The sequence below is a fragment of the Astatotilapia calliptera genome, chromosome 12 (assembly GCF_964374335.1).
Source record: "Astatotilapia calliptera chromosome 12, fAstCal68.1, whole genome shotgun sequence".
Lineage (NCBI taxonomy): Eukaryota > Metazoa > Chordata > Actinopteri > Cichliformes > Cichlidae > Astatotilapia > Astatotilapia calliptera.
Genome location: NC_137433.1, coordinates 2,251,300 through 2,323,388, shown reverse-complemented (window position 1 = coordinate 2,323,388; position 72,089 = coordinate 2,251,300). Strand labels below are relative to the sequence as shown.

Below are 72,089 nucleotides of genomic sequence, written 5' to 3'. Positions count from 1 at the left end.
TAACAATTAAGTTTAACATCCATGCGTCCATGAAAACAGAAGTTATTACATTTAACGGAGTTAGAAGTTAACAGGAAGTTAGCTCGCTAGTTTACACCTAAACATGACATACCATGTTCTGACTGAGAGATTTTTGAAACTAATTCAAACGTACAGCTCTGCTACCACTTCCAACATAAATGAAAACAGGAAACTAAACAGCAGTGGCGTTTGTAGGGTTACTGAAGTTGGACTACCTGGTATATAATGTTGTGCTACGTGATTGCTAGCGACACAGCTATTTAAGCATAACATTAGCACAGTGAAGCTGGAGGATGAACGCCAACTTTTTTTTATCACTCATTAAAACTTAACGTGAGGGATTCTGGTGGTCAGGGACAAATGCAATCGCATAGCAGGATGCTATACACGGGCCAAACTTCAGTCAGGAGAACAACTAAGATTATTCATCCACAATACGAGGTTAGTTATTAATATACTGCAACAACATGAGAATAGAACAGCTGCGAGAGAATTCAACATTAATGAATCAATGTTACGGAAGTGGAGGAAGCGCAGTTTTTGGCTTTCCCCATATTTCAAAAGTGCTTCATCTCTTTGCTATGACTGTCGCCCAGCATAATTTGCAGATGATAATGGTTGTAGCCGCTGCGATGCTTTCAACCAAAACAGGCGCAGTTTGATGACATCATCAACATGCGCCATCGCGATAGAGTGATACAGTCAAAATCTCTATCGTTGGCCAAAATTATATCGTTTATATCACCCACCCCTAACATAAACCAGTTTAAAATAAAATATAAAAAACAAATCTTAAACAAATATAAGAATGAAGAAAACGGGGTAAACCCAGGACCGTAATTGAAGTGATGTTTTGGTTTGTTTGTTTCATTATTTGTGAATCTAATTTACATATTCTGTCTTTATTTATATGAAAGAAATGATATTGTCATTTTTTTGTTTGTTTTGCTGTTGTTTCATTTGTTTGTTTGTTTAATTTAAGACTAAAAGAAAATTAAATGAATGAGATGTAAAATTTGAGGGGGTAGGGGCAAATAAGTGTATACTTCTGCCTACTCCTTTTCAAACAAAAGAATTGAATGATATTATGTAATGATGGTGAATGTACATGTTTGAAATAAAAATGAACTGAAGTGAAATAAATATGACCAGTCTTTGAATAAATAGTACTGCGACCACGTTTTGTACTTCTCTCGTGCATCGATGAGGTGCATTCTCACAATTCAGTAAGCGCTGGATTATTGTTACTGCTGTTCACAAAAGAGGAGATGTGAGTTAATTTTGTGTGATAAGTGCCTATGGAAACCATTTTAAGGTTCTTTAATTCTGTTATTATCGATTGCATTAAGTTGTCATTTACGAAAATGAGAGGTGTATGGTCACTAGTGTTGATTAAGTTGTTTTATAATATTAATGCAAAATGTGTTCACTGCCCTGTGCAGGTTGGTCTTTTTGTTGGAGTGTGAAATTGTGCGAGTGAGACCAGTAAATTCACCTGCAGCGAGCCAGGATTCAGGATCCCAGCTGCGATGGAGGAAGGTTTGCAGCCTACTTAGAAGTGACAGACGCGTTACTTCCTGACAGATAAGCTTATGAGATCTCAAAACAATACACTGCCTGGGTAGTACTACTAACATTAACACTATCCACACACACTTCACACACCTGAACAGAAAAGACTGAAAAGAACTCTGAACTGAGTACACAGGCTGACAAACATGGACTATTGGAATTTTCTCATTGTGAATTGTTGAATGACTATTTATGGTTTTGTTTAAATAAATGTTAACTGTTCTTTTAGCTGTGTGTCACGTGCTCCTTAGTCGATTTCTAGAGAACATAAACCCAAGATCCTAACTTCCTCTACGTTCTGTAGTGGTAAAGTATCATGTGTTACAACTAGGTTTTTAGCGTCACGTTGAGACAGGATATTCCTCATTTCAGAGATATTGCACAAATGGAAGAAAGCAGTCCTACATATTTGTTTAATATGTGCATTGAAGGACATATCCTGGTCAAAAATTACTCCAAAATTACTTTCCTGCAACCAGGAAAGAAATTACTAGCCAGGGAGACGTGGCTAGTCGTTGCTCCATTATTTATTCCAATTCAAGCTCATGCAGTCTTTTGTTACTTTATAGTATTACAACTGTGTATTTACTTTTTCCAAAAATAGCTCACATTATGATGATGATGATGAAGCTTTATTCGTCACTTGCAGTTGCCTGCAGCAAAATTGGACCCCTTCTGACCATACATACATTACACAAACATCACATTGGGGAGACAGGTCAGAACAGGGAGCTTACAGAAAAACAGTGAAATGTACAACACAATAGGGGAGTGGAGGAGGAAAAAAGAGAACTCTACTCAGACTGAGCTCCTGGTAGGGGATCAGTATGAGAACAGAAAACAAAAATTCCTCAGCACAAAAAGCACATGAATCTTCACACTGTAACACCATGAAAACACATGACAAGCAACAGGGATGGGTAAATGGGGTGAGAGGTCGCCAGTGTAGACAGCAGCATGATTCCACGCTGGCCCGGTCAATCGCCGTCTGCATCGGGTGGGTGCAACCATTGGAGGCGTTTGGAGGGGGGAGAGGGGTGAGTGTACATCTGCGTCAGTGTACGTGTGTGTGTCCTGTTCAACTTGAGAGAGAGTGTCCTTTTACCTGGTTAAGCAAAGTCAACAGTCCTGATCCGACGCAGGTGTCCTTGAAGGATACGATCAGAGAGAATTTCTTGTTCAGGAGCCAAATGAGTGAAGGAGATGATTGTTTGGGTTAATGTGAACAACTGCATGCAATTTCACAGTTGGTCTAATGTCCATCACTGGTCACTTGATCTGTCAATTTCCCATTGCAGAGCCGTGAGCTTCTCTAAGATCTTATCCATATTGCGTTCAATAAACGCAGTGTGAGTACTCAGAGACTGCCCATCGTCAATCACGTCGGCCAGCCTTGTGGGACCGCTTTCTTTGTTTTCGATAAGCCAGGTTCAAGCCAGCTCCGATCAGCCAGAACTCTGTTATCATGGTTCCAAATGGGTAGATCTCGTTCAACGTCCTCTATTGAGAGTGTCGCCAGACACACGACGCAACCGACCATCAAGTATCCGGCAGCAAGGGGCTCTGCAGGACAATCAGGCTCTCCCGAGCCCAGGCTTCTCATCAAAAATAGGGTGTCAATTTCGTTAAGGGACCAGTTGATCAAATTCATAATTCTTTAGGTCTTAGAGAACAAGACTGAGAGACTCTCTGAGGGTTAGAAAGTTACACGAGAATACACAAGGACATGAGAAGCCAAGCAGGAAAGATAAGGGAAGGGAGAGGGAAAAGATGCAACTGCTTCCGTCAAGAGCGAGATAGGATTTCACATATTCTCAATACGTGTTCCGTTATCAGATAGACAAAGAGAATGAACATATTCCACTGTCATAGACAAAGCCGATTTTCTTATGAAACTCGCTTCAAAATGAATGCTAAAAAGATAATCCATGCATTTCGAAAGATTCCGAAAGAATGGTGTAATCACTACCATCTTGATATGTACACTGAATTTAAGTAAATACTTTATGGCAGAAAACAAACAACTAAAACAACACACTATAAAGGTGGAGCCGATCAGTAACATTACAGAACGTTGAATTTACTAGACTAAACAATGTTTCTGTGCTTTCAGTTTCTGACCTTAATAACTAATCTATGCAATATATCGGGTGTGACTGCTTTTATTTTCTATTTCTGGTACAATACTAGCCTGCAAGCAGGAAAGAAATGATAAGGCAGGGAGTACATGTAACATTATGAGAAAACAGTGCTGAGCATGCTTCTGACTACTAACAACAGGCCAAACCATGGTCTCACACTGCCACCTACTGGTACAAAAATGGAGCATCAGCTACAAATATCCCAGACTAGTTACCAGGTCTATAGTTAAAACTAGTTAATTTAGAGGATTTTCAAAAGAAAATATCACTTACATTTAAAGTAAAATAGCTGAAATATAAGTTAATTCACATAAGTGTGATTAGACGTTAGTGGCTATCACACACACACACATTCATACTGTTGCTCTTTGATTAGATAACTCTATGGCTGCTGTCAATATACAGGCGAAGCTTACGGGTTATGCAGCCAACTTTGTAAGTTGGAACATTAAGTCTATGAATCACCCTGTTAAGCACAAAAAGGTGCTTACACAACTGAAAAAATCTGATATGTCTTTTCCACAGGGGACTCACCTTTGTATAGCAGACCGATATAGATTGAAGACTGGTTGGGTTGGCCAAATAGTCCATTCCAACTTTAACTCTAAGACAGAGGGGTGGCCATCCTTATGGGTAAAAACGTCCCATTTCCTGTATCAACCATTTTATCTGATCCTATGGGTCCTTATTATGGGTCCGTATTACTGTGGTTGGCCAACATTATGGACTTTATGGACAACTTTATGAACTGATTTAAGCCAACATTTACGCCCCCAAATGGGATGATGAAACCTTAATTGTCTATTAATTCTCGTGAATTCTGGATATGACAACACACAATCTCATTTTAGCTGGAGGTACAAGCTGTGTGCTCTCTAACCTAGAAAGAAGCTCTAATAAGGATACTCATCCAGGGCATGCTCCGACTATATTCCTGTCCACAAAATGTTCTATTGGATAAATTCATTTGTCACTGATAAATGTCCTCTTCCACTTATTGAAACTTGCAATTATCAATCTATTGTTATTTCAGATCATACCCCCCTATTGATGAGATGGGGGTTGGATGCCTCACTGCCCTCCGCCTCTGGCAGTGGCCCTTTCTACTAAGGAGGCAAGAGTTCTGCATGTCCTGGTGACCCTCCACCTGTTTCACAGGTGGGTGCAGCCTGATCTATCTAGTGAAAGTCTAGACAGACCAGACCAGCTCAACCACACAGACACTTCCTACCTGATTTGAGGACAAAAGCAGAGTATGCAATATGTGGGACAAACAAACACACACACACACACAAATGGCAAATGTGAGATCATGGGAATCTAAGCAGCTTGAACCGAAAGTGACTAAAAATTGTCAAGGCTGAGCAGGACTCAAGCGCAGACTACGAATCACAATAAACATTTTTTTTATTTACATGACACAGAGTGCACTATATACAAGTGGGGAGAAGGGGTCCAGCGAATCCAGAGGTCCATGGAGGGTGGGGGGCTCCAAAGGCTCACTGCAACTGCCACACTCACGAACAGGGTCTCAAGGCGGGGCACGGAAAATCTATATACAAGGAGAAAATGTTAAATGCCAAGCAAAGCACAAAGAGAAATCAAAATATTTCCAAAGCTAGAATTGCACTAACGAATGTTACACAGTAGTCCAGCGACAAAGGGCTCCAAGCAACTGCCTTCAGAAGTGGCTGGTAAACAGGATGATGAACCTCAGGTGAGAAATTGCTTGCAGGTGTGAGGACAGCAACCGGGAGCCCATGATTAGGTCCACCCAGGCATCGCGTTGTGAGCAGGGAAGCAAGAAAGAAAGTGAGAGAAACAAAAACAAATACATATACATGTAGCGTAACTGGACCATGACAGTAATATTTCAGTTTGATCAACCATCTCAACAAGTTCAATTACTTTCTTTTCAAGCTGCTTACACTACATTGACTTTTGTTTTTACACAATCTCAGAAGAGGAGAGCCACTGAGGGAACGCCTTCCGCCCTCGGACGCCTCCACCGTGACCTCCACTTCTGAGAGGAATTGCCCACAGATCAAGCATGGAGTGTGCCTGAATGGACATACAGAACTCCAAGGTTCGGCCCAGTGTTGAGGGTTTTCCCAAAGGAGAGGGCCCGGCGGGCGGTGCCTCACAGCCCTCTGCCTCTGGGAGTGGCCCCTTTCTACTAAGGAGGCAAGAGGTGGCCAGGAGTCTGTCAGCGAGTTCTGCATGTCCTGGTGACCCTCCACCTGTTTCACAGGTGGGTGCAGCCTGATCTATCTAGTGAAAGTCTAGACAGACCAGACCAGCTCAACCACACAGACACTTCCTACCTGATTTGAGGACAAAAGCAGAGTATGCAATATGTGGGACACACACACACACACACACACACACACACACACACACACACACACACACACACACACACACACACACACACACAGATCAGTTGAAAGGGACAGAAGAAATGGCAAAAGTGAGAATATCTCACACACACACAACAGAGGGGGAAGAGATAGAGAAATTGGCAAATGTGAGATCATGCTAAGCAGCTTGAACTGAAAGTGACTGGAAATGTTTACGTTAGATCAGCCACCCATCCATTCTCTGCTGTGTTTCTTTTCCAGTGTCACAGGGCAGCTCGAGCCTATCCCAGCTATCTTAGGGCGAGAAGCAGGGTGCACCCTCGACAGGTCACCAGTCTGTTACAGGGCTAACACATAGACGCAGAAAACCATTCGCACCTATCGCCAATTTACACTCTTCGATTACCTGTTGCCACTAACTGCAGGTCGTTGGACTGTGGCAGGAAGCCGGAGTACAAGGAAAGAACCCACGCAAACACAGGAAGAACATGCAAACTCCACACAGAGCGACGGTAGAGCTGAACTCAAGACCTTCTTCCTGTGCGGTAACGGTGCTAACCACTGTGCCGCCCGCGTGTGAGCAACCGTCTCCCAGAAATTTAAAAAAGTTCAGTTACTTTCTTTCAAGCTGCTTACACTACATTAACTTTTGTTTTTACACAATCTCAGAAGAGGAGAGCCACTGAGGGAACGCCTTCCGCCCTCGGACGCCTCCACCGTGACCTCCACTTCTGAGAGGAATTGCCCACAGATCAAGCATGGAGTGTGCCTGAATGGACATACAGAACTCCAAGGTTCGGCCCAGTGTTGAGGGTTTTCCCAAAGGAGAGGGCCCGGCGGGCGGTGCCTCACAGCCCTCTGCCTCTGGGAGTGGCCCCTTTCTACTAAGGAGGCAAGAGGTGGCCAGGAGTCTGTCAGCGAGTTCTGCATGTCCTGGTGACCCTCCACCTGTTTCACAGGTGGGTGCAGCCTGATCTATCTAGTGAAAGTCTAGACAGACCAGACCAGCTCAACCACACAGACACTTCCTACCTGATTTGAGGACAAAAGCAGAGTATGCAATATGTGGGACACACACACACACACACACACACACACACACACACACAGATCAGTTGAAAGGGACAGAAGAAATGGCAAAAGTGAGAATATCTCACACACACACAACAGAGGGGGAAGAGATAGAGAAATTGGCAAATGTGAGATCATGCTAAGCAGCTTGAACTGAAAGTGACTGGAAATGTTTACGTTAGATCAGCCACCCATCCATTCTCTGCTGTGTTTCTTTTCCAGTGTCACAGGGCAGCTCGAACCTATCCCAGCTATCTTAGGGCGAGAAGCAGGGTGCACCCTCGACAGGTCACCAGTCTGTTACAGGGCTAACACATAGACGCAGAAAACCATTCGCACCTATCGCCAATTTACACTCTTCGATTACCTATTGCCACTAACTGCAGGTCGTTGGACTGTGGCAGGAAGCCGAAGTACTAGGAAAGAACCCACGCAAAAACAGGAAGAACATGCAAACTCCACACAGAGCGACGGTAGAGCTGAACTCAAGACCTTCTTCCTGTGCGGTAACGGTGCTAACCACTGTACCGCCCGCGTGTGAGCAACCGTCTCCCAGAAATTTAAAAAAGTTCAGTTACTTTCTTTCAAGCTGCTTACACTACATTGACTTTTGTTTTTACAGAATCTCAGAAGAGGAGAGCCACTGAGGGAACGCCTTCCGCCCTCGGACGCCTCCACCGTGACCTCCACTTCTGAGAGGAATTGCCCACAGATCAAGCATGGAGTGTGCCTGAATGGACATACAGAACTCCAAGGTTCGGCCCAGTGTTGAGGGTTTTCCCAAAGGAGAGGGCCCGGCGGGCGGTGCCTCACAGCCCTCTGCCTCTGGGAGTGGCCCCTTTCTACTAAGGAGGCAAGAGGTGGCCAGGAGTCTGTCAGCGAGTTCTGCATGTCCTGGTGACCCTCCACCTGTTTCACAGGTGGGTGCAGCCTGATCTATCTAGTGAAAGTCTAGACAGACCAGACCAGCTCAACCACACAGACACTTCCTACCTGATTTGAGGACAAAAGCAGAGTATGCAATATGTGGGACACACACACACACACACACACACACACACACACACACACACACACACACACACACACAGATCAGTTGAAAGGGACAGAAGAAATGGCAAAAGTGAGAATATCTCACACACACACAACAGAGGGGGAAGAGATAGAGAAATTGGCAAATGTGAGATCATGCTAAGCAGCTCGAACTGAAAGTGACTGGAAATGTTTACGTTAGATCAGCCACCCATCCATTCTCTGCTGTGTTTCTTTTCCAGTGTCACAGGGCAGCTCGAGCCTATCCCAGCTATCTTAGGGCGAGAAGCAGGGTGCACCCTCGACAGGTCACCAGTCTGTTACAGGGCTAACACATAGACGCAGAAAACCATTCGCACCTATCGCCAATTTACACTCTTCGATTACCTATTGCCACTATCTGCAGGTCGTTGGACTGTGGCAGGAAGCCGAAGTACTAGGAAAGAACCCACGCAAACACAGGAAGAACATGCAAACTCCACACAGAGCGACGGTAGAGCTGAACTCAAGACCTTCTTCCTGTGCGGTAACGGTGCTAACCACTGTACCGCCCGCGTGTGAGCAACCGTCTCCCAGAAATTTAAAAAAGTTCAGTTACTTTCTTTCAAGCTGCTTACACTACATTAACTTTTGTTTTTACACAATCTCAGAAGAGGAGAGCCACTGAGGGAACGCCTTCCGCCCTCGGACGCCTCCACCGTGACCTCCACTTCTGAGAGGAATTGCCCACAGATCAAGCATGGAGTGTGCCTGAATGGACATACAGAACTCCAAGGTTCGGCCCAGTGTTGAGGGTTTTCCCAAAGGAGAGGGCCCGGCGGGCGGTGCCTCACAGCCCTCTGCCTCTGGGAGTGGCCCCTTTCTACTAAGGAGGCAAGAGGTGGCCAGGAGTCTGTCAGCAAGTTCTGCATGTCCTGGTGACCCTCCACCTGTTTCACAGGTGGGTGCAGCCTGATCTATCTAGTGAAAGTCTAGACAGACCAGACCAGCTCAACCACACAGACACTTCCTACATGATTTGAGGACAAAAGCAGAGTATGCAATATGTGGGACACACACACACACACACACACACTCACAGATCAGTTGAAAGGGACAGAAGAAATGGCAAAAGTGAGAATATCTCACACACACACACACACACACACACACACACACACACACACACACACACACACACACTCACTCACAGATCAGTTGAAAGGGACAGAAGAAATGGCAAAAGTGAGAATATCTCACACACACACACACACACACACACACACACACACACTCACACACACACACACACACACACACACACTCACTCACAGATCAGTTGAAAGGGACAGAAGAAATGGCAAAAGTGAGAATATCTCACACACACACAACAGAGGGGGAAGAGATAGAGAAATTGGCAAATGTGAGATCATGCTAAGCAGCTTGAACTGAAAGTGACTGGAAATGTTTACGTTTGATCAGCCACCCATCCATTCTCTGCTGTGTTTCTTTTCCAGTGTCACAGGGCAGCTCGAGCCTATCCCAGCTATCTTAGGGCGAGAAGCAGGGTGCACCCTCGACAGGTCACCAGTCTGTTACAGGGCTAACACATAGACGCAGAAAACCATTCGCACCTATCGCCAATTTACACTCTTTGAGTACCTATTGCCACTAACTGCAGGTCGTTGGACTGTGGCAGGAAGCCGAAGTACTAGGAAAGAACCCACGCAAAAGCAGGAAGAACATGCAAACTCCACACAGAGCGACGGTAGAGCTGAACTCAAGACCTTCTTCCTGTGCGGTAACGGTGCTAACCACTGTACCGCCCGCATGTGAGCAACCGTCTCCCAGAAATTTAAAAAAGTTCAGTTACTTTCTTTCAAGCTGCTTACACTACATTGACTTTTGTTTTTACACAATCTCAGAAGAGGAGAGCCACTGAGGGAACGCCTTCCGCCCTCGGACGCCTCCACCGTGACCTCCACTTCTGAGAGGAATTGCCCACAGATCAAGCATGGAGTGTGCCTGAATGGACATACAGAACTCCAAGGTTCGGCCCAGTGTTGAGGGTTTTCCCAAAGGAGAGGGCCCGGCGGGCGGTGCCTCACAGCCCTCTGCCTCTGGGAGTGGCCCCTTTCTACTAAGGAGGCAAGAGGTGGCCAGGAGTCTGTCAGCGAGTTCTGCATGTCCTGGTGACCCTCCACCTGTTTCACAGGTGGGTGCAGCCTGATCTATCTAGTGAAAGTCTAGACAGACCAGACCAGCTCAACCACACAGACACTTCCTACCTGATTTGAGGACAAAAGCAGAGTATGCAATATGTGGGACACACACACACACACACACACACACACACACACACACACACACACACACACACACACACTCACAGATCAGTTGAAAGGGACAGAAGAAATGGCAAAAGTGAGAATATCTCACACACACACAGCAGAGGGGCAAGAGATAGAGAAATTGGCAAATGTGAGATCATGCTAAGCAGCTCGAACTGAAAGTGACTGGAAATGTTTACGTTAGATCAGCCACCCATCCATTCTCTGCTGTGTTTCTTTTCCAGTGTCACAGGGCAGCTCGAGCCTATCCCAGCTATCTTAGGGCGAGAAGCAGGGTGCACCCTCGACAGGTCACCAGTCTGTTACAGGGCTAACACATAGACGCAGAAAACCATTCGCACCTATCGCCAATTTACACTCTTCGATTACCTATTGCCACTATCTGCAGGTCGTTGGACTGTGGCAGGAAGCCGAAGTACTAGGAAAGAACCCACGCAAACACAGGAAGAACATGCAAACTCCACACAGAGCGACGGTAGAGCTGAACTCAAGACCTTCTTCCTGTGCGGTAACGGTGCTAACCACTGTACCGCCCGCGTGTGAGCAACCGTCTCCCAGAAATTTAAAAAAGTTCAGTTACTTTCTTTCAAGCTGCTTACACTACATTAACTTTTGTTTTTACAGAATCTCAGAAGAGGAGAGCCACTGAGGGAACGCCTTCCGCCCTCCAACGCCTCCACCGTGACCTCCACTTCTGAGAGGAATTGCCCACAGATCAAGCATGGAGTGTGCCTGAATGGACATACAGAACTCCAAGGTTCGGCCCAGTGTTGAGGGTTTTCCCAAAGGAGAGGGCCCGGCGGGCGGTGCCTCACAGCCCTCTGCCTCTGGGAGTGGCCCCTTTCTACTAAGGAGGCAAGAGGTGGCCAGGAGTCTGTCAGCGAGTTCTGCATGTCCTGGTGACCCTCCACCTGTTTCACAGGTGGGTGCAGCCTGATCTATCTAGTGAAAGTCTAGACAGACCAGACCAGCTCAACCACACAGACACTTCCTACATGATTTGAGGACAAAAGCAGAGTATGCAATATGTGGGACACACACACACACACACACACACTCACAGATCAGTTGAAAGGGACAGAAGAAATGGCAAAAGTGAGAATATCTCACACACACACACACACACACACACACACACACTCACAGATCAGTTGAAAGGGACAGAAGAAATGGCAAAAGTGAGAATATCTCACACACACACAACAGAGGGGGAAGAGATAGAGAAATTGGCAAATGTGAGATCATGCTAAGCAGCTTGAACTGAAAGTGACTGGAAATGTTTACGTTAGATCAGCCACCCATCCATTCTCTGCTGTGTTTCTTTTCCAGTGTCACAGGGCAGCTCGAGCCTATCCCAGCTATCTTAGGGCGAGAAGCAGGGTGCACCCTCGACAGGTCACCAGTCTGTTACAGGGCTAACACATAGACGCAGAAAACCATTCGCACCTATCACCAATTTACACTCTTCGATTACCTGTTGCCACTAACTGCAGGTCGTTGGACTGTGGCAGGAAGCCGAAGTACAAGGAAAGAACCCACGCAAACACAGGAAGAACATGCAAACTCCACACAGAGCGACGGTAGAGCTGAACTCAAGACCTTCTTCCTGTGCGGTAACGGTGCTAACCACTGTGCCGCCCCCGTGTGAGCAACCGTCTCCCAGAAATTTGAAAAAGTTCAGTTACTTTCTTTCAAGCTGCTTACACTACATTGACTTTTGTTTTTACACAATCTCAGAAGAGGAGAGCCACTGAGGGAACGCCTTCCGCCCTCGGACGCCTCCACCGTGACCTCCACTTCTGAGAGGAATTGCCCACAGATCAAGCATGGAGTGTGCCTGAATGGACATACAGAACTCCAAGGTTCGGCCCAGTGTTGAGGGTTTTCCCAAAGGAGAGGGCCCGGCGGGCGGTGCCTCACAGCCCTCTGCCTCTGGGAGTGGCCCCTTTCTACTAAGGAGGCAAGAGGTGGCCAGGAGTCTGTCAGCGAGTTCTGCATGTCCTGGTGACCCTCCACCTGTTTCACAGGTGGGTGCAGCCTGATCTATCTAGTGAAAGTCTAGACAGACCAGACCAGCTCAACCACACAGACACTTCCTACCTGATTTGAGGACAAAAGCAGAGTATGCAATATGTGGGACACACACACACACACACACACACACACACACACACACACACACACACACACACACACACACACACACACACACACACACTCACTCACAGATCAGTTGAAAGGGACAGAAGAAATGGCAAAAGTGAGAATATCTCACACACACACAACAGAGGGGGAAGAGATAGAGAAATTGGCAAATGTGAGATCATGCTAAGCAGCTTGAACTGAAAGTGACTGGAAATGTTTACGTTAGATCAGCCACCCATCCATTCTCTGCTGTGTTGCTTTTCCAGTGTCACAGGGCAGCTCGAGCCTATCCCAGCTATCTTAGGGCGAGAAGCAGGGTGCACCCTCGACAGGTCACCAGTCTGTTACAGGGCTAACACATAGACGCAGAAAACCATTCGCACCTATCGCCAATTTACACTCTTCGATTACCTATTGCCACTAACTGCAGGTCGTTGGACTGTGGCAGGAAGCCGAAGTACTAGGAAAGAACCCACGCAAAAACAGGAAGAACATGCAAACTCCACACAGAGCGACGGTAGAGCTGAACTCAAGACCTTCTTCCTGTGCGGTAACGGTGCTAACCACTGTGCCGCCCGCATGTGAGCAACCGTCTCCCAGAAATTTAAAAAAGTTCAGTTACTTTCTTTCAAGCTGCTTACACTACATTGACTTTTGTTTTTACACAATCTCAGAAGAGGAGAGCCACTGAGGGAACGCCTTCCGCCCTCCGACGCCTCCACCGTGACCTCCACTTCTGAGAGGAATTGCCCACAGATCAAGCATGGAGTGTGCCTGAATGGACATACAGAACTCCAAGGTTCGGCCCAGTGTTGAGGGTTTTCCCAAAGGAGAGGGCCCGGCGGGCGGTGCCTCACAGCCCTCTGCCTCTGGGAGTGGCCCCTTTCTACTAAGGAGGCAAGAGGTGGCCAGGAGTCTGTCAGCAAGTTCTGCATGTCCTGGTGACCCTCCACCTGTTTCACAGGTGGGTGCAGCCTGATCTATCTAGTGAAAGTCTAGACAGACCAGACCAGCTCAACCACACAGACACTTCCTACCTGATTTGAGGACAAAAGCAGAGTATGCAATATGTGGGACACACACACACACACACACACACACACACACACACACACACACACACACACACACAGATCAGTTGAAAGGGACAGAAGAAATGGCAAAAGTGAGAATATCTCACACACACACACAACAGAGGGGGAAGAGATAGAGAAATTGGCAAATGTGAGATCATGCTAAGCAGCTCGAACTGAAAGTGACTGGAAATGTTTACGTTAGATCAGCCACCCATCCATTCTCTGCTGTGTTTCTTTTCCAGTGTCACAGGGCAGCTCGAGCCTATCCCAGCTATCTTAGGGCGAGAAGCAGGGTGCACCCTCGACAGGTCACCAGTCTGTTACAGGGCTAACACATAGACGCAGAAAACCATTCGCACCTATCGCCAATTTACACTCTTCGATTACCTATTGCCACTAACTGCAGGTCGTTGGACTGTGGCAGGAAGCCGAAGTACTAGGAAAGAACCCACGCAAAAACAGGAAGAACATGCAAACTCCACACAGAGCGACGGTAGAGCTGAACTCAAGACCTTCTTCCTGTGCGGTAACGGTGCTAACCACTGTGCCGCCCGCATGTGAGCAACCGTCTCCCAGAAATTTAAAAAAGTTCAGTTACTTTCTTTCAAGCTGCTTACACTACATTGACTTTTGTTTTTACACAATCTCAGAAGAGGAGAGCCACTGAGGGAACGCCTTCCGCCCTCCGACGCCTCCACCGTGACCTCCACTTCTGAGAGGAATTGCCCACAGATCAAGCATGGAGTGTGCCTGAATGGACATACAGAACTCCAAGGTTCGGCCCAGTGTTGAGGGTTTTCCCAAAGGAGAGGGCCCGGCGGGCGGTGCCTCACAGCCCTCTGCCTCTGGGAGTGGCCCCTTTCTACTAAGGAGGCAAGAGGTGGCCAGGAGTCTGTCAGCAAGTTCTGCATGTCCTGGTGACCCTCCACCTGTTTCACAGGTGGGTGCAGCCTGATCTATCTAGTGAAAGTCTAGACAGACCAGACCAGCTCAACCACACAGACACTTCCTACCTGATTTGAGGACAAAAGCAGAGTATGCAATATGTGGGACACACACACACACACACACACACACACACACACACACACACACACACACACACACACAGATCAGTTGAAAGGGACAGAAGAAATGGCAAAAGTGAGAATATCTCACACACACACACAACAGAGGGGGAAGAGATAGAGAAATTGGCAAATGTGAGATCATGCTAAGCAGCTCGAACTGAAAGTGACTGGAAATGTTTACGTTAGATCAGCCACCCATCCATTCTCTGCTGTGTTTCTTTTCCAGTGTCACAGGGCAGCTCGAGCCTATCCCAGCTATCTTAGGGCGAGAAGCAGGGTGCACCCTCGACAGGTCACCAGTCTGTTACAGGGCTAACACATAGACGCAGAAAACCATTCGCACCTATCGCCAATTTACACTCTTCGATTACCTATTGCCACTATCTGCAGGTCGTTGGACTGTGGCAGGAAGCCGAAGTACTAGGAAAGAACCCACGCAAACACAGGAAGAACATGCAAACTCCACACAGAGCGACGGTAGAGCTGAACTCAAGACCTTCTTCCTGTGCGGTAACGGTGCTAACCACTGTACCGCCCGCGTGTGAGCAACCGTCTCCCAGAAATTTAAAAAAGTTCAGTTACTTTCTTTCAAGCTGCTTACACTACATTGACTTTTGTTTTTACACAATCTCAGAAGAGGAGAGCCACTGAGGGAACGCCTTCCGCCCTCGGACGCCTCCACCGTGACCTCCACTTCTGAGAGGAATTGCCCACAGATCAAGCATGGAGTGTGCCTGAATGGACATACAGAACTCCAAGGTTCGGCCCAGTGTTGAGGGTTTTCCCAAAGGAGAGGGCCCGGCGGGCGGTGCCTCACAGCCCTCTGCCTCTGGGAGTGGCCCCTTTCTACTAAGGAGGCAAGAGGTGGCCAGGAGTCTGTCAGCAAGTTCTGCATGTCCTGGTGACCCTCCACCTGTTTCACAGGTGGGTGCAGCCTGATCTATCTAGTGAAAGTCTAGACAGACCAGACCAGCTCAACCACACAGACACTTCCTACCTGATTTGAGGACAAAAGCAGAGTATGCAATATGTGGGACACACACACACACACACACACACACTCACAGATCAGTTGAAAGGGACAGAAGAAATGGCAAAAGTGAGAATATCTCACACACACACACACACACACACACACACACACACACACACACACACACTCACAGATCAGTTGAAAGGGACAGAAGAAATGGCAAAAGTGAGAATATCTCACACACACACACACACACACACACACACACACACACACACTCACAGATCAGTTGAAAGGGACAGAAGAAATGGCAAAAGTGAGAATATCTCACACACACACACACACACACACACACACACACACACACACACTCACAGATCAGTTGAAAGGGACAGAAGAAATGGCAAAAGTGAGAATATCTCACACACACACACACACACACACACACACACACACACACACTCACAGATCAGTTGAAAGGGACAGAAGAAATGGCAAAAGTGAGAATATCTCACACACACACACAACAGAGGGGCAAGAGATAGAGAAATTGGCAAATGTGAGATCATGCTAAGCAGCTTGAACTGAAAGTGACTGGAAATGTTTACGTTAGATCAGCCACCCATCCATTCTCTGCTGTGTTGCTTTTCCAGTGTCACAGGGCAGCTCGAGCCTATCCCAGCTATCTTAGGGCGAGAAGCAGGGTGCACCCTCGACAGGTCACCAGTCTGTTACAGGGCTAACACATAGACGCAGAAAACCATTCGCACCTATCGCCAATTTACACTCTTCGATTACCTATTGCCACTAACTGCAGGTCGTTGGACTGTGGCAGGAAGCCGAAGTACTAGGAAAGAACCCACGCAAAAACAGGAAGAACATGCAAACTCCACACAGAGCGACGGTAGAGCTGAACTCAAGACCTTCTTCCTGTGCGGTAACGGTGCTAACCACTGTGCCGCCCGCATGTGAGCAACCGTCTCCCAGAAATTTAAAAAAGTTCAGTTACTTTCTTTCAAGCTGCTTACACTACATTGACTTTTGTTTTTACACAATCTCAGAAGAGGAGAGCCACTGAGGGAACGCCTTCCGCCCTCGGACGCCTCCACCGTGACCTCCACTTCTGAGAGGAATTGCCCACAGATCAAGCATGGAGTGTGCCTGAATGGACATACAGAACTCCAAGGTTCGGCCCAGTGTTGAGGGTTTTCCCAAAGGAGAGGGCCCGGCGGGCGGTGCCTCACAGCCCTCTGCCTCTGGGAGTGGCCCCTTTCTACTAAGGAGGCAAGAGGTGGCCAGGAGTCTGTCAGCAAGTTCTGCATGTCCTGGTGACCCTCCACCTGTTTCACAGGTGGGTGCAGCCTGATCTATCTAGTGAAAGTCTAGACAGACCAGACCAGCTCAACCACACAGACACTTCCTACCTGATTTGAGGACAAAAGCAGAGTATGCAATATGTGGGACACACACACACACACACACACACACACACACACACACACACACACACACACACACACACACACACACACACACACACTCACAGATCAGTTGAAAGGGACAGAAGAAATGGCAAAAGTGAGAATATCTCACACACACACAACAGAGGGGGAAGAGATAGAGAAATTGGCAAATGTGAGATCATGCTAAGCAGCTTGAACTGAAAGTGACTGGAAATGTTTACGTTAGATCAGCCACCCATCCATTCTCTGCTGTGTTTCTTTTCCAGTGTCACAGGGCAGCTCGAGCCTATCCCAGCTATCTTAGGGCGAGAAGCAGGGTGCACCCTCGACAGGTCACCAGTCTGTTACAGGGCTAACACATAGACGCAGAAAACCATTCGCACCTATCGCCAATTTACACTCTTTGAGTACCTATTGCCACTAACTGCAGGTCGTTGGACTGTGGCAGGAAGCCGAAGTACTAGGAAAGAACCCACGCAAAAGCAGGAAGAACATGCAAACTCCACACAGAGCGACGGTAGAGCTGAACTCAAGACCTTCTTCCTGTGCGGTAACGGTGCTAACCACTGTACCGCCCGCGTGTGAGCAACCGTCTCCCAGAAATTTGAAAAAGTTCAGTTACTTTCTTTCAAGCTGCTTACACTACATTGACTTTTGTTTTTACACAATCTCAGAAGAGGAGAGCCACTGAGGGAACGCCTTCCGCCCTCGGACGCCTCCACCGTGACCTCCACTTCTGAGAGGAATTGCCCACAGATCAAGCATGGAGTGTGCCTGAATGGACATACAGAACTCCAAGGTTCGGCCCAGTGTTGAGGGTTTTCCCAAAGGAGAGGGCCCGGCGGGCGGTGCCTCACAGCCCTCTGCCTCTGGGAGTGGCCCCTTTCTACTAAGGAGGCAAGAGGTGGCCAGGAGTCTGTCAGCGAGTTCTGCATGTCCTGGTGACCCTCCACCTGTTTCACAGGTGGGTGCAGCCTGATCTATCTAGTGAAAGTCTAGACAGACCAGACCAGCTCAACCACACAGACACTTCCTACCTGATTTGAGGACAAAAGCAGAGTATGCAATATGTGGGACACACACACACACACACACACACTCACTCACAGATCAGTTGAAAGGGACAGAAGAAATGGCAAAAGTGAGAATATCTCACACACACACAACAGAGGGGGAAGAGATAGAGAAATTGGCAAATGTGAGATCATGCTAAGCAGCTCGAACTGAAAGTGACTGGAAATGTTTACGTTAGATCAGCCACCCATCCATTCTCTGCTGTGTTTCTTTTCCAGTGTCACAGGGCAGCTCGAGCCTATCCCAGCTATCTTAGGGCGAGAAGCAGGGTGCACCCTCGACAGGTCACCAGTCTGTTACAGGGCTAACACATAGACGCAGAAAACCATTCGCACCTATCACCAATTTACACTCTTCGATTACCTGTTGCCACTAACTGCAGGTCGTTGGACTGTGGCAGGAAGCCGGAGTACTAGGAAAGAACCCACGCAAACACAGGAAGAACATGCAAACTCCACACAGAGCGACGGTAGAGCTGAACTCAAGACCTTCTTCCTGTGCGGTAACGGTGCTAACCACTGTGCCGCCCGCGTGTGAGCAACCGTCTCCCAGAAATTTGAAAAAGTTCAGTTACTTTCTTTCAAGCTGCTTACACTACATTGACTTTTGTTTTTACACAATCTCAGAAGAGGAGAGCCACTGAGGGAACGCCTTCCGCCCTCCAACGCCTCCACCGTGACCTCCACTTCTGAGAGGAATTGCCCACAGATCAAGCATGGAGTGTGCCTGAATGGACATACAGAACTCCAAGGTTCGGCCCAGTGTTGAGGGTTTTCCCAAAGGAGAGGGCCCGGCGGGCGGTGCCTCACAGCCCTCTGCCTCTGGGAGTGGCCCCTTTCTAATAAGGAGGCAAGAGGTGGCCAGGAGTCTGTCAGCGAGTTCTGCATGTCCTGGTGACCCTCCACCTGTTTCACAGGTGGGTGCAGCCTGATCTATCTAGTGAAAGTCTAGACAGACCAGACCAGCTCAACCACACAGACACTTCCTACCTGATTTGAGGACAAAAGCAGAGTATGCAATATGTGGGACACACACACACACACACACACACACACACACACACACACACACACACTCACTCACAGATCAGTTGAAAGGGACAGAAGAAATGGCAAAAGTGAGAATATCTCACACACACACAACAGAGGGGGAAGAGATAGAGAAATTGGCAAATGTGAGATCATGCTAAGCAGCTTGAACTGAAAGTGACTGGAAATGTTTACGTTAGATCAGCCACCCATCCATTCTCTGCTGTGTTTCTTTTCCAGTGTCACAGGGCAGCTCGAGCCTATCCCAGCTATCTTAGGGCGAGAAGCAGGGTGCACCCTCGACAGGTCACCAGTCTGTTACAGGGCTAACACATAGACGCAGAAAACCATTCGCACCTATCGCCAATTTACACTCTTCGATTACCTATTGCCACTAACTGCAGGTCGTTGGACTGTGGCAGGAAGCCGGAGTACTAGGAAAGAACCCACGCAAAAACAGGAAGAACATGCAAACTCCACACAGAGCGACGGTAGAGCTGAACTCAAGACCTTCTTCCTGTGCGGTAACGGTGCTAACCACTGTGCCGCCCGCGTGTGAGCAACCGTCTCCCAGAAATTTAAAAAAGTTCAGTTACTTTCTTTCAAGCTGCTTACACTACATTGACTTTTGTTTTTACACAATCTCAGAAGAGGAGAGCCACTGAGGGAACGCCTTCCGCCCTCCAACGCCTCCACCGTGACCTCCACTTCTGAGAGGAATTGCCCACAGATCAAGCATGGAGTGTGCCTGAATGGACATACAGAACTCCAAGGTTCGGCCCAGTGTTGAGGGTTTTCCCAAAGGAGAGGGCCCGGCGGGCGGTGCCTCACAGCCCTCTGCCTCTGGGAGTGGCCCCTTTCTACTAAGGAGGCAAGAGGTGGCCAGGAGTCTGTCAGCAAGTTCTGCATGTCTTGGTGACCCTCCACCTGTTTCACAGGTGGGTGCAGCCTGATCTATCTAGTGAAAGTCTAGACAGACCAGACCAGCTCAACCACACAGACACTTCCTACCTGATTTGAGGACAAAAGCAGAGTATGCAATATGTGGGACACACACACACACACACACACACACACACACACACACACACACACACACACACACACTCACAGATCAGTTGAAAGGGACAGAAGAAATGGCAAAAGTGAGAATATCTCACACACACACAACAGAGGGGGAAGAGATAGAGAAATTGGCAAATGTGAGATCATGCTAAGCAGCTTGAACTGAAAGTGACTGGAAATGTTTACGTTAGATCAGCCACCCATCCATTCTCTGCTGTGTTTCTTTTCCAGTGTCACAGGGCAGCTCGAGCCTATCCCAGCTATCTTAGGGCGAGAAGCAGGGTGCACCCTCGACAGGTCACCAGTCTGTTACAGGGCTAACACATAGACGCAGAAAACCATTCGCACCTATCGCCAATTTACACTCTTTGAGTACCTATTGCCACTAACTGCAGGTCGTTGGACTGTGGCAGGAAGCCGAAGTACTAGGAAAGAACCCACGCAAAAGCAGGAAGAACATGCAAACTCCACACAGAGCGACGGTAGAGCTGAACTCAAGACCTTCTTCCTGTGCGGTAACGGTGCTAACCACTGTACCGCCCGCGTGTGAGCAACCGTCTCCCAGAAATTTGAAAAAGTTCAGTTACTTTCTTTCAAGCTGCTTACACTACATTGACTTTTGTTTTTACACAATCTCAGAAGAGGAGAGCCACTGAGGGAACGCCTTCCGCCCTCGGACGCCTCCACCGTGACCTCCACTTCTGAGAGGAATTGCCCACAGATCAAGCATGGAGTGTGCCTGAATGGACATACAGAACTCCAAGGTTCGGCCCAGTGTTGAGGGTTTTCCCAAAGGAGAGGGCCCGGCGGGCGGTGCCTCACAGCCCTCTGCCTCTGGGAGTGGCCCCTTTCTACTAAGGAGGCAAGAGGTGGCCAGGAGTCTGTCAGCGAGTTCTGCATGTCCTGGTGACCCTCCACCTGTTTCACAGGTGGGTGCAGCCTGATCTATCTAGTGAAAGTCTAGACAGACCAGACCAGCTCAACCACACAGACACTTCCTACCTGATTTGAGGACAAAAGCAGAGTATGCAATATGTGGGACACACACACACACACACACACACTCACTCACAGATCAGTTGAAAGGGACAGAAGAAATGGCAAAAGTGAGAATATCTCACACACACACAACAGAGGGGGAAGAGATAGAGAAATTGGCAAATGTGAGATCATGCTAAGCAGCTCGAACTGAAAGTGACTGGAAATGTTTACGTTAGATCAGCCACCCATCCATTCTCTGCTGTGTTTCTTTTCCAGTGTCACAGGGCAGCTCGAGCCTATCCCAGCTATCTTAGGGCGAGAAGCAGGGTGCACCCTCGACAGGTCACCAGTCTGTTACAGGGCTAACACATAGACGCAGAAAACCATTCGCACCTATCACCAATTTACACTCTTCGATTACCTGTTGCCACTAACTGCAGGTCGTTGGACTGTGGCAGGAAGCCGGAGTACTAGGAAAGAACCCACGCAAACACAGGAAGAACATGCAAACTCCACACAGAGCGACGGTAGAGCTGAACTCAAGACCTTCTTCCTGTGCGGTAACGGTGCTAACCACTGTGCCGCCCGCGTGTGAGCAACCGTCTCCCAGAAATTTGAAAAAGTTCAGTTACTTTCTTTCAAGCTGCTTACACTACATTGACTTTTGTTTTTACACAATCTCAGAAGAGGAGAGCCACTGAGGGAACGCCTTCCGCCCTCCAACGCCTCCACCGTGACCTCCACTTCTGAGAGGAATTGCCCACAGATCAAGCATGGAGTGTGCCTGAATGGACATACAGAACTCCAAGGTTCGGCCCAGTGTTGAGGGTTTTCCCAAAGGAGAGGGCCCGGCGGGCGGTGCCTCACAGCCCTCTGCCTCTGGGAGTGGCCCCTTTCTAATAAGGAGGCAAGAGGTGGCCAGGAGTCTGTCAGCGAGTTCTGCATGTCCTGGTGACCCTCCACCTGTTTCACAGGTGGGTGCAGCCTGATCTATCTAGTGAAAGTCTAGACAGACCAGACCAGCTCAACCACACAGACACTTCCTACCTGATTTGAGGACAAAAGCAGAGTATGCAATATGTGGGACACACACACACACACACACACACACACACACACACACACACACACACTCACTCACAGATCAGTTGAAAGGGACAGAAGAAATGGCAAAAGTGAGAATATCTCACACACACACAACAGAGGGGGAAGAGATAGAGAAATTGGCAAATGTGAGATCATGCTAAGCAGCTTGAACTGAAAGTGACTGGAAATGTTTACGTTAGATCAGCCACCCATCCATTCTCTGCTGTGTTTCTTTTCCAGTGTCACAGGGCAGCTCGAGCCTATCCCAGCTATCTTAGGGCGAGAAGCAGGGTGCACCCTCGACAGGTCACCAGTCTGTTACAGGGCTAACACATAGACGCAGAAAACCATTCGCACCTATCGCCAATTTACACTCTTCGATTACCTATTGCCACTAACTGCAGGTCGTTGGACTGTGGCAGGAAGCCGGAGTACTAGGAAAGAACCCACGCAAAAACAGGAAGAACATGCAAACTCCACACAGAGCGACGGTAGAGCTGAACTCAAGACCTTCTTCCTGTGCGGTAACGGTGCTAACCACTGTGCCGCCCGCGTGTGAGCAACCGTCTCCCAGAAATTTAAAAAAGTTCAGTTACTTTCTTTCAAGCTGCTTACACTACATTGACTTTTGTTTTTACACAATCTCAGAAGAGGAGAGCCACTGAGGGAACGCCTTCCGCCCTCCGACGCCTCCACCGTGACCTCCACTTCTGAGAGGAATTGCCCACAGATCAAGCATGGAGTGTGCCTGAATGGACATACAGAACTCCAAGGTTCGGCCCAGTGTTGAGGGTTTTCCCAAAGGAGAGGGCCCGGCGGGCGGTGCCTCACAGCCCTCTGCCTCTGGGAGTGGCCCCTTTCTACTAAGGAGGCAAGAGGTGGCCAGGAGTCTGTCAGCAAGTTCTGCATGTCTTGGTGACCCTCCACCTGTTTCACAGGTGGGTGCAGCCTGATCTATCTAGTGAAAGTCTAGACAGACCAGACCAGCTCAACCACACAGACACTTCCTACCTGATTTGAGGACAAAAGCAGAGTATGCAATATGTGGGACACACACACACACACACACACACACACACACACACACACACACACACACAGATCAGTTGAAAGGGACAGAAGAAATGGCAAAAGTGAGAATATCTCACACACACACAACAGAGGGGGAAGAGATAGAGAAATTGGCAAATGTGAGATCATGCTAAGCAGCTTGAACTGAAAGTGACTGGAAATGTTTACGTTAGATCAGCCACCCATCCATTCTCTGCTGTGTTTCTTTTCCAGTGTCACAGGGCAGCTCGAGCCTATCCCAGCTATCTTAGGGCGAGAAGCAGGGTGCACCCTCGACAGGTCACCAGTCTGTTACAGGGCTAACACATAGACGCAGAAAACCATTCGCACCTATCGCCAATTTACACTCTTTGAGTACCTATTGCCACTAACTGCAGGTCGTTGGACTGTGGCAGGAAGCCGAAGTACTAGGAAAGAACCCACGCAAAAGCAGGAAGAACATGCAAACTCCACACAGAGCGACGGTAGAGCTGAACTCAAGACCTTCTTCCTGTGCGGTAACGGTGCTAACCACTGTGCCGCCCGCATGTGAGCAACCGTCTCCCAGAAATTTGAAAAAGTTCAGTTACTTTCTTTCAAGCTGCTTACACTACATTGACTTTTGTTTTTACACAATCTCAGAAGAGGAGAGCCACTGAGGGAACGCCTTCCGCCCTCGGACGCCTCCACCGTGACCTCCACTTCTGAGAGGAATTGCCCACAGATCAAGCATGGAGTGTGCCTGAATGGACATACAGAACTCCAAGGTTCGGCCCAGTGTTGAGGGTTTTCCCAAAGGAGAGGGCCCGGCGGGCGGTGCCTCACAGCCCTCTGCCTCTGGGAGTGGCCCCTTTCTACTAAGGAGGCAAGAGGTGGCCAGGAGTCTGTCAGCGAGTTCTGCATGTCCTGGTGACCCTCCACCTGTTTCACAGGTGGGTGCAGCCTGATCTATCTAGTGAAAGTCTAGACAGACCAGACCAGCTCAACCACACAGACACTTCCTACCTGATTTGAGGACAAAAGCAGAGTATGCAATATGTGGGACACACACACACACACACACACACACACACACACACACACACACACACACACACACACAGATCAGTTGAAAGGGACAGAAGAAATGGCAAAAGTGAGAATATCTCACACACACACAACAGAGGGGGAAGAGATAGAGAAATTGGCAAATGTGAGATCATGCTAAGCAGCTTGAACTGAAAGTGACTGGAAATGTTTACGTTAGATCAGCCACCCATCCATTCTCTGCTGTGTTTCTTTTCCAGTGTCACAGGGCAGCTCGAGCCTATCCCAGCTATCTTAGGGCGAGAAGCAGGGTGCACCCTCGACAGGTCACCAGTCTGTTACAGGGCTAACACATAGACGCAGAAAACCATTCGCACCTATCGCCAATTTACACTCTTCGATTACCTATTGCCACTAACTGCAGGTCGTTGGACTGTGGCAGGAAGCCGAAGTACTAGGAAAGAACCCACGCAAAAACAGGAAGAACATGCAAACTCCACACAGAGCGACGGTAGAGCTGAACTCAAGACCTTCTTCCTGTGCGGTAACGGTGCTAACCACTGTGCCGCCCGCATGTGAGCAACCGTCTCCCAGAAATTTAAAAAAGTTCAGTTACTTTCTTTCAAGCTGCTTACACTACATTGACTTTTGTTTTTACACAATCTCAGAAGAGGAGAGCCACTGAGGGAACGCCTTCCGCCCTCCGACGCCTCCACCGTGACCTCCACTTCTGAGAGGAATTGCCCACAGATCAAGCATGGAGTGTGCCTGAATGGACATACAGAACTCCAAGGTTCGGCCCAGTGTTGAGGGTTTTCCCAAAGGAGAGGGCCCGGCGGGCGGTGCCTCACAGCCCTCTGCCTCTGGGAGTGGCCCCTTTCTACTAAGGAGGCAAGAGGTGGCCAGGAGTCTGTCAGCAAGTTCTGCATGTCCTGGTGACCCTCCACCTGTTTCACAGGTGGGTGCAGCCTGATCTATCTAGTGAAAGTCTAGACAGACCAGACCAGCTCAACCACACAGACACTTCCTACCTGATTTGAGGACAAAAGCAGAGTATGCAATATGTGGGACACACACACACACACACACACACACACACACACACACACACACACACACACACAGATCAGTTGAAAGGGACAGAAGAAATGGCAAAAGTGAGAATATCTCACACACACACACAACAGAGGGGGAAGAGATAGAGAAATTGGCAAATGTGAGATCATGCTAAGCAGCTCGAACTGAAAGTGACTGGAAATGTTTACGTTAGATCAGCCACCCATCCATTCTCTGCTGTGTTTCTTTTCCAGTGTCACAGGGCAGCTCGAGCCTATCCCAGCTATCTTAGGGCGAGAAGCAGGGTGCACCCTCGACAGGTCACCAGTCTGTTACAGGGCTAACACATAGACGCAGAAAACCATTCGCACCTATCGCCAATTTACACTCTTCGATTACCTATTGCCACTAACTGCAGGTCGTTGGACTGTGGCAGGAAGCCGAAGTACTAGGAAAGAACCCACGCAAACACAGGAAGAACATGCAAACTCCACACAGAGCGACGGTAGAGCTGAACTCAAGACCTTCTTCCTGTGCGGTAACGGTGCTAACCACTGTGCCGCCCGCGTGTGAGCAACCGTCTCCCAGAAATTTAAAAAAGTTCAGTTACTTTCTTTCAAGCTGCTTACACTACATTGACTTTTGTTTTTACACAATCTCAGAAGAGGAGAGCCACTGAGGGAACGCCTTCCGCCCTCCGACGCCTCCACCGTGACCTCCACTTCTGAGAGGAATTGCCCACAGATCAAGCATGGAGTGTGCCTGAATGGACATACAGAACTCCAAGGTTCGGCCCAGTGTTGAGGGTTTTCCCAAAGGAGAGGGCCCGGCGGGCGGTGCCTCACAGCCCTCTGCCTCTGGGAGTGGCCCCTTTCTACTAAGGAGGCAAGAGGTGGCCAGGAGTCTGTCAGCAAGTTCTGCATGTCCTGGTGACCCTCCACCTGTTTCACAGGTGGGTGCAGCCTGATCTATCTAGTGAAAGTCTAGACAGACCAGACCAGCTCAACCACACAGACACTTCCTACATGATTTGAGGACAAAAGCAGAGTATGCAATATGTGGGACACACACACACACACACACACACTCACAGATCAGTTGAAAGGGACAGAAGAAATGGCAAAAGTGAGAATATCTCACACACACACACACACACACACACACACACACTCACAGATCAGTTGAAAGGGACAGAAGAAATGGCAAAAGTGAGAATATCTCACACACACACAACAGAGGGGGAAGAGATAGAGAAATTGGCAAATGTGAGATCATGCTAAGCAGCTTGAACTGAAAGTGACTGGAAATGTTTACGTTAGATCAGCCACCCATCCATTCTCTGCTGTGTTTCTTTTCCAGTGTCACAGGGCAGCTCGAGCCTATCCCAGCTATCTTAGGGCGAGAAGCAGGGTGCACCCTCGACAGGTCACCAGTCTGTTACAGGGCTAACACATAGACGCAGAAAACCATTCGCACCTATCGCCAATTTACACTCTTCGATTACCTGTTGCCACTAACTGCAGGTCGTTGGACTGTGGCAGGAAGCCGGAGTACAAGGAAAGAACCCACGCAAACACAGGAAGAACATGCAAACTCCACACAGAGCGACGGTAGAGCTGAACTCAAGACCTTCTTCCTGTGCGGTAACGGTGCTAACCACTGTACCGCCCGCGTGTGAGCAACCGTCTCCCAGAAATTTGAAAAAGTTCAGTTACTTTCTTTCAAGCTGCTTACACTACATTGACTTTTGTTTTTACACAATCTCAGAAGAGGAGAGCCACTGAGGGAACGCCTTCCGCCCTCGGACGCCTCCACCGTGACCTCCACTTCTGAGAGGAATTGCCCACAGATCAAGCATGGAGTGTGCCTGAATGGACATACAGAACTCCAAGGTTCGGCCCAGTGTTGAGGGTTTTCCCAAAGGAGAGGGCCCGGCGGGCGGTGCCTCACAGCCCTCTGCCTCTGGGAGTGGCCCCTTTCTACTAAGGAGGCAAGAGGTGGCCAGGAGTCTGTCAGCGAGTTCTGCATGTCCTGGTGACCCTCCACCTGTTTCACAGGTGGGTGCAGCCTGATCTATCTAGTGAAAGTCTAGACAGACCAGACCAGCTCAACCACACAGACACTTCCTACCTGATTTGAGGACAAAAGCAGAGTATACAATATGTGGGACAAACACACACACACACACACACACACACACACACACACACACACACACACACACACACACACACACACACACACACACACTCACTCACAGATCAGTTGAAAGGGACAGAAGAAATGGCAAAAGTGAGAATATCTCACACACACACAACAGAGGGGGAAGAGATAGAGAAATTGGCAAATGTGAGATCATGCTAAGCAGCTTGAACTGAAAGTGACTGGAAATGTTTACGTTAGATCAGCCACCCATCCATTCTCTGCTGTGTTTCTTTTCCAGTGTCACAGGGCAGCTCGAGCCTATCCCAGCTATCTTAGGGCGAGAAGCAGGGTGCACCCTCGACAGGTCACCAGTCTGTTACAGGGCTAACACATAGACGCAGAAAACCATTCGCACCTATCACCAATTTACACTCTTCGATTACCTGTTGCCACTAACTGCAGGTCGTTGGACTGTGGCAGGAAGCCGAAGTACAAGGAAAGAACCCACGCAAACACAGGAAGAACATGCAAACTCCACACAGAGCGACGGTAGAGCTGAACTCAAGACCTTCTTCCTGTGCGGTAACGGTGCTAACCACTGTGCCGCCCCCGTGTGAGCAACCGTCTCCCAGAAATTTGAAAAAGTTCAGTTACTTTCTTTCAAGCTGCTTACACTACATTGACTTTTGTTTTTACACAATCTCAGAAGAGGAGAGCCACTGAGGGAACGCCTTCCGCCCTCGGACGCCTCCACCGTGACCTCCACTTCTGAGAGGAATTGCCCACAGATCAAGCATGGAGTGTGCCTGAATGGACATACAGAACTCCAAGGTTCGGCCCAGTGTTGAGGGTTTTCCCAAAGGAGAGGGCCCGGCGGGCGGTGCCTCACAGCCCTCTGCCTCTGGGAGTGGCCCCTTTCTACTAAGGAGGCAAGAGGTGGCCAGGAGTCTGTCAGCGAGTTCTGCATGTCCTGGTGACCCTCCACCTGTTTCACAGGTGGGTGCAGCCTGATCTATCTAGTGAAAGTCTAGACAGACCAGACCAGCTCAACCACACAGACACTTCCTACCTGATTTGAGGACAAAAGCAGAGTATGCAATATGTGGGACACACACACACACACACACACACACACACACACACACACACACACACACACACACACACACACACACACACACACACAGATCAGTTGAAAGGGACAGAAGAAATGGCAAAAGTGAGAATATCTCACACACACACACAACAGAGGGGGAAGAGATAGAGAAATTGGCAAATGTGAGATCATGCTAAGCAGCTTGAACTGAAAGTGACTGGAAATGTTTACGTTAGATCAGCCACCCATCCATTCTCTGCTGTGTTTCTTTTCCAGTGTCACAGGGCAGCTCGAGCCTATCCCAGCTATCTTAGGGCGAGAAGCAGGGTGCACCCTCGACAGGTCACCAGTCTGTTACAGGGCTAACACATAGACGCAGAAAACCATTCGCACCTATCGCCAATTTACACTCTTCGATTACCTATTGCCACTATCTGCAGGTCGTTGGACTGTGGCAGGAAGCCGAAGTACTAGGAAAGAACCCACGCAAACACAGGAAGAACATGCAAACTCCACACAGAGCGACGGTAGAGCTGAACTCAAGACCTTCTTCCTGTGCGGTAACGGTGCTAACCACTGTACCGCCCGCGTGTGAGCAACCGTCTCCCAGAAATTTAAAAAAGTTCAGTTACTTTCTTTCAAGCTGCTTACACTACATTGACTTTTGTTTTTACACAATCTCAGAAGAGGAGAGCCACTGAGGGAACGCCTTCCGCCCTCGGACGCCTCCACCGTGACCTCCACTTCTGAGAGGAATTGCCCACAGATCAAGCATGGAGTGTGCCTGAATGGACATACAGAACTCCAAGGTTCGGCCCAGTGTTGAGGGTTTTCCCAAAGGAGAGGGCCCGGCGGGCGGTGCCTCACAGCCCTCTGCCTCTGGGAGTGGCCCCTTTCTACTAAGGAGGCAAGAGGTGGCCAGGAGTCTGTCAGCAAGTTCTGCATGTCCTGGTGACCCTCCACCTGTTTCACAGGTGGGTGCAGCCTGATCTATCTAGTGAAAGTCTAGACAGACCAGACCAGCTCAACCACACAGACACTTCCTACCTGATTTGAGGACAAAAGCAGAGTATGCAATATGTGGGACACACACACACACACACACACACACACACACACACACACACACACACACTCACAGATCAGTTGAAAGGGACAGAAGAAATGGCAAAAGTGAGAATATCTCACACACACACAACAGAGGGGGAAGAGATAGAGAAATTGGCAAATGTGAGATCATGCTAAGCAGCTTGAACTGAAAGTGACTGGAAATGTTTACGTTAGATCAGCCACCCATCCATTCTCTGCTGTGTTTCTTTTCCAGTGTCACAGGGCAGCTCGAGCCTATCCCAGCTATCTTAGGGCGAGAAGCAGGGTGCACCCTCGACAGGTCACCAGTCTGTTACAGGGCTAACACATAGACGCAGAAAACCATTCGCACCTATCGCCAATTTACACTCTTTGAGTACCTATTGCCACTAACTGCAGGTCGTTGGACTGTGGCAGGAAGCCGAAGTACTAGGAAAGAACCCACGCAAACACAGGAAGAACATGCAAACTCCACACAGAGCGACGGTAGAGCTGAACTCAAGACCTTCTTCCTGTGCGGTAACGGTGCTAACCACTGTACCGCCCGCGTGTGAGCAACCGTCTCCCAGAAATTTGAAAAAGTTCAGTTACTTTCTTTCAAGCTGCTTACACTACATTGACTTTTGTTTTTACACAATCTCAGAAGAGGAGAGCCACTGAGGGAACGCCTTCCGCCCTCGGACGCCTCCACCGTGACCTCCACTTCTGAGAGGAATTGCCCACAGATCAAGCATGGAGTGTGCCTGAATGGACATACAGAACTCCAAGGTTCGGCCCAGTGTTGAGGGTTTTCCCAAAGGAGAGGGCCCGGCGGGCGGTGCCTCACAGCCCTCTGCCTCTGGGAGTGGCCCCTTTCTACTAAGGAGGCAAGAGGTGGCCAGGAGTCTGTCAGCGAGTTCTGCATGTCCTGGTGACCCTCCACCTGTTTCACAGGTGGGTGCAGCCTGATCTATCTAGTGAAAGTCTAGACAGACCAGACCAGCTCAACCACACAGACACTTCCTACATGATTTGAGGACAAAAGCAGAGTATGCAATATGTGGGACACACACACACACACACACACACACACACACACACACACACACACAGATCAGTTGAAAGGGACAGAAGAAATGGCAAAAGTGAGAATATCTCACACACACACACACACACACACACACACACACACACACACACACACACACACACACACACACACACACACACACTCACAGATCAGTTTAAAGGGACAGAAGAAATGGCAAAAGTGAGAATATCTCACACACACACAACAGAGGGGGAAGAGATAGAGAAATTGGCAAATGTGAGATCATGCTAAGCAGCTTGAACTGAAAGTGACTGGAAATGTTTACGTTAGATCAGCCACCCATCCATTCTCTGCTGTGTTTCTTTTCCAGTGTCACAGGGCAGCTCGAGCCTATCCCAGCTATCTTAGGGCGAGAAGCAGGGTACACCCTCAACAGGTCACCAGTCTGTTACAGGGCTAACACATAGACGCAGAAAACCATTCGCACCTATCGCCAATTTACACTCTTTGAGTACCTATTGCCACTAACTGCAGGTCGTTGGACTGTGGCAGGAAGCCGGAGTACAAGGAAAGAACCCACGCAAACACAGGAAGAACATGCAAACTCCACACAGAGCGACGGTAGAGCTGAACTCAAGACCTTCTTCCTGTGCGGTAACGGTGCTAACCACTGTGCCGCCCGCGTGTGAGCAACCGTCTCCCAGAAATTTAAAAAAGTTCAGTTACTTTCTTTCAAGCTGCTTACACTACATTGACTTTTGTTTTTACACAATCTCAGAAGAGGAGAGCCACTGAGGGAACGCCTTCCGCCCTCCGACGCCTCCACCGTGACCTCCACTTCTGAGAGGAATTGCCCACAGATCAAGCATGGAGTGTGCCTGAATGGACATACAGAACTCCAAGGTTCGGCCCAGTGTTGAGGGTTTTCCCAAAGGAGAGGGCCCGGCGGGCGGTGCCTCACAGCCCTCTGCCTCTGGGAGTGGCCCCTTTCTACTAAGGAGGCAAGAGGTGGCCAGGAGTCTGTCAGCGAGTTCTGCATGTCCTGGTGACCCTCCACCTGTTTCACAGGTGGGTGCAGCCTGATCTATCTAGTGAAAGTCTAGACAGACCAGACCAGCTCAACCACACAGACACTTCCTACCTGATTTGAGGACAAAAGCAGAGTATGCAATATGTGGGACACACACACACACACACACACACACACACACACACACTCACAGATCAGTTGAAAGGGACAGAAGAAATGGCAAAAGTGAGAATATCTCACACACACACAACAGAGGGGGAAGAGATAGAGAAATTGGCAAATGTGAGATCATGCTAAGCAGCTTGAACTGAAAGTGACTGGAAATGTTTACGTTAGATCAGCCACCCATCCATTCTCTGCTGTGTTTCTTTTCCAGTGTCACAGGGCAGCTCGAGCCTATCCCAGCTATCTTAGGGCGAGAAGCAGGGTGCACCCTCGACAGGTCACCAGTCTGTTACAGGGCTAACACATAGACGCAGAAAACCATTCGCACCTATCGCCAATTTACACTCTTTGAGTACCTATTGCCACTAACTGCAGGTCGTTGGACTGTGGCAGGAAGCCGAAGTACTAGGAAAGAACCCACGCAAAAGCAGGAAGAACATGCAAACTCCACACAGAGCGACGGTAGAGCTGAACTCAAGACCTTCTTCCTGTGCGGTAACGGTGCTAACCACTGTACCGCCCGCGTGTGAGCAACCGTCTCCCAGAAATTTGAAAAAGTTCAGTTACTTTCTTTCAAGCTGCTTACACTACATTGACTTTTGTTTTTACACAATCTCAGAAGAGGAGAGCCACTGAGGGAACGCCTTCCGCCCTCGGACGCCTCCACCGTGACCTCCACTTCTGAGAGGAATTGCCCACAGATCAAGCATGGAGTGTGCCTGAATGGACATACAGAACTCCAAGGTTCGGCCCAGTGTTGAGGGTTTTCCCAAAGGAGAGGGCCCGGCGGGCGGTGCCTCACAGCCCTCTGCCTCTGGGAGTGGCCCCTTTCTACTAAGGAGGCAAGAGGTGGCCAGGAGTCTGTCAGCGAGTTCTGCATGTCCTGGTGACCCTCCACCTGTTTCACAGGTGGGTGCAGCCTGATCTATCTAGTGAAAGTCTAGACAGACCAGACCAGCTCAACCACACAGACACTTCCTACCTGATTTGAGGACAAAAGCAGAGTATGCAATATGTGGGACACACACACACACACACACACACTCACTCACAGATCAGTTGAAAGGGACAGAAGAAATGGCAAAAGTGAGAATATCTCACACACACACAACAGAGGGGGAAGAGATAGAGAAATTGGCAAATGTGAGATCATGCTAAGCAGCTCGAACTGAAAGTGACTGGAAATGTTTACGTTAGATCAGCCACCCATCCATTCTCTGCTGTGTTTCTTTTCCAGTGTCACAGGGCAGCTCGAGCCTATCCCAGCTATCTTAGGGCGAGAAGCAGGGTGCACCCTCGACAGGTCACCAGTCTGTTACAGGGCTAACACATAGACGCAGAAAACCATTCGCACCTATCACCAATTTACACTCTTCGATTACCTGTTGCCACTAACTGCAGGTCGTTGGACTGTGGCAGGAAGCCGGAGTACTAGGAAAGAACCCACGCAAACACAGGAAGAACATGCAAACTCCACACAGAGCGACGGTAGAGCTGAACTCAAGACCTTCTTCCTGTGCGGTAACGGTGCTAACCACTGTGCCGCCCGCGTGTGAGCAACCGTCTCCCAGAAATTTGAAAAAGTTCAGTTACTTTCTTTCAAGCTGCTTACACTACATTGACTTTTGTTTTTACACAATCTCAGAAGAGGAGAGCCACTGAGGGAACGCCTTCCGCCCTCCAACGCCTCCACCGTGACCTCCACTTCTGAGAGGAATTGCCCACAGATCAAGCATGGAGTGTGCCTGAATGGACATACAGAACTCCAAGGTTCGGCCCAGTGTTGAGGGTTTTCCCAAAGGAGAGGGCCCGGCGGGCGGTGCCTCACAGCCCTCTGCCTCTGGGAGTGGCCCCTTTCTAATAAGGAGGCAAGAGGTGGCCAGGAGTCTGTCAGCGAGTTCTGCATGTCCTGGTGACCCTCCACCTGTTTCACAGGTGGGTGCAGCCTGATCTATCTAGTGAAAGTCTAGACAGACCAGACCAGCTCAACCACACAGACACTTCCTACCTGATTTGAGGACAAAAGCAGAGTATGCAATATGTGGGACACACACACACACACACACACACACACACACACACACACACACACTCACTCACAGATCAGTTGAAAGGGACAGAAGAAATGGCAAAAGTGAGAATATCTCACACACACACAACAGAGGGGGAAGAGATAGAGAAATTGGCAAATGTGAGATCATGCTAAGCAGCTTGAACTGAAAGTGACTGGAAATGTTTACGTTAGATCAGCCACCCATCCATTCTCTGCTGTGTTTCTTTTCCAGTGTCACAGGGCAGCTCGAGCCTATCCCAGCTATCTTAGGGCGAGAAGCAGGGTGCACCCTCGACAGGTCACCAGTCTGTTACAGGGCTAACACATAGACGCAGAAAACCATTCGCACCTATCGCCAATTTACACTCTTCGATTACCTATTGCCACTAACTGCAGGTCGTTGGACTGTGGCAGGAAGCCGGAGTACTAGGAAAGAACCCACGCAAAAACAGGAAGAACATGCAAACTCCACACAGAGCGACGGTAGAGCTGAACTCAAGACCTTCTTCCTGTGCGGTAACGGTGCTAACCACTGTGCCGCCCGCGTGTGAGCAACCGTCTCCCAGAAATTTAAAAAAGTTCAGTTACTTTCTTTCAAGCTGCTTACACTACATTGACTTTTGTTTTTACACAATCTCAGAAGAGGAGAGCCACTGAGGGAACGCCTTCCGCCCTCCAACGCCTCCACCGTGACCTCCACTTCTGAGAGGAATTGCCCACAGATCAAGCATGGAGTGTGCCTGAATGGACATACAGAACTCCAAGGTTCGGCCCAGTGTTGAGGGTTTTCCCAAAGGAGAGGGCCCGGCGGGCGGTGCCTCACAGCCCTCTGCCTCTGGGAGTGGCCCCTTTCTACTAAGGAGGCAAGAGGTGGCCAGGAGTCTGTCAGCAAGTTCTGCATGTCTTGGTGACCCTCCACCTGTTTCACAGGTGGGTGCAGCCTGATCTATCTAGTGAAAGTCTAGACAGACCAGACCAGCTCAACCACACAGACACTTCCTACCTGATTTGAGGACAAAAGCAGAGTATGCAATATGTGGGACACACACACACACACACACACACACACACACACACACACACACACACACACACACACACACACACACAGATCAGTTGAAAGGGACAGAAGAAATGGCAAAAGTGAGAATATCTCACACACACACAACAGAGGGGGAAGAGATAGAGAAATTGGCAAATGTGAGATCATGCTAAGCAGCTTGAACTGAAAGTGACTGGAAATGTTTACGTTAGATCAGCCACCCATCCATTCTCTGCTGTGTTTCTTTTCCAGTGTCACAGGGCAGCTCGAGCCTATCCCAGCTATCTTAGGGCGAGAAGCAGGGTGCACCCTCGACAGGTCACCAGTCTGTTACAGGGCTAACACATAGACGCAGAAAACCATTCGCACCTATCGCCAATTTACACTCTTTGAGTACCTATTGCCACTAACTGCAGGTCGTTGGACTGTGGCAGGAAGCCGAAGTACTAGGAAAGAACCCACGCAAAAGCAGGAAGAACATGCAAACTCCACACAGAGCGACGGTAGAGCTGAACTCAAGACCTTCTTCCTGTGCGGTAACGGTGCTAACCACTGTGCCGCCCGCATGTGAGCAACCGTCTCCCAGAAATTTGAAAAAGTTCAGTTACTTTCTTTCAAGCTGCTTACACTACATTGACTTTTGTTTTTACACAATCTCAGAAGAGGAGAGCCACTGAGGGAACGCCTTCCGCCCTCGGACGCCTCCACCGTGACCTCCACTTCTGAGAGGAATTGCCCACAGATCAAGCATGGAGTGTGCCTGAATGGACATACAGAACTCCAAGGTTCGGCCCAGTGTTGAGGGTTTTCCCAAAGGAGAGGGCCCGGCGGGCGGTGCCTCACAGCCCTCTGCCTCTGGGAGTGGCCCCTTTCTACTAAGGAGGCAAGAGGTGGCCAGGAGTCTGTCAGCGAGTTCTGCATGTCCTGGTGACCCTCCACCTGTTTCACAGGTGGGTGCAGCCTGATCTATCTAGTGAAAGTCTAGACAGACCAGACCAGCTCAACCACACAGACACTTCCTACCTGATTTGAGGACAAAAGCAGAGTATGCAATATGTGGGACACACACACACACACACACACACACACACACACACACACACACACACACACACACACACAGATCAGTTGAAAGGGACAGAAGAAATGGCAAAAGTGAGAATATCTCACACACACACAACAGAGGGGGAAGAGATAGAGAAATTGGCAAATGTGAGATCATGCTAAGCAGCTTGAACTGAAAGTGACTGGAAATGTTTACGTTAGATCAGCCACCCATCCATTCTCTGCTGTGTTTCTTTTCCAGTGTCACAGGGCAGCTCGAGCCTATCCCAGCTATCTTAGGGCGAGAAGCAGGGTGCACCCTCGACAGGTCACCAGTCTGTTACAGGGCTAACACATAGACGCAGAAAACCATTCGCACCTATCGCCAATTTACACTCTTCGATTACCTATTGCCACTAACTGCAGGTCGTTGGACTGTGGCAGGAAGCCGAAGTACTAGGAAAGAACCCACGCAAAAACAGGAAGAACATGCAAACTCCACACAGAGCGACGGTAGAGCTGAACTCAAGACCTTCTTCCTGTGCGGTAACGGTGCTAACCACTGTGCCGCCCGCATGTGAGCAACCGTCTCCCAGAAATTTAAAAAAGTTCAGTTACTTTCTTTCAAGCTGCTTACACTACATTGACTTTTGTTTTTACACAATCTCAGAAGAGGAGAGCCACTGAGGGAACGCCTTCCGCCCTCGGACGCCTCCACCGTGACCTCCACTTCTGAGAGGAATTGCCCACAGATCAAGCATGGAGTGTGCCTGAATGGACATACAGAACTCCAAGGTTCGGCCCAGTGTTGAGGGTTTTCCCAAAGGAGAGGGCCCGGCGGGCGGTGCCTCACAGCCCTCTGCCTCTGGGAGTGGCCCCTTTCTACTAAGGAGGCAAGAGGTGGCCAGGAGTCTGTCAGCAAGTTCTGCATGTCCTGGTGACCCTCCACCTGTTTCACAGGTGGGTGCAGCCTGATCTATCTAGTGAAAGTCTAGACAGACCAGACCAGCTCAACCACACAGACACTTCCTACCTGATTTGAGGACAAAAGCAGAGTATGCAATATGTGGGACACACACACACACACACACACACACACACACACACACACACACACACACACACAGATCAGTTGAAAGGGACAGAAGAAATGGCAAAAGTGAGAATATCTCACACACACACACAACAGAGGGGGAAGAGATAGAGAAATTGGCAAATGTGAGATCATGCTAAGCAGCTCGAACTGAAAGTGACTGGAAATGTTTACGTTAGATCAGCCACCCATCCATTCTCTGCTGTGTTTCTTTTCCAGTGTCACAGGGCAGCTCGAGCCTATCCCAGCTATCTTAGGGCGAGAAGCAGGGTGCACCCTCGACAGGTCACCAGTCTGTTACAGGGCTAACACATAGACGCAGAAAACCATTCGCACCTATCGCCAATTTACACTCTTCGATTACCTATTGCCACTAACTGCAGGTCGTTGGACTGTGGCAGGAAGCCGAAGTACTAGGAAAGAACCCACGCAAACACAGGAAGAACATGCAAACTCCACACAGAGCGACGGTAGAGCTGAACTCAAGACCTTCTTCCTGTGCGGTAACGGTGCTAACCACTGTACCGCCCGCGTGTGAGCAACCGTCTCCCAGAAATTTAAAAAAGTTCAGTTACTTTCTTTCAAGCTGCTTACACTACATTGACTTTTGTTTTTACACAATCTCAGAAGAGGAGAGCCACTGAGGGAACGCCTTCCGCCCTCCGACGCCTCCACCGTGACCTCCACTTCTGAGAGGAATTGCCCACAGATCAAGCATGGAGTGTGCCTGAATGGACATACAGAACTCCAAGGTTCGGCCCAGTGTTGAGGGTTTTCCCAAAGGAGAGGGCCCGGCGGGCGGTGCCTCACAGCCCTCTGCCTCTGGGAGTGGCCCCTTTCTACTAAGGAGGCAAGAGGTGGCCAGGAGTCTGTCAGCAAGTTCTGCATGTCCTGGTGACCCTCCACCTGTTTCACAGGTGGGTGCAGCCTGATCTATCTAGTGAAAGTCTAGACAGACCAGACCAGCTCAACCACACAGACACTTCCTACATGATTTGAGGACAAAAGCAGAGTATGCAATATGTGGGACACACACACACACACACACACACTCACAGATCAGTTGAAAGGGACAGAAGAAATGGCAAAAGTGAGAATATCTCACACACACACACACACACACACACACACACACACACTCACTCACAGATCAGTTGAAAGGGACAGAAGAAATGGCAAAAGTGAGAATATCTCACACACACACAACAGAGGGGGAAGAGATAGAGAAATTGGCAAATGTGAGATCATGCTAAGCAGCTTGAACTGAAAGTGACTGGAAATGTTTACGTTAGATCAGCCACCCATCCATTCTCTGCTGTGTTTCTTTTCCAGTGTCACAGGGCAGCTCGAGCCTATCCCAGCTATCTTAGGGCGAGAAGCAGGGTGCACCCTCGACAGGTCACCAGTCTGTTACAGGGCTAACACATAGACGCAGAAAACCATTCGCACCTATCGCCAATTTACACTCTTCGATTACCTATTGCCACTAACTGCAGGTCGTTGGACTGTGGCAGGAAGCCGGAGTACTAGGAAAGAACCCACGCAAAAACAGGAAGAACATGCAAACTCCACACAGAGCGACGGTAGAGCTGAACTCAAGACCTTCTTCCTGTGCGGTAACGGTGCTAACCACTGTGCCGCCCGCGTGTGAGCAACCGTCTCCCAGAAATTTAAAAAAGTTCAGTTACTTTCTTTCAAGCTGCTTACACTACATTGACTTTTGTTTTTACACAATCTCAGAAGAGGAGAGCCACTGAGGGAACGCCTTCCGCCCTCCAACGCCTCCACCGTGACCTCCACTTCTGAGAGGAATTGCCCACAGATCAAGCATGGAGTGTGCCTGAATGGACATACAGAACTCCAAGGTTCGGCCCAGTGTTGAGGGTTTTCCCAAAGGAGAGGGCCCGGCGGGCGGTGCCTCACAGCCCTCTGCCTCTGGGAGTGGCCCCTTTCTACTAAGGAGGCAAGAGGTGGCCAGGAGTCTGTCAGCAAGTTCTGCATGTCTTGGTGACCCTCCACCTGTTTCACAGGTGGGTGCAGCCTGATCTATCTAGTGAAAGTCTAGACAGACCAGACCAGCTCAACCACACAGACACTTCCTACCTGATTTGAGGACAAAAGCAGAGTATGCAATATGTGGGACACACACACACACACACACACACACACACACACACACACACACACACACACACAGATCAGTTGAAAGGGACAGAAGAAATGGCAAAAGTGAGAATATCTCACACACACACAACAGAGGGGGAAGAGATAGAGAAATTGGCAAATGTGAGATCATGCTAAGCAGCTTGAACTGAAAGTGACTGGAAATGTTTACGTTAGATCAGCCACCCATCCATTCTCTGCTGTGTTTCTTTTCCAGTGTCACAGGGCAGCTCGAGCCTATCCCAGCTATCTTAGGGCGAGAAGCAGGGTGCACCCTCGACAGGTCACCAGTCTGTTACAGGGCTAACACATAGACGCAGAAAACCATTCGCACCTATCGCCAATTTACACTCTTCGATTACCTATTGCCACTAACTGCAGGTCGTTCGACTGTGGCAGGAAGCCGGAGTACAAGGAAAGAACCCACGCAAACACAGGAAGAACATGCAAACTCCACACAGAGCGACGGTAGAGCTGAACTCAAGACCTTCTTCCTGTGCGGTAACGGTGCTAACCACTGTGCCGCCCGCGTGTGAGCAACCGTCTCCCAGAAATTTAAAAAAGTTCAGTTACTTTCTTTCAAGCTGCTTACACTACATTGACTTTTGTTTTTACACAATCTCAGAAGAGGAGAGCCACTGAGGGAACGCCTTCCGCCCTCCGACGCCTCCACCGTGACCTCCACTTCTGAGAGGAATTGCCCACAGATCAAGCATGGAGTGTGCCTGAATGGACATACAGAACTCCAAGGTTCGGCCCAGTGTTGAGGGTTTTCCCAAAGGAGAGGGCCCGGCGGGCGGTGCCTCACAGCCCTCTGCCTCTGGGAGTGGCCCCTTTCTACTAAGGAGGCAAGAGGTGGCCAGGAGTCTGTCAGCGAGTTCTGCATGTCCTGGTGACCCTCCACCTGTTTCACAGGTGGGTGCAGCCTGATCTATCTAGTGAAAGTCTAGACAGACCAGACCAGCTCAACCACACAGACACTTCCTACCTGATTTGAGGACAAAAGCAGAGTATGCAATATGTGGGACACACACACACACACACACACACACACACACACACACACACACACACACACACACACACACACACACTCACTCACAGATCAGTTGAAAGGGACAGAAGAAATGGCAAAAGTGAGAATATCTCACACACACACAACAGAGGGGGAAGAGATAGAGAAATTGGCAAATGTGAGATCATGCTAAGCAGCTTGAACTGAAAGTGACTGGAAATGTTTACGTTAGATCAGCCACCCATCCATTCTCTGCTGTGTTTCTTTTCCAGTGTCACAGGGCAGCTCGAGCCTATCCCAGCTATCTTAGGGCGAGAAGCAGGGTGCACCCTCGACAGGTCACCAGTCTGTTACAGGGCTAACACATAGACGCAGAAAACCATTCGCACCTATCGCCAATTTACACTCTTCGATTACCTATTGCCACTAACTGCAGGTCGTTGGACTGTGGCAGGAAGCCGAAGTACTAGGAAAGAACCCACGCAAAAAGCAGGAAGAACATTCAAACTCCACACAGAGCGACGGTAGAGCTGAACTCAAGACCTTCTTCCTGTGCGGTAACGGTGCTAACCACTGTGCCGCCCGCGTGTGAGCAACCGTCTCCCAGAAATTTAAAAAAGTTCAGTTACTTTCTTTCAAGCTGCTTACACTACATTGACTTTTGTTTTTACACAATCTCAGAAGAGGAGAGCCACTGAGGGAACGCCTTCCGCCCTCCAACGCCTCCACCGTGACCTCCACTTCTGAGAGGAATTGCCCACAGATCAAGCATGGAGTGTGCCTGAATGGACATACAGAACTCCAAGGTTCGGCCCAGTGTTGAGGGTTTTCCCAAAGGAGAGGGCCCGGCGGGCGGTGCCTCACAGCCCTCTGCCTCTGGGAGTGGCCCCTTTCTACTAAGGAGGCAAGAGGTGGCCAGGAGTCTGTCAGCGAGTTCTGCATGTCCTGGTGACCCTCCACCTGTTTCACAGGTGGGTGCAGCCTGATCTATCTAGTGAAAGTCTAGACAGACCAGACCAGCTCAACCACACAGACACTTCCTACCTGATTTGAGGACAAAAGCAGAGTATGCAATATGTGGGACACACACACACACACACACACACACACACACACACACACACACACACACACTCACTCACAGATCAGTTGAAAGGGACAGAAGAAATGGCAAAAGTGAGAATATCTCACACACACACAACAGAGGGGGAAGAGATAGAGAAATTGGCAAATGTGAGATCATGCTAAGCAGCTTGAACTGAAAGTGACTGGAAATGTTTACGTTAGATCAGCCACCCATCCATTCTCTGCTGTGTTTCTTTTCCAGTGTCACAGGGCAGCTCGAGCCTATCCCAGCTATCTTAGGGCGAGAAGCAGGGTGCACCCTCGACAGGTCACCAGTCTGTTACAGGGCTAACACATAGACGCAGAAAACCATTCGCACCTATCGCCAATTTACACTCTTCGATTACCTATTGCCACTAACTGCAGGTCGTTGGACTGTGGCAGGAAGCCGGAGTACTAGGAAAGAACCCACGCAAAAACAGGAAGAACATGCAAACTCCACACAGAGCGACGGTAGAGCTGAACTCAAGACCTTCTTCCTGTGCGGTAACGGTGCTAACCACTGTGCCGCCCGCGTGTGAGCAACCGTCTCCCAGAAATTTAAAAAAGTTCAGTTACTTTCTTTCAAGCTGCTTACACTACATTGACTTTTGTTTTTACACAATCTCAGAAGAGGAGAGCCACTGAGGGAACGCCTTCCGCCCTCCAACGCCTCCACCGTGACCTCCACTTCTGAGAGGAATTGCCCACAGATCAAGCATGGAGTGTGCCTGAATGGACATACAGAACTCCAAGGTTCGGCCCAGTGTTGAGGGTTTTCCCAAAGGAGAGGGCCCGGCGGGCGGTGCCTCACAGCCCTCTGCCTCTGGGAGTGGCCCCTTTCTACTAAGGAGGCAAGAGGTGGCCAGGAGTCTGTCAGCAAGTTCTGCATGTCTTGGTGACCCTCCACCTGTTTCACAGGTGGGTGCAGCCTGATCTATCTAGTGAAAGTCTAGACAGACCAGACCAGCTCAACCACACAGACACTTCCTACCTGATTTGAGGACAAAAGCAGAGTATGCAATATGTGGGACACACACACACACACACACACACACACACACACACACACACACACACACAGATCAGTTGAAAGGGACAGAAGAAATGGCAAAAGTGAGAATATCTCACACACACACAACAGAGGGGGAAGAGATAGAGAAATTGGCAAATGTGAGATCATGCTAAGCAGCTTGAACTGAAAGTGACTGGAAATGTTTACGTTAGATCAGCCACCCATCCATTCTCTGCTGTGTTTCTTTTCCAGTGTCACAGGGCAGCTCGAGCCTATCCCAGCTATCTTAGGGCGAGAAGCAGGGTGCACCCTCGACAGGTCACCAGTCTGTTACAGGGCTAACACATAGACGCAGAAAACCATTCGCACCTATCGCCAATTTACACTCTTCGATTACCTATTGCCACTAACTGCAGGTCGTTCGACTGTGGCAGGAAGCCGGAGTACAAGGAAAGAACCCACGCAAACACAGGAAGAACATGCAAACTCCACACAGAGCGACGGTAGAGCTGAACTCAAGACCTTCTTCCTGTGCGGTAACGGTGCTAACCACTGTGCCGCCCGCGTGTGAGCAACCGTCTCCCAGAAATTTAAAAAAGTTCAGTTACTTTCTTTCAAGCTGCTTACACTACATTGACTTTTGTTTTTACACAATCTCAGAAGAGGAGAGCCACTGAGGGAACGCCTTCCGCCCTCCGACGCCTCCACCGTGACCTCCACTTCTGAGAGGAATTGCCCACAGATCAAGCATGGAGTGTGCCTGAATGGACATACAGAACTCCAAGGTTCGGCCCAGTGTTGAGGGTTTTCCCAAAGGAGAGGGCCCGGCGGGCGGTGCCTCACAGCCCTCTGCCTCTGGGAGTGGCCCCTTTCTACTAAGGAGGCAAGAGGTGGCCAGGAGTCTGTCAGCGAGTTCTGCATGTCCTGGTGACCCTCCACCTGTTTCACAGGTGGGTGCAGCCTGATCTATCTAGTGAAAGTCTAGACAGACCAGACCAGCTCAACCACACAGACACTTCCTACCTGATTTGAGGACAAAAGCAGAGTATGCAATATGTGGGACACACACACACACACACACACACACACACACACACACACACACACACACACACACACTCACAGATCAGTTGAAAGGGACAGAAGAAATGGCAAAAGTGAGAATATCTCACACACACACAGCAGAGGGGCAAGAGATAGAGAAATTGGCAAATGTGAGATCATGCTAAGCAGCTTGAACTGAAAGTGACTGGAAATGTTTACGTTTGATCAGCCACCCATCCATTCTCTGCTGTGTTTCTTTTCCAGTGTCACAGGGCAGCTCGAGCCTATCCCAGCTATCTTAGGGCGAGAAGCAGGGTGCACCCTCGACAGGTCACCAGTCTGTTACAGGGCTAACACAGATACAGACAACCCTAGACACTTAAGAGCATTTCAGAGTTTCTCCACAAACTAGGATTTTGGAAAGAGGCCGGAGCACGTGGAGTGAACCCCCACAAACACTTTGAGGACATGAGAAGTCCATACAGAAAGACCTCAGCCTGATAGTGGAGTTGAACTCAGGACCTTCTTGCTGTGCGGGCAACTATATTAACCACTGTGCCACCGTGTTGCCCTTGTTTGTTCACCCGTCAATGAATTCATTTACTTCATTACTAAGCTTCTTACCTTTACACATGCACCCACACACAGGGGAAAGAGCTAGAGGAAATGGCAAATGTTAGATGATAATCTCTCTCTCACTCACACACACAAGACAAGGGGAGAGAGAAAGAAGAAATGACAAATGTGAGATCATTGCACGCACGCACACACACACACACACACACACACACACACACACACACACACACACACACACACACACACACACACACACACACACACAAACAGACACACACAGGGGATAGAGATAGAGGAAACGGCAAATGTGAGATCAAGCTAAGCAGGTTGAATCAAAAGTGACTGGACATATTTACGTTTGATCAACGGTCTCCAAAATGTGAGTGAAGTTGGCCCCCCCACCTTCTTCAAATCCAACAAAAGTGGTATCAAACGTTTGTGCTACGTTTGTGCTGCAAAAATTTTCGTTTGTGCCGCTATCATTTTAAAAATATTAATAAAACAACGTCTTGATGCGTGCTTAATCATCCGGGTAAGTAAATTCCAAAAGGTTGATTCTGTTCATCCGGACACTTTCAGTGGGAGAAACGTTTCGTCACTCATCCAAGTGACTTCTTCAGTCTCAGCTGACTGCAGTTTTCCCCAATCTTATAAACAGTACATTTGACCTTTACATTTTCATTAATGTCTTTGAAAACAGAAGCAGCACAAACGACAACTTTAGCAGCACAAACCAGCACAAACATAGCACAACTGATTGACACCAATTTTGTTTGATTCCATTAATATGAGGGGGCTGGTTGACCTCTGATGACCTCTAGAAATTTTTATTAATATCTTTAAAATGATAGCAGCACAAACGAAAATTTTTGCAGCACAAACGTAGCACAAACGTTTGATACCACTTTTGTTGGATTTGAAGAGTGAGTGAAGTTGGCCCCCCCGCTCACGTCTCCAAGACATTTAAATGGATGTGCTGCAGGGATTGTCATAACATAACCTGATTAACATGTTATCTGCTGACTGTTAGGGGTCGACAAGCAAAACGAGCTCCTGGTACAAAATGCCTTACTGTTTCCCATTACCACAAATGATGCAAAGGTTGCTCTCCACAAATGTGGGCATAGTGTGCTATGAGTGCGACATAAAACTGTAGAGATAGAGCTTATGTGAGATGTTTGTGTGATGCTATAACAGAGCCGCAACAAATTTTTTGAAGTGATCAGCAATAGCTGTGAAGCTATTCATTACTGAGTTCATGTTTGGAACTTTGATTTCTGTTTATTTTTCTGTTTGTTTTCAATAAATTGGATGCTCAAAAAATGCTTTTGTCCAATTTCTGCTTGTTGCATGTTGAAGCTCTACTTGGAACCTTGTTAAGATCCAACCATGCAAAATATGACTTTTTTATTTTTTTGTTGCAATTTTTCAAGAGGTCTTAAACTTTTGATCGGGACTGTATCTCTATTCAGACCAGCTTGATTGTGACATCACAGAACAGAACCTCCCTGCAGTCTGTTGTTTTTATTGTGTGTGTGTTTTTTTTTAAATCTGCCATTGCTTTAGATATTTCAACCTTTTTGAAAATTATTTTCTTTTGCAGTTAGGATCCTTATTTGCTTTAAATCCATCACAGTACAGCAAACTAACCTTTTTAAACACAACCGAGTATTTTCCTGCAGCCTTTAAGTAACACAGTCTACCTAAGTTTGATTTGTAGCACGTTTCACACTATGTAAAAAACATAATGTTACCTGTACAGACCCAGTATGTGATTTAAAAACACGAGGACTTACACGTGATCTTTAAATGAGGAGTCCTTACCTTTAAATGTAACGTCTCTTCTTCCTCTCCTGTCTTGTCTTTCTAAACCTTCTTCTTGTCTCAGCTTGATTTCTTGTTTCTTCGTGTCAAACACCGCAGCCGGCGATTTGGCTACCAACGCACTGTGCTACACACTACACACAGTTTGTGTGTGCTGACATTTGTTGAGCTGATAGAAACGCTGCATTTGAAATTATCTGCCAATTAAAAAAAAAAAAAGTCACTCCCTTTATGCATCTTCCTCTTCGGATAGGTAGATCCCAACGTACCGAAGCCGCAACTTAGGGACACATGCCGTTTTTCCGGTCTTGTGGCAAAAAGAAAAAGAAAAAAAGAAGAAAAAACCCCAAGTGTCCCACTCTTAACTCCTGACCTTTTCAAATGTCCACAAAGTCCGCATTGACTCTACAACTTCCTTTATCTTCGTTCCCATGGTAACGAAGGGATACACATATTTATAAAGGAGAATGCGCTTCTATCTGATTCTATCTGAAAAACCGTTGAGAAGTGCTGTGGTTTTTAGCCCCACTTATTTGCGCTCTTCCTCTCCTTCATCGGGTGCAGCTTCACCTAGGGATGGATGGACACACACACACACACCCACTGCTCCACCCCTCCCCTGATGCTGCTCAGCCACAAACCACACCCCGCCACAGGCACGTGCAGAGGGGGGGCTAGAGGGGCTTGAGCACCCGCCCCTTTCCTGATGGGTGCCCAAAGTGCCCTTTTGTTGAGGCAACTTTTTAAAAAAAAATTATTTATTTTTTTATGTATGTGTGTGTGCGTGCGGAGTCCTGTCTGTGCCCATCAACAATAATATTTAACTATTAATCACAGTTTTGCTAAATAAAAGGATCTGGCTTGCATCAGTCACATGATCACATTTAACCAATGATCGCCCTTGACGGCAGAACGCGCTGGTTACGAGCCGGGAACGAGCTCACAAAGAGCACGCGCATTTGTTGCGGTCCGGAGCTGTAGGAGAAACACAAGTTAACTCAGAGACACAGACTGATGCGACAAACCCAGTAAGTAGGTGCACAGCGTGCACTGTAGTGTGTAGCACCCAGGAGTATTAGCTTATTACGTACACGTTGGTAAGCTGTCTTGTGGCAACTGACGAACTGAAACAAACGAGCGTGCTGTGTGTGCAACAGCGCGACAAACATTACCTGTCCTTTTATTAACTGCACAGGTAGTGCTGGTCACAGCTGCTGGCTACCTGTGTAAGGCTGTCATGGATCTGTAGCTCTGTCACCGTTTTAGGGAACATATTTAGTTTTAAAGTAAGTTTCCGGGCTTTTCCTGCCTTTCTGGAGGGATTATATTTCACTAAAAAACGATCTAATATGCATGTCCACATAATAATTATTATAATTATAATATATTAAAAACACACGCTGTATTTTAAAGAACATACATTAAGAAGCAGATTATATTAGATTTATATTTTAAATAAGACAAAAGTTGGATTTTACAGCAGTAAAATTATTGTATCTCTGCAGTTTAAAAATGTAATAAGCTTTGCCCCTGCACAGAGTGGATAGTGAAACAAATGGAATCATCATAAATACATTATTTCATATTTATTACTTCCCCCTCCTCATTGCGTTATTATTGTAGCTCTAGTAATAAATAATAATGTAAGGATTATGGATCAGCACCGTGATGCCCATAGTATATACAGTATTCTGAAGAAGGTCTAAAATGTCACTGTGTGTGCGTGCATGTGTGTGTTTTATTTAGATGGATTTTTTCTAAAAATATTACTCATGATATAACATTGTCCAGACATGCCTGGTAAGGACATGAGGAGGAAACAGCAGGAGCTGTGTGAGGCTACTAAAGGCAGTGCTATAACATTTTTCTGTCATCATTTTATTATAGATTAAGTGCAAGAGTTGTTAGGTGTGGATAATTAGATTATAGTTTATTGCAATAGCAAGTTGTGCCTTCAAAGGAGCTTGCAAAGACTACGATGACCGGGATGACTGAGAACCTTCACAGACAAGTTGTGCCTTGTTCTCACATAGCAAGTGGAGAGTGATATATGAAATGATGGGATGGAAGGAAGAAGAGAAGCAAAGAGTGATTCACAGGCAGAGCCTAATTTATTTCTCACAGTTTTTTGTTGCCTTATGGTTCCAAGCGCTGTCACCAATCTTTGCATTTTGTTATTATCTCATGACACTTGTTTAATCAGCTACCATCTCTCCTATGGACTTTTTAATGTCTACAGTCTCAGATCAACACAGCCCTTCTCTTCCCATATTAGATTCTTGATGAATGTGTGTTGTTGTTATTCAACCTGGTTCAATGTGCCCCTTTTTAACTTTGAGCACCCGCCCCTTTAAACCTCTCTGCACGGCCCTGCCCCGCCACAGTGCTTTTCAGATTTTTAAAATGTAGTTAATGAATTATTCAGTGTGTTTCAAACTAAACTGTTTATAAAACCAACAAAACCCCTAAAAATTAATCTTAACTACGTGTTTTGTCAGTTACTCAAAACATTTTTCTAAATGAGATAATATGTGGTTTGTGGCTCAGCTGCAGGGAGGGCTTTGGCTGGTGGGTTCAGGGTGTGGTGTCAGGGGATGCTGACCCACACGGCTGTTCTGCATCATCTGATCATGACTGTGTGCTGCACGGGAAGAAGGTGGCTGGAAAACTGCACAAGCAGAAGAAACCAACGACAAACTGTAAATAAAAGCATCTACGTGCTTGTAACATGCATGCTTTACACCCTAACTGTTTATTAAGCATAACAAGGTTTTAATAAAATAGACATTGATTTCCTTAAACAATTTAGAAGAAAAAATAGCAGTCATCATAAAGCTAACAAAAAAAACACGGAAAAAATGCCTGAATAGCACAAGTGATTAATGCCATCAAGCTAATGCTAAAGAAGCAGCAGACAATGACAGGTCAACATAAAATAACTAAATCTTAAGGAATGAGTAATAACATAATGTATGATTAACTATATTTCACATTTATGAATGAATTACATTTTTCAGGTTTATTATCATTATGATTCAGACATAATGCAGCTGTAAAGATCACATTTAGTAGCAAATTTCTCATCAATAGAACCCAACACTAATTATATTTGATTTGGAGAGAATTAGAGAGATAGAGAATTATAAAAAGGGAATTAAAAAACACAGCATGGTACATTATTACAAATAAGGCACTCCCACATCAAAAGTAAAACTTGGAAGCTTTGTGTCTCTGTCATTATTTCTTCTGCCATACAGCTACACCGCTGGAGCATGGTACACAGAAGTCGCTTTAAAAAAATACATTTAGTATAGCTCTTCAGGCATAGAAAACATAACTTTACCTTACATCGAGGACAAACAACAAATTTACAATTCCACTTGCTGTACTCAACCAGGAGGTGAGACAGGGACGGATAGAAGGACATCCGTGGACTTCCTCCAATGAACCAAAGGTTATCTGGGCAGGTTTGTAGTGTTTTTAGTGATTTTCACAGCAGTCTTTCCAAGGCCGTGGACTCTCCCATTCCCTCAAACACTGCAAGCAGAATTCAAACGGCTGTCCATTTACTGCTGTGCACACTTCACAGAGGACATTCAAATCTGATCCATTCTCTCTTATCACAATGGATCTGCATTCGGGACACTACAGGGAGACCTCCCTTATGGGGATGCTGCTGACATATTATAAATTGTTATATCTATATTTAGCCTAATGGTAAGGAGAAATATTACTTTTTTCCACCGTCGAGATCCTTTGAGATCAAAGTGGATCAACAGCTTCACCAAATGAAGCACTATAAAAACTGCACAGGAAAAATATCCCTAACTTCACCTGTGATCACACAGTAGTTTTCTGTTGCAAAGGGAACAAAGAGAAAGACTTCACTGAGTGAAAAAGGATGAAGATACAAGCTGGTGATGATCCAGTGCACCTGGTCTCAGGACGTGAAGAAAAAGCCTGATCACCTTCTCCACAAAAACAAGGTGAGCTTAATGTTATGATTGATTTTAGCTTTTCAAGTTATGTATGTTACTTTCATAATAGTCACAGATTATATTGCAAACGCAGTGATTGCTGTTATGTGTATGATGACCAAAACTCTCTAAAAAACTGTTATTTCTTGCTGGCTTTCAATGGAAGATTATACCCATCCATTCAATTGAATTTGTTTTGAAGTCTTTTTCTGCTTTGATTGAGCTTGAAAGTCAAAAACACCACCAACAAAAAACTTTTAAAACTGCTTTTTGTTTCCTTTTTTCCTTTGAAGAAATCCTGAGCAGGAGGAACCAAACAGCTAAGAGCATCTTGACCACAGTGGGGGAAAAGGTGTGCACTGAGGATGATTTTGAAATATTAACTTTGTTGTCACTGCTAAGGAGTTTTGGACACAGGAGTGTGTTTAAAATGTGTGCATCTTCAGTGGTGTTCAGGGAACCTGACATAATAGTTTTTGACATGTTTAAATATTTTGTGAGGTTCATCTCTGTCCTCTGTTGTGTGTGTAGGATATCTTATGGCTGAAGTCCGGCTGACTGTCGCTGGGAAGCTATTGGTGAACGACTCTGCATCTCTATCTGAATATGGGCTCAAGCCCTCGTGCGTGGTGCAGATGGTGGTGAAGGTCCACAGAGGCTGACAGAGACCAGCAATATGATACATCCAAAGGACAAAATGCATCATCTTTGCTAACTGGCACTGAACTGTGTCGTCTTTGATCTTTGGTTTTCTTCTACACTTAAACATACAGCTCAATGAAGCATTAAATGTAAGCGACTGTATAACTTACTTGTTATAATAGTCTTACAGAGTAGGCCTTGAGATGGAGAGGATAGATGCAGCTTCAGTAAAAGACATTTTCAGGGAAAGAACATTTTCCAGTTCCTCTTTGGAAATTTGAATATTGTGAAAAATGACTTGAAAAAACATGTTTTTAATAAGGCTTTGAGCTAAATGTGGAAAAATGTTGCTACTAATTCCAGCATCATTCAGTTTACAAACGGCGTCCCATTGAATAACTGGAATCCCCCCTCCCCCATTTTCACATAATGTGAAGCCATCCAGTGGAATGGTTCACATTTTTGAAACTCCTGATATTGCGTGAAATCCCTTTATGCACACTTTGACTACAAGGGGTAGCCGACAAGCATTAAAAAAGGATAATGTTTTTAAAAATGGGAAGAGCAACCAAATTATAACATAACATTAAAGTGAGCATGTGCTACACACCTCCTGCATGAATCAATAAATTCAGATATATTTAATCAGTGATGCAAAATCTTACAAAACATGCTTTGGTTTTGTCTAGTGGACTCTTGCTGCCTTTAGCAGAGAGTGCTAATTCTGGGACTGGTGGATGCTTACAGCACACAGTATATGAAGAAAACTATAAAGATGTTTACATACAGCCTATAAACATGGAGTGATGGTAATACAACCACAAATTTGTTTCACAGCTGAAATTAATCAGATAAAAAAAACCCATTATTTTTTAATGCTGTGCCACTGGTATTCTATTTGTACTTGTCTAGATTTATACTCCTCTACACCTCTTTAGATGCTGTATTGCTTTAAAACATTGATGTGAAGATACCAGTGCCCATTCTGCTGGTTAAAAAAATAAGAAGGTAATCTTTAAATACACCAAATGTTCAGGTACATCCTGAAGGGTGCAATATTCCACACAGGCAGGAGGGGTCACTGTTTGAAAACAGTTGCAGGTCAGCTAAAGTACATACAATGGCATAACACTGCAAACCAGGGATACTGGTTAAATGACCATAGGGAGATTTTAAATGGAAAAAACTAACAAAAGATCAAAATACATATGTACATATTACTCACAAATCATATCAAGTTTGAACTCTTTTTTTTTTTAGGGAACAGAAGTCAAATTAACCATGGGTTCAATCTGGTTACAAAAAGCTTTCTTCACATTAATAAATACATTACTCATACGTCACCTGCATGTGGGTAAATCCTAGAGTCATACAGGAAGCAGCGGAGCCAGCTTCCTAGGCCTATACTGATATGTGTGTGAGCACATGGTTCCTGACAGTTATTTTGTATCCGTAATCATAATGCAACAATCAAAAAGAGAGGTGTTTGGATAAACTGTTATTTATTTTCAGGCTGTTTTTTCAAGATCCAGTGCATTTAACAGTGCATTGAAACATTTGATGCTGTGACGCAAAATTACCTAAACACCAATGAAAGGGTAATCAGAAACTTACAAAGTAGCCAGTAATCCTGGTGATGACTCGTGTGAACTTAAATCTTCTAGAAAAATATATGTGACCCTAGGACTTGTCATAGGATGCCAATTTAGCCTGCAGCCTGAAAATAGAGCATAAAATGTAAATCATGGATGGAAGGTTACATCGGACACCAAAAAGCATGTATTCATGCACCGCAGACGAGCTTTTCTACACTTCACCCAGACAAGCTGTATTTAAAACCACTAATGTCAGAACCAGTCATAACGTACTGCATGTAATGTGCCTAACACAGATCATCTCCTGTCTTTTGCCATGTGTGTGAAAGGGCCACAATGTCTAGCGTTCATGACAGAAAATGGCATCACACCAATCTTATATTTACCAAATTACATTCAAGCTATAATTTTTGAGAAGGTTCATGACATGTAGGTAAAATATTTTCCTCTACAAAACTCTAAATGTCCTTTGGCATCTTTGCTTTTTAAAAAAAATTAGCATACATCTTTAAATTAAATCAAAAGTAAGAAATATATGAAACTGATGTTAACGAGGCAGCTAGTGACTAGCTGAATAAAAAAAGTGCTGATGAGTCTTTGCGGTCACATGAGGCTCAGCTGAAGGAGATGGTGAGGAAAAGGTAACGGAAGGAGAGATGATGCAGAAAGGCACAGAGTAGGTTTCCTCCATTGTGTCTTCACTCCTGCAGTTTGAACTGGAAAGAACTGGTGCTCCATTTGGTTGTGTCACAGTCAAGCATGGTGCGCTCTGTGAAGATCACATTCCCTTCTGCATCTATCAGGATAATTGTATTGGTTCTGAATGGATAACAATACAGAGAAGAAAACAATTGTAAATTTAATATCTAATAAGTATGACAGTGGTTATGAAAAGTCACTTTTCAGACACTGTTTGCCGCTGCCCTGCTAAATGATGTTTTGATAGCTTTGGAAAGGACTAACCCTCTGACCTTTTGGCTACAAGAGAGTGTCTGTACCCAATAATCCAGTGTTTCATTGCTGTGGAGGATTGATTACACTGGGGATTTTTTGTGTGTGCCAAGAGTTCACTGTTCTGTGATATTGCTGTCTAGCACAGTAGTGTAGGTGGAGTTTGGGTGCCCCCTCGAATCCAAGAAATATATTATTATTTGAGGTCTGTCAATTCAAAGCTGCTTTTTACCTGTCCATTTGGAGACAGTAAAAACTAATATTCTTAAAATTCTATTCCTAAAATTAAAATCACAATTCAATTTCAAGTTAATAATATACAATCTTTTGATTTGACTAAAGCAGAACAATATTTAAAGAAATTTAAAAGGCCTTCTGGGTTTTGTTTGTTTGTTTGTTTGTTTTTTTGCTGTATTATGCTTTTAAAAACATCAAAATCCACAGTCAGATTACAACAAAAACAAACAAGAAGCACTCTGAGAGCGCAAATTGTATTCAATTCAATTCAATTTTATTTATATAGCGCCAAATCACAACAAAAGTCGCCTCAAGGTGCTTCATAGATATAGAGAAAACCCCAACAATCATATGACCCCCTATGAGCAAGCACTTTGGCGACAGTGGGAAGGAAAAACTCCCTTTTAACAGGAAGAAACCTCTGACAGAACCAGGCTCAGGGAGGGGCGGGGCCATCTGCTGCGACCGGTTGGGCTGAGAGAAGGAAGACAGGATAAAAGATTGTATTTTATCTCTATTAATATTCATTACAGATGCAGATATGGAAAGCTGGAGTCTGTGTCGGGATCACCAAGTAGCTGTTCCTGGTTCTTGGTTCTCCGGCTGTTGTACCTGTGTAGTTGGTGCACTGTCCCACAACATCACTCATGCTCAAGATTTACACAGGGCCAGATACCTACATTCAAGCTACCTTCTCGTAACAGCACAGTGATACAGAATTTTAGGATTTGTTTTAATAATGCACAAAAGTATTACAACTTAACTCTTAAAAATGTTAATCAAGAAACTGGGTTTTATGACGTGCAGCATGTCATAGCACGTAAAGCACGTGCAGTGCTTTAATTTGCTTCTCTTGCTATCTATGCATTTTTTCTGATACCTTCACAGGTGTTGAATAAACAAATGTTTGACCCTCACACAGAGCAGCTGTGCACGTCAAATAATGAGAAGTGCCACAACTTTCAATGTGTTAATGCATCAACTTCACTTGCAGCACAGGTGGTGGACTTTAAAGAAGGGTAACAAGATTGAATACACGGTTGTGCAACAATGCTGATGAAGTGAAGAAGCTTCTCGGATGAGAGGTGAAACGTCTTCAAGCAACTTAAAGAAGTCCAGACGCTTTTCTTTACAAGCTCCTTTGACTACGATGACCTGAATGACTGAGAACCTTCACAGACAACAATGCTGATTCTGTAGTTTATTGTATGACACCGTTATGTTTCCTTTACATGAACTGTGGGCAGTAGTAGCACTGATGTTGGTCGCTATGGTATTTGTAACTGTGGGTGTTCCTGTAGGGCTACGCGTGAGAATTCACAAATGTGCTGTTGCAACTTCCTCAAAAGCTGCAGTTGCTGCAGCCTCTGAGAAATGCTCACAGATTGATAGGTATGTTATGGAGCCTCGCAAGGCACATTGAAGAAAAAAAATTTGAACATGTATTTTGCGAGATGAAGATAGTGCTCAGTGGAAGGGGAAACACTCGTGGCTAGGTGTACTTTGATCTGGTGGTCTTTGTTGCATTCATTAACAACCAGCTGCAGTACTCTGTACAGCTTTACAGATACTGATGGAAGCATGATAAATGCAAAGAAAAAAACTCTCAAGATCTTGCAAAACATTTGTGGGATCTTGCAAAAGTAAGTTTTGACAGAATTTGTTCTGTTTAGTGTGGTGCACAATAGCAATTTTCTAAGATCACACTTTAGCAATAAATTGACTTTGTGAAGTCCTTTATCATTCTTATTGTCATGGGCATATCCTATTATCTTTTTTCTATACATTAGATTTTATTTGTTGTCCCGTATACCAATTTGTCATTCTTTGTGAAATGCAGATGCATAAAACAGTTCTATGCAAAACATGCATGCTACTTTCATGCTGCACATTCTACAACAAACACTTATTTTGTGTGCATTTGTCTATTTCAAACAGGTGCCGGTCCTCACCTCTGCAGTGCTGCCGTCTCCTGTAGCGCTGCATGGTTCTAAGCTAAGTTTCCTTTCCTTTTTCTGTTCTCTTAGATTTGTCCTCAGGTTGGAAGTGTCTGTGTTGTGCAGCTGGTCTGGTCTGTCTCTAGACAGTTCAGGCTGCACCCACTAGTTAAATGGTGGAGGCTCACAGCGACATACTCAACACAGAAGTTTCTGAACTCTGCATGAGGGTTTCTCCGACGAAGTGAGGGCCGTGAGGCACAGCTCCCCGTCCCCCGGTGACCCTGCTAGGTCCACCTTCTTAGGGAAACCCTCTGCAGAGGAGCTGACAGAGCCAGGAACTTGTGAGTTGTGTGTGTCCACTCAGGCATCATTCATGCTTGTTCTGTAGGCAGTTCCTGTCAGAAGGAGGAGGCGCAGCAGAAGCGTCGGGGGGCGGAAGACCGTGCCTCAGTGCCTCTCTCCTTCTCCTTCTGACATTGTTAAAGAAAACACAACAAATTTATAATTATTTAGATAGTTACATGTAGGTAATGTCCTCAAGTTCTGTATAACCACTTTTTCCTCTCTCTGTGTTTGTTTCTCGTTCGTTGTTGTGTGTGTTTGTGTGCATTTGTCTCTTTCAAACAGGTGCCGGTCCTCACCTCTGCAGTGCTGCCGTCTCCTGTAGCGCTGCATGGTTCTAAGCTAAGTTTCCTTTCCTTTTTCTGTTCTCTTAGATTTGTCCTCAGGTTTGAAGTGTCTGTGTTGTGCAGCTGGTCTGGTCTGTCGCTATAACGCGGCCTCGCTGTTTCGCACATTTTTTTTTGTGCAAGTTTGCATGCTTTTTTTTTTTGCGCACAGCGCTTTGTGTTCTGCGTCCTGATTGGCTTCAGACTATTGTTGATCTCCTCCGTGCCGTCTCTCCTGTGCAGTACAGAATCGCTGATTCATTGATTCATTAATGATTCATTGATGTTGAATTATCTCTCAGCTGCTCTGTTCTCATGTGCTGGACCTGAAAACACGGTTTGATCTTTGGTTTCTGTAATACTGGACTTATTTGTCTACGAAGGTTTGAGCTTTGAGAGCTTAAACAGGAGAGAAACGTGTGAAAATGTTCATGTCGGTCTGAGTGTATAAAGTGTGTAGTGACGGGTTTTACAGCCTTAAAACATTGATAATAACTGTGAAAAATAAAGTTGGCTACTTCAGATTTCACCAATCGCAGGTTATTTTTAGAACGTAACTCCCGCGATAAACGAGGGAGCGCTGTTTACAGATACTGAGAAGTATAAAATCTGAATCCTTTCTCTCGTTTGCTCTGAGGCGCGGGGGGGAAATATCGACAAGTCGATCAACATCATCTACAGATACATTCGACATCTCGAAAAATGTAAATTGCCACTTGATTCGTCCATTTGGTTGAAAAACCCGACCGTGAACAAGGAGCGAATATCACACCGGAAACTAAGCGCTATGCGCCGGAAGTAGCATATGCTAAGGCGCACACAGGTCTAAGTTATAGGTCTAAGTTCCCCATAATGCACTGGGTGTTTCTTCTTCACTCAACATGTGTTAGTAGACCTCTCTGCATTCAGCCCGTCTGCCCCTCATCTATCGATGGATGTTTGTTAGAGGCTTTGGTTCCCACTGTCGCTCACAGACGGTCACCTAATGTTTCCCTGTGTAACTGCAGGGTCTTTGCCTTATAACATAGAAGTAGCTTGAGGTAACTGTTGTTATGATTTGATGCTGTGTGTGTGTAATAAAGCTCCCTTACTGACAGTGGGTCACCACAGCTTGTAGCTCCATGTATTTGATGTGGCACGTTTGCCCTCGCTGACACAACCCTAAAGGGATTTGTGTGTATGAATAAAGTTTATTGTTCATACAGTTCATTGCCGTATGTCTATGAAAGGCTGAATGAGGGTTGTAGCTCCCTCAGCAGCTGTGGAGCGATGGCTCGTGGTCACCTGATTCAGCCCTGGAGATGTGGTTGGTTAGACACGCTGCTTTAGTTGGACACTACAAACCACACTCACCTGTTTACACAAACACATACACACCTTTTGTGTTACAACCACCTTGTTACACTCAAACACCAGATGATGCATCTGAGCCAACTAAGGATTCACTGAGACTGAAGCTCGAGATCATAAGAATTTGAGGCTCAGCTGATACAGTATCATAGGACAATCCAACCATTGTATGTCAAGAGACTATAGGCAGTAAAAGCTCCATCTGGAGGAGGAACGACGTGGTTCAGAGCGTTGCCTCCTGCAGCTGGTGACATGTTCAGATTTCAGCTCTGTCGGTTAGAAAGTCTGTTTTTGTTTTTCATTTGTGTGTTGCTCTTTCATCCTTTTGTTCTTCCTCTTTCTTGCATCAAGCTGGCTGACTTCACCACTGATGAGGTAACCATGAGCAGTAAGCCTCGTGTCGCTCACAGTTACATTTAACATAGTGCGATAAACACACTCAGTCTTTATAAGGTACATCCTCTAAAGGTTCACATAACAGACAAACAGGATAATAAAAATAATCTGGTTCTCTGCAGCGTCCTCAGATGAACAACACACAACATTATTAGACGTCTCAGTATTTGTTACACTGAACACAAATATAAACACAACACTTTTGTTTCCATGAGCTGAACCGGATCCTGACTGGTTTTGCGACATGTGTCATTGTGCTACACATGTACGGCATATTTCAGAGTGGCCTTTTATTGTGGGCAGTCTCAGACACACCTGTGCAATATTCATGCTGTCTAATCAGCACCTTGACATGCCACACCTCACAGGTTTACCTAAAAATGTAGCCAAGGCGTTTTTTAATTAAACATTTCAAACTATTTACAGAACAATCAGCTGTTCTGCATCAAATCTGATGCCACACAAATTATTTGTGCCACTCCAAAAAATAATTTGTGTCCACTATGAGATGAAGGAGAACAACAGCCTGATACCTGCAGGACAACAGCAGATGTATCACTGCTGTAACACCTGTAACATTCAGCAGTCGCCTCATTGTTCTGACACACACAACAAAACTGCTGACTACACTACACACTCACTACATAAGATTTGCGCTAAACGTCGCAAATCTCTCACATCTCCAAGCACCGCCGTCACTCCTAAAACTTCCTCCCGTTTCTAACCCTTGCCATATAATTTTTGATTGGTCCACATGGTACATTTTTCCACCAATAGGAAAGGGTGGTGGGGTGTTGTTTTTGCTCACAGGCTTTCGAGCGTTTTCCTTATAAAACGGCGTTTTCACCGTTTCTTCCCGCAGTAAATATAAACAACGACAGTATTCAGGAAGAAAACCAAACATTGCAGATATTTTTATCATAACTCTGGTTGTACGCGGCCGATCAACACAATTTAAAAACTGGTATAAAGTCCACACTTTTCCCGTCAGTTGTTCCGTCGGTCCTGCTCACATCTCCAATGGTTGTACACGTTGTCATTAACGTGGCTTCACTCCACATCAGCCGCTTTGCTAAAACACCGGTGTCGGCGCATAAGGACGCGTCAGAGCCTGACAGCGACGTTGATTAGCTGCGTATATACGAATGTGAATCGCGTGATTGGCTGGACTACGGGATAAGGTGGCCTCGTTCTAATCCTATACGGGAGCAGCCAGTCACTGACTAACACTGCAAAACAGGATTGTTAAAGTTTTCATTTTAATTTCAATTCAGGTGAATTTTTTTTTTTTTTTGTGCGCGCAACGCAGATTTTCTGTGCAGAGACCGTGCCAGCAGTGCGCAATTGTGTACGCGCGCAGCTTAGAGGGAACATTGCTTGCGAGTGTCGGGTCTTTTGTGTTTGTAGAAAATGTTTCATATCTCTGAGTTCAGCTCATGGAAAACAGGAGCAAAAGCAAAAGTGTTGCGTTTATATTTTTGTTCAGTGTAAATGATAAAACATCAGGTTTGACCCAGAATACAGTTTGGTCCACATGGTGGCGCTGTGAAAAGTGCGCGCTGTACTGGTGGCACCAGTGTCCCCAGCCCACAGACCAGTGCTGCCACTAATCGAGTTTCATTAGCAGCATCTAAATGCTGTTTAAAGGTGGACTTCATCTGTCACACAGGAGCAGTTTGGCTTCGCTTTGCTTAAATAATGACCTGGTGTATTTCTGTATACACACCTGCTAAGGATCAGGTGACTTTTATAATAAAAGGTTAATACGTGAAACCTTAAAAATAAAAAGAGCTGTTTTTAGCAGTATTTAGGCTGCAGTCTGTGTATTATGTCCATGATATTCTACATTACAGTAAAAACAGTAATTATATAAAGAACAGATGGATCAGGATCCTGTCTGTGTCTTTACTATGATCTCAGCTGATAATGAGGCTTGAAAGAGACATGTTTGAACTTTTGCATTGATCAGACAAATAAGCCTGCATGTTTGCATGAGCTTTACCTTTAACTGTAAAACATGAAGCCTTTATTATTAAAAAAAACAAAACCCTTTTGGTGTCATACAGGTAAGAAAGCAGCGAAGCGTTTTTCTCTCTAACAGACCTTTCATCTGTTTTCTCTGCCGTTGCTCTGATGGGACCTGCAGGGTGTTTTTGGTGACGTGGAGGTTTGCACAGTTGCTGCCTGTGGTGTGTGTAGAAATGTTCATGTTCTAGTCCCACTGTGAAGCACATAGACGTGTCCTGACTTCCTGTCTGTCCCACACTCTGTTGTCTCTGTTTGTTGCTGCCAACAGTACAAGTCATCTTTGCAGATTTTACTGAATTAACAAAAACATTTTTACTGAAAGACTTATTCAGTAAACACGTTTGTTACACTGAGACTGAAAAAGAGATCCCTGTTTACGCTCATAGAAAACGAGCCTCTGTTTTACTTTATTGAAATCATTTCTAATCACAGACAGGATCAGCAGGGTGCAGCTGCAGTGAGGTGTTAGTAGAGGAGCTGTGTTTGTGAGCTGTAGTCTGGATCAGGTCTCTGTGGGAGACTCGGGTTACAGTACTTCTGAATATCACACAGCACATTTCTTCAGAATCGGTTGCTGTTTGCTAACATTTGACCTTTGCCCTTTTAGGCTGCCCTTCTGGCGCCCGTCGATGAGGACTTGGGATCTGACAAGAAGCAAACTGGGGGAAGCAGCAGAGTACCAGACTTCCCTCCTCCAGCAGGCCGGGAGATCTTGTTGCGCACCTGTGTGCCGCGACCAGCAGCGTACTCCAAGGCGCTGCCTCAGCGGCTCTTCTGTGTCCTGATGAGGGAGGAGTTTAGGTTGGCCGGAGCCTTTTCCACAGACACGTCCTTCTTTTAAGTCCTGTGAACAATTCACACCTGGGATAAAGATAAGTGAAGGACACAGGATGGAGACTTTCACATAAAACAATAAAGCTGAATTGAACTAAAGTGAATAATTTGAAAATGACTCAGTGTTTTATCAGCGACACGTTACCGCAGCCTTTTAAGATCACTGAACCTGTTACTTCAAAAAACAACATGTAATGTTGAAGGGGACAAAGAGTTAGTTCATGTTTGACACTGATGTTAATCAAAACTTCCAAGATCCAGGTTGAATAAAACAGCATTAGGTGTGTGATTTCACTCTGCTCCACACACCTGCGTGCTCCAATCAGAGACACCAGAGGAACAGGTGATGAATGTGATGGGGAAGCATACGCAGGTGTGACATACAGAGCCGTGGGAATTACAGGACATTATTACTGTTGATATATTCTCAGCGATCAGCTGTTAGTGAAGAGCATGAAAACCTTACTGCACGTCGGTCAGCTCAACTTAGCTCGCTGGATAATTTACTTGTCAGCTTGAAAACATTTAACTTTAACAAAATGTTCACCAACACGGGTCAGTGTAGGTCACTGAGTCATCCTGCACACTAGCCCTGCCCCGCCCACCTGTGTTTATACACCTCTGCAGCCCCTCCTCCTTCAGCCGGGACATTTGTTCTAGCCTTCATTCATAAACTCGGCTTTCTAACATGCAGCTAAAGTTCAGTCTGCATGCTCGACCCACATACTCCTGGTAGCTGAAGTGAAATACTGCTGTGCGTAAGGGTCGGGCGGGTGACCACGTCACCTGGTCATGGGGTAAATGCTGCGGCCGGGTTCAACTCTGACCTGAGGCCCTTTATTTCTCCCTCCCTGCTTTGCTGTCTGGTCTTTATTGTGCTATTAAATACAGACAAAAAAGTTTGTTCTCCTCCTTCCATCACCACCTTTGTTGCATGTAGAAAAGTGTCATATAGAACCAGTCGTTACTTTAATGGTCTGAACTAAACGGTCGGGTGGCGCCAACAGCGACTAAGAATTTTCTGGGCCAACAGGATTTGTGTTTCAGTCCCTGATAAACTGACCCATCCTCTAAAAAACAAAACCCAAAAACTATATTTACAAGATAAATGATCAGAAATAGTAACGACAACAAAAGCACAGGAATCATAGATCCAACGGGACAGGCTCGTTACAATGAAGGAAAACACTGAGCGACTGTTGAGGCCCTTATTAGTCCTACAAAACATAACAGAAATGTTACAATAAAACACAGAGGCCTTTATTGTCACGTCCATCGTACTGTGACTCCTCAGCACATTCATCTCCAATCAGCAGCTTCCTTCACTGACCCAATCACAGGTCTCAGGCCAGCTGTTGTACTCAGGTTTGGATTATTTGCTGAGGTTTTAGATCTCTGGACCAAAGCCTTTAAAAGGAAACAGTTTCTCAGAGGTTACATCAGTAAATATGATCTCACTGTTACAGTGATCATTCACATCTCTGATTAACCTCTGAAGAGACACATTTGGTCCTTAGCGACGCCTCTGTCACAGGCGTCTGTCAGAACAACAGCGTGTGTTTGACACAGTCCATCATGAAGAGAAGCAGTTTTTCTTCTGAATTAGTGAAATAACTGGTCTGTAAATTACAGTAACACGAGTGTCATTGTTAAAACACAGTTTATGAAACACTTAATTTGTTGTGAACTTATTGACAACGTAAACATTTGCTGGTTGCCACTGTAACTGATGACTGTGTGGTCACATGACTGAAAAGTAAACAAATATCACAAAATAAAGAAATGCCTCCAACTTGTGTTACGAGTAGTTAGTGTGCAGAAACACGGCTGCAGGGTCAGCCCTCCCTCCACAGTCGCTCATCAGGCTGGTCGCAGCGCGTTTGCCTGTCTACTGATGTCTGCATGAGCAGAAACACCAATTTGAGTGATGTTATGTAATTCAGGATTCAATCAATGTGTCAGTGTTTGTTACTTTGTTACATTAATTTTTTAACCACGTTATTTTGTTGTGGGATGAACTTCTGCAAACAACAACATATGGCAACAAAAAACAAAACTTGCAGTTGGAATCGATGGAGCTGTGAGATGATGGGATGTCGACTGGTTCACTAACCATTAACATTTGGGATATTAGGATAACAGTAGCGTGTAAACATAAGCAGTGCAAACACTTCCTATAATGACACATTTACAGTCTAGTTTGGGGAAAGCTGAGGAATTAGGGTGAAGAGACGGTGGATGTTTAACCCTCCCTTGGTTTGACAGCTCGCTCAGCCAGCGAGTTATGAATGATGTTCTTGATAGACTCCGCCCCCGCGCCTTCTAGGAAAGTGTGGTGATCTCCCTTGATGACGTGGACCGACACCTCGCCATCACAGACCTGAAGAAAGACGCAGTACACAGTTTGAACATTGGAAGGCTCAGACAGAGTTTATAGAAACACACACAAGCGCACACACGCACAGTGAAGATAAGTACTACAGACTGATGTAAATGTGCATCGGTACCTCGCTGAGCTTATAGTCAGCTCCCAGGTTTTGCTCATATTCGCTGCTGGTTTCGGCGCGCAGCAGCTTCACGCTGCCGTGGTATTTTGCAGTAGGTACATATGCATCAGCAGCCTTTAGCTTGTAGTAGAAGGCGGAGGCTGCAAAGTGCAGTGAGTCTCGGTCGATGTCCTTGTGAGCGGAGGTGATTAGGTCCACGGCCACACTGACGCGTGCATTCAGGTCTGACAGCGGGAGCAGAGTCTCCAAAAGCTGTAGGATGTAACCATGGAGACGACTGTAAGTTCATAGCAAACGTTACCGCGTGCTCGCGGAGATATTGTTGTTTTCAGAAAAGTAAGTGACACATAATTAATGAACATCACAGATCTTATGTATATGAAAATGCAAAATGAAGATGTTTTGATATTCAGGAGTTACAAATGTCAGCTTTCAGTGAGAAACTGTACGAAGGTTTGATTTAACCGCATGTTTTACTTTAGTCTCCATAACAGCTCCAAACATCACATCATTGTTGAGTCAAACCTGCACCACACACAGACTGTGCTGGAACAGCAGCTCCAGACTGTGTTACAGTCACCATCTTTACCTTACAGGCGCCGTGAGGCAAAAGCTCAGGTTGTGTGGCCTTTAACGCTGATGCCACATAAAGGAATACTTGTGTGTGAACCTGTGGGTCAGAGACAGTATACCTTGTTGTATTCAATGCCAGTGAACTGCTGGATGAAGGCACACAAGGCTTCAGTCTCAGCCTCAGACTCGTTGCCGGGTGTTAGCTTGGCTCTGTAGCTCTGCAAATCAAAAACACAGTTAAACCTGTTCACATGCAGATCATGTGACCAGAGCTCATCCTTCAAAACCAACATCACACACGCTATACAGCATATACATGAAATAAAGATGCGCGAGTGTTTCTCTGACCTGTGTGTACGCTGCCACATATGAATGTGAGCCATCAAAGAGAAACAGGAACTCCACAGGCTGATTCTGGGTCTGCAGCTGAGAGCACATTTCAAATGCTACACAGGCACCAGAAGAATATCCAGCGACTCTGTACGGGCCGTCCAGCTGCACCTGCCTGACGCAGCTCACGTAGTAGGCAGCCAGGGACTCAATGCTATCCAGAGGAGCAGCTGCAAAGGAAACACATGAGGGGAGTTAGTTTGGCTGCACAGTGACATAAACAGCTGATGCACAACATGTGAGTGACAAAGGTCTGAGAACAGAACCACAAACTTTTAAACTGTGAAACAAAGAAAACATGAAATCACATCAGGTCTTTGGTTTTCCTCAGGCCATTATGGAGGGAGCTGTATATGTACAAGTGTTTGTAGTTTCACCTTTGAACAGTCAGACTTTCAGCTTTAACACATTTTGCTGTTTAACAGTTACACACGTTTTGATACACATGATTGTGACACCTGGTGAGGACGCACACTCATCATTTGATGACAAGTAAGGACACGTAGTTTCCACGATGGTTCAAAGTGTTGATTTTGTGTTTTAAAGTTTTTCTCTGTGACTGTAAAGTCATTTTAATATGAGCCCCATTATGCTGACAAACCCACGCAGACGATGCACACAGCTCAGCAACACCAACAAGCCTGAAACTCAAATGACATGAAAAGTTATCCATGAGGCGCCAAAACACAACAACAGCTGCAGCAAAGGCTCTTTGTACTGTAAGATGAAGATCCTACAAAAGTAGAAGCCTCACAAACCACATGTAGACTGGTTGTGCAAACTCCCACAGACCCTGCAGTCGAGAGGATAACAAGCTGCTCCAGTGATCATGACCAGGACACAAACTGCTTCCTCCTGAATCAGAGGCCTGACTGACAGACACACCCTGGCATAGAGGAGGCTGAGGAGTGTGACAGTTGGAGCACACGCTCAGGTCTAGGTCTTTAAACAGGGGAACCACCACCCCAGTGTGCCAGTCCAGAGGCAGCATCCCAGAGCTTCACGCAGCGCCGTGTCAGCCAGGACGGCCCTGCAACACCCAGATCCTTCTCATCAGCCTCAGGTCTGTCCTAAATCCTAGCAGGAGCTACCACGACGCGTACCACAAAATGCATCGCACTGGTTCTTCCCAGTAGTTGGAACTGGTTGTCTGCTTGCCAATGAATCCTGCTTATTGGTTCCACTTGTGCTACAATCAGGACGAATTGTAGTGGGTTAGGGTTAGCTGGATATGTGCTGGATATGTGGTGGAGGGTAACTGCAGGAGAAGAAGCTAGTGGGGGAGTAGAGCAGGGGAGGATGTGGGTCCCCGGGGCCTGCTGGAGGGCAAGGGCCATGCCCGATGTGAGTAGCAGCAGGGCCAGTGCGCCCAGGAGCACATCTTTTTCGACCGTAAGGGAGACAGGAGGCCGACTCACTGCCTCGGCTAAATGGAGAGGGAATTTCAGAAGGGCCAGGGCACAAGCATGGACCTTTTTCAGCTGTAAGGGAGACAAGAGCAAGGTGTGACGTAGGTCCCCGGGGCCTGCTGGAGGTCCAGGTCCACGCTCGATTTGAGTAGCAGCAATGGCCAGTGCACCAGGAGCACATCTTTTTCGACTATAAAGGAGACAGGAGGCCGAACAGGTCTCTGACCCTTCAGCATAGACAGGTGGCTGAATGGGCCCCTTGGGCCCTCCAGCCGAGACAGACAGCTCAAACGGGTTCCTCTGACCCTTCAGCGGAGACAGACACCGAACCAGCATGTGTGGAGACCTCTGGCAGTGTGGACACTGGCTGGAGCTTAGTGGCACATTGGCTTGGCTCAGGCAGTGGTATGCAGTCCTCAGAGGGCTGAAAGTGTTCTCCAACACATCCAGCAGAGGACAGAGGACTCTACTAAAAAATCCGACTCTACTAACCTATCAGAGGCTGCTTAAGATCAGAATGCAATCATCTGCAGTTTTCTTCTTAATTAACAATAAACTTAGTGTATATGTACTCCTAAATTTGATGAAAGTGATAAATAATAGACAGCTCTCTCTCTCTCTATATTCTGACATTTAACTAATTCAAAAGATATTTCAATATTTATTTATCTAAAACAAAACAAGTTAGAATAGCCTTTATTGTCATTGTACAGAGTACAACGAAATTGGAGTGCCACTCCCTTGGTGCAAGTTTCAATAATAAATATAAATGTAAAATATAAAAAGTACAAAAAAACAATCGTAAGTACTCAAACAATAGTTTGTACAATATATACAGGATAGCAGCATTAATATAATGACAGTATGAATAGCAGCATAATATAATGACAGTGACGGTATGGAATAGGTTCAATTGTATTTGTTCTTATTTACTACGGTGATAGCTCTGGGAAAGAAGCTATCCCTGAATCTGTTTGTCCTGGTTTTATGTGACCTGTACCGTCGGCCTGACGGTAATAGTTCAAACAGTTGGTTGCTGGGGTGAGAGTAGTCCTTGATGATATTGCCAGCTCTGCTGAGGTACCGAGAGTTTGCAGTGACCTCCATGCTGGGCAGAGAGCAGCCAGTGATCTTCTAGTTGCAAGTTCACTCTAAATTGATGTTTAACAGAAAAAAAAAATGTTTTTATGTTTTTTCCCTAAAGTGTATGTAAATATCTGGTTTCAGCTGTGAATATACTGCTGTGTATTGAAATTCCTCTTGTTTTGCATAGAAATATACTGAACAACATACAAAGCATAATATATAAAATAAAATCTACCTGAGTTTTTTCTTTGAAAGAAGCCACTTGTGTCAATTGTTGTGTTCATCAGTACATAACTGAAACCGATTACAGTGCTTTGTTTAGCCGTGGAGGGAAACAACTGAAAATATGAAATAAACACACATGTAAGCTAAGACTCTCTAAAAAAACATCATTGTTGTTGTTCGGATTTTCATTTCCCCATTTGTTGATTCACTCCAAGAGCAAGTAACGTAATATGGGTCAAGTGATCAGTTTGATATCAATCTTTTGTGATACACCGTCATATTTACATTATTTGTACAGTATGAATGATTTGCTTTGGTACCTGGTCAAACTTAAGCTCTCCTCTGTCTGCCTGTCTACGCTTCTCCTGCAGCAGTTTCTCCCCCCTCGCTCACATGCGTAAGTGCTATGCTCAGTCACCCAGTGCCTGAGCTCAGATCATACCAAAATTAGGGTGAATTTACGACTGTGCGCTATGTGCTTCGAATATTGTGTGTAGTTTTTTGTTTTATACAGTTGGCAGTCAGGCATCAGTAACAAAATCACCAGGCTCACAGTAGACAGATTCACAAGAAATTCATTTGGGCTTAGAAGGAATAAAACAAACAGAATCCTTAATTAAGCTTGCGTTAGATTGCAAAATGGTCCCAGATGAAACAGTCTTAACAACACGAAATGCACAGTTCTTTTGTAAAGGTTCTTTTTATTTGGAAGGAAAAATAAGCACAGACAGAGTCCCCAGAAGTGTCCAAAAAGTGATTTATTAAACACACACAGTTATACAGTGTGGGAAGCCGGTCTTCGATCTTCTCTGCTCGTTACAGAAAGCTTTATAGCCTAATATGACGTCAGAACATTTCCTAGAACTCAGCTTCTCAGAAACCTAACACTTTCTCAGGCTTTATGTTCCCAGATATGGATGAGGGAAAACATCTGGTCTAAACAATTGTGTGTCCGAGTGTGCAGTTTGTGAGATTGTCTGTCCAGGCCAACAAAAGGTCGCTGTCCTCATCTGACTTTACTTTGGGCCGCCTGGAGCCACAGAGATGCTGGTGGTTTTTGCATAATAGAATATTACAGAGGAATGTGTCTTATTCTGCGTGCTCTGGAATACAAGATTAAGCAGATTTACTAAATGATAAATGATACATGATAATGGTGATGATCAACTGATACTAAGTGATGCAGACTAATGAAATAATAATGAAATAATGGCAGTGAAATTACATGTTTTTCTTGACAACTCCTCCTCTTGGGCTCGCTTGCGAGCCCAACTTACACCAGGATTTGTCTCACTCCTCCGTCCAGCCTACAATCTCCCTCAAAGGCATCATGGACTCCGGCGCAGCTGAACCTGCTGAGCCTGAGCTCAGGGCTCTCTCCAGCATCTTTACTAAAAGCCGCCGGACCAGAGGGATGAGACAACATCCAATCATCAATATGACAAGAAAAACAACAAAAGAAAACATGGCAGACATAACAACACTCTTCCATTGCCCAAAGACAGACGTGAACCAGTCTCCCGGTCCAGTGTTCACACCTGATTGCTCATGCATGGTTTTAGATAACATTTTCAGACTCTCAAGCGCCCTAGTAACCGTACCGTCTGGTGCAGTATTGTTGGGTATGAACGTGCAACACATGTCCCCAAACATGGCACAGACACCACCTTTCTCAGCCAACAACATGTCCAGGGCCATTCGATTCTGGATTCCCATTAACGACGTCGGGCCTAATTGTTCCGCAAGGCCTTCTACCGCGTCCCTAGGGAGATTAGAGAGTCTCAACACATTATAATGGACATAGTTAATGCGATCGACATTTTTATTCGGAGTTATCCATAGAAACACACTTTCAAAGCCGGCCGCTATCTGATTAACTAACTTATACTCATCTGGAACTCCCCTGGGAACTCCTATTGAGTCAATCCAGGTTGGCGAGTCCCATCTTGGGTCATATTTGTGCATACTGTTGCGAAATCGATCAACTTCAGACCAGACAAAAAACAACGGAGGCTCCGGAAAAGTGCAATCAAACGATGAGTTTTATTATCACAGGAGAACAACCAACCGTCAGCATACAGAATGGGTTGCTCTGACAAAAATACACTGGGTTCTGGTTTTATAGGATAACATATCACACCTACGTCAATACAGTTCAAAAATACAGGGTGACAGATGGACAAAAGTTCAATTCGTGCAAACAAGGGTACATCACATATACTTTTAATAACTATAAACTGACATATAACTTCTCCTTTCTTCATTACTTGCCTTTTAAGGTAATAACTTCAGGTCTTAGCATTTCTGAGAGCTAATAATTGGACCCTCGTCATTAATCACTAAGTAAAGTACTTTAGCAGCCAGTCTCAGACTGGAGTAGAAGACGCTTAGGCCTTCACTCAAACCTGACTATGTGTATTGTAAGCATGCATGCAATTAACCTGCTATGTTCTCATCTCCCCTCAACATGTATCATCTGGACACTCTCACCAGTGAAGCTTAAAACCTTCTAGACTGGAACATCAACTCTTAACCAAGCACATTTATGCATTGTGTATAAAATGAACTCAACCTATAAAATAGAAAGGTCAATGTGATGACAGACATATTCAATGCAATATAAACCCTGTAAGAAATATTACTGATAAGTGATACTGTGAAACATGTTATTAATACATTCTTCATAAGGCAAATTATATGGTAGTAATAAAAGAATCTCTGAATCCCAACATTCCCTCTTTTGACATTCCCACAGGAATGTCACCATACTTCATGTTGTATCACTCCCTGCCCCACTCTATGGGTTCCAGGTTCATCTGGTAGATGCCCTCAACCCAGCCAGGGTTCGTAACCCTCGCCACTATCTTTACCAACAATCCTCTGACACAAGGAATGATACAACAACCAGCGATGACCAATATTCCCAAAAATACAGCCAATGAGCACATCACTGATATAGCCACACCTTTCCATTGTCCAAACACAGATGTCATCCAGGATGCCAGCGGGTTTTCAATACCTGGGCCCTGTGCTTCGTACGTCGCTTACTACATCCAAGATCAAATGAAACATCCAAGACCAAATCATCGCGCTAACTCTGAGCTCGCTATTCCGGTTCCCCGAACACACCTGTTGTTGACGATTAGTATAGCTGGATGAAGTAATGTGAGATCACTGGGTGGCCCAACAGGGGCTACGCATCGATAGTAGAAACATTGATCGGCAACCCTTTGATTGGTCGGCGAAAATGTCGAAGGAGCGCGCTCGGTATTTTTCGGCAGCAGAGCAAGAACTCTTGAGTGAGGGATTTCAGGAGTTTCAGAGTTTAATTAAAACGCAAGGGAACACTGCAAAGGCTGCAAAAGCAAGGAGAGAGGGCTGGCAGAAAGTTGCTGACAAATCAAACTCGTAAGTAATTCAATAATAACAATAATAATGGAGTGGATTTATATAGCGCTTTTCAAGGCACCCAAAGCACTTTACAATGCCACTATTCATTCACTCTCACATTCACACACTGGTGGAGGCAGCTACGGTTGTAGCCACAGCTGCCCTGGGGCAGACTGACAGAAGCCAGGCTGCCATATTGCGCCATCGGCCCCTCTGGCCAACACCAGTAGGCGGTAGGGTAGATTTATCATATCACACCATATTATCCAATATTATATTACATTATATTATATTATAATATGTTATATTTTATCCCCTTTCACATTAGAGCCACAACAGGACCCACTAGAACATGGGAACAAGTAAAAGTGAAATATAAGAATATTCTACAGAATGGTAATATTTATCACTTATATTGCTTTTAGTCTCTTGGAAAGAGACCCTGGAATAATCTGTTTGTTTATAACAGCAACCAAGAAAAGGGCAGAGCAAAAAAAAAGACAGGTGGTGGTCCTGCACCCCCTCGTCAACAAGTTGGTTAAGTGAATAATACCCTCACGGGAAAATCGATATCTCTCTATGAGCACACTGTCGCGCTGAGCTAAAGGATCCTGTCTGTCCCGCAATATACGCTGAATTCTGAGGACTCTCCTTATCAATCTTGCACCTTCCGCAATGGGTTGCTCGCGTAAACGGACAGGATATGACTGCGACAGACTTCCCAAATCCACCTTCGCTTTTATAGCCGTGGTCTCTCATCTTGATTACACGAAGTAATTTACAATTACTACTCTGAAATATGAATTACATCTGTAATAATCACATACATGTAATAGAATGTTAATAGTACATTTCCCTTTTTTAGGGAATGCCCTGTATGTATCTGTGTGAAATCAATAAAAGGATCAAGTGCTGCATTATCTTTAGTTACATTGATGTTATTTATTTATGGTGAAACAGTGGTGGAATATCGCTGTTGCTTTCGTATGAATGATGCGGACATACCTGCGTGGCCGCGATCTAATCCTGTTTACATAAAGTAAACCTGCTCCCCAGCAGGTTTACGCTTACGGCTCTGTTGCTATGACAGCAAGTCCCGGATGGGCTTCGGGGAACCGAACGATCCAGGATCACGCGAAATCGTCAACAATCTCATCCAGCTAACTCACTTAGCGCGGTACGAAGAACAGGCCCCTGAGTGCTCATGCATGGTTTTAGACAAAGTTTTCAGGCCCTGCAGAGCTCGGGTTACTGAGCCACCTGGGGCAGTATTATTGGGGATATACGTGCAGCACATATCTCCAAACATCGAGCACACACCTCCCCTCTCTGCCAATAACATGTCAAGCGCCATCCTATTTTGAACTCCCATCAGAGAACTTGGACCCAATTGTTCTGCGAACCCCATCATGGCGTCCCTGGTTAGGTTAGAAAGTCTCAGCAGATTGTAATGAACATAGTTAATGCGGTCAACATTCTTATTAGGTGTTACCCAAAGGAATATACTCTCAAATCCTGCAGCTATCGGATTCACCAGCTTATATTCGTCTGGAACTCCCCTAGGCGAGTTCAGGCGAGGATCATAAGCATGTGTACCTTGGGTCCCTCTTTTGACCAAAACATGTCTCAGACGTCTGGCGGCTAGAGTACGTGTGTTGCGTTGTGGAATAGCCTTTACCTGATTCCCAATCAGCATGAGTGGAGCTCCTAATCGCACCATCGCACATGTCCCTACGCTTC

General features: G+C 46.4%; 1 protein-coding gene and 4 long non-coding RNA genes across 5 annotated transcripts; 2 read left to right on the top strand and 3 right to left on the bottom strand.

Annotated features, from left to right (window-relative positions):
• Positions 1–4,435: 4,435 nt before the first annotated feature.
• Positions 4,436–7,381, bottom strand: LOC145432323 (uncharacterized). The gene is made up of 2 exons (XR_013912612.1): positions 5,369–7,381; positions 4,436–5,286 (listed from the first exon to the last, which is right to left on the bottom strand). It is a non-coding gene; the product is annotated as an uncharacterized LOC145432323 (long non-coding RNA).
• A 42,157-nt stretch (positions 7,382–49,538) lies between these two features.
• Positions 49,539–51,022, top strand: LOC145432341 (uncharacterized). Its single transcript, XR_013912632.1, has 4 exons — positions 49,539–49,618; positions 50,018–50,137; positions 50,422–50,480; positions 50,660–51,022. It is a non-coding gene; the product is annotated as an uncharacterized LOC145432341 (long non-coding RNA).
• Positions 51,023–52,255: 1,233 nt separating this feature from the next.
• On the bottom strand, positions 52,256–55,635 carry LOC145432340 (uncharacterized). Its single transcript, XR_013912631.1, has 2 exons — positions 55,506–55,635; positions 52,256–53,184 (listed from the first exon to the last, which is right to left on the bottom strand). It is a non-coding gene; the product is annotated as an uncharacterized LOC145432340 (long non-coding RNA).
• A 1,099-nt stretch (positions 55,636–56,734) lies between these two features.
• On the top strand, positions 56,735–60,868 carry LOC145432339 (uncharacterized). The gene is made up of 2 exons (XR_013912630.1): positions 56,735–57,886; positions 60,543–60,868. It is a non-coding gene; the product is annotated as an uncharacterized LOC145432339 (long non-coding RNA).
• A 1,095-nt stretch (positions 60,869–61,963) lies between these two features.
• LOC145432338 (fatty acid synthase-like) lies at positions 61,964–64,343 on the bottom strand. Its single transcript, XM_080309103.1, has 4 exons — positions 64,198–64,343; positions 63,969–64,067; positions 63,277–63,528; positions 61,964–63,149 (listed from the first exon to the last, which is right to left on the bottom strand). Exons 1-4 carry the CDS (start codon positions 64,285–64,287, stop codon positions 63,012–63,014), a joined length of 579 nt encoding a protein of 192 aa, XP_080165229.1. The 5' UTR covers positions 64,288–64,343; the 3' UTR covers positions 61,964–63,011.
• Between the last annotated feature and the right edge of the window lie 7,746 nt (positions 64,344–72,089).

Coding starts and splice junctions, on each gene's coding strand:
- LOC145432338 (XM_080309103.1), bottom strand. CDS start 64,287: ATGTGCTCTCAGCTGCAGACCCAGAATCAGCCTGTGGAGTTCCTGTTT. Junction 63,529..63,968: donor CTGGCATTGAATACAACAAG/GTATACTGTCTC, acceptor TACATCCTACAG/CTTTTGGAGACTCTGCTCCC. Junction 63,150..63,276: donor CTGACTATAAGCTCAGCGAG/GTACCGATGCAC, acceptor GTCTTTCTTCAG/GTCTGTGATGGCGAGGTGTC.